At 38.0% G+C, this 53,781-nt stretch overlaps 3 protein-coding genes across 4 annotated transcripts; 2 read left to right on the top strand and 1 right to left on the bottom strand.

The window, feature by feature from the left end:
• The first annotated feature begins 638 nt into the window (after positions 1-638).
• Positions 639-3,985, top strand: ccdc59 (coiled-coil domain containing 59). Its single transcript, XM_007252410.4, has 4 exons — positions 639-861; positions 2,206-2,536; positions 3,394-3,502; positions 3,604-3,985. Exons 1-4 carry the CDS (start codon positions 717-719, stop codon positions 3,766-3,768), a joined length of 750 nt encoding a protein of 249 aa, XP_007252472.3. The 5' UTR covers positions 639-716; the 3' UTR covers positions 3,769-3,985.
• A 4,451-nt stretch (positions 3,986-8,436) lies between these two features.
• cracr2ab (calcium release activated channel regulator 2Ab) lies at positions 8,437-23,513 on the top strand. The gene is made up of 18 exons (XM_049473313.1): positions 8,437-8,642; positions 9,453-9,520; positions 10,300-10,564; positions 10,814-10,925; positions 11,035-11,209; positions 11,334-11,480; positions 12,324-12,414; positions 13,213-13,308; positions 13,381-13,568; positions 13,694-13,765; positions 13,886-13,931; positions 14,014-14,090; positions 16,333-16,789; positions 17,265-17,403; positions 18,426-18,507; positions 20,177-20,393; positions 21,072-21,148; positions 21,579-23,513. The coding sequence occupies exons 3-18, from the start codon at positions 10,358-10,360 to the stop codon at positions 21,664-21,666; spliced, it is 2,271 nt and encodes a 756-aa protein (XP_049329270.1). The 5' UTR covers positions 8,437-8,642; positions 9,453-9,520; positions 10,300-10,357; the 3' UTR covers positions 21,667-23,513.
• Positions 23,155-43,442, bottom strand: prmt8b (protein arginine methyltransferase 8b). 2 transcript variants are annotated; one of them, XM_022671206.2, is made up of 10 exons: positions 42,427-43,442; positions 39,377-39,628; positions 35,387-35,542; positions 31,746-31,809; positions 30,797-30,939; positions 29,595-29,682; positions 26,545-26,660; positions 24,482-24,632; positions 24,245-24,366; positions 23,155-24,010 (listed from the first exon to the last, which is right to left on the bottom strand). In XM_022671206.2, the coding sequence occupies exons 1-10, from the start codon at positions 42,493-42,495 to the stop codon at positions 23,927-23,929; spliced, it is 1,245 nt and encodes a 414-aa protein (XP_022526927.1). In that variant the 5' UTR covers positions 42,496-43,442; the 3' UTR covers positions 23,155-23,926. The 2 variants fall into 2 exon arrangements, with proteins under 2 accessions (XP_022526927.1, XP_007252470.1); XM_007252408.4 differs by having other exon boundaries at positions 39,377-39,625; positions 42,427-43,441.
• Positions 43,443-53,781: the final 10,339 nt, after the last annotated feature.

Below are 53,781 nucleotides of genomic sequence, written 5' to 3'. Positions count from 1 at the left end.
AATGAATATCCTTGACAAGTAGCTAATAACTATTTTCATTTTTAGTTTTAGCCATTTAGCTCCATTTACCCTTATTTATTTCGGACTCGCTCGCTGGCTCCCTCTAGCGGTGTGCGCCTATTTTCTGAGACTAAGTGGGCAGGCCCGCCATTAACCGGTATTAAGTCGAGATGTGCTACCTTGTCAAACCGTGCTACCCTAGTAGTATTTCATTTTTAAAAAGTAAAACAACAACATATTAGAAACCGTATTAGAAAATACCCTCAGCAGAAGGCTAGGCAGCATATGTGGATAGGCTAAAAGAGGCTAAATCACTGTATCAGGTACAGTAAAAAAATTAAGGTCATAAACATGATTTTTTGTTTTATCTTATAGTTTTATAGTATATTATTTTAATTGTAACTGATATTTACAGTATTTTGAAAATGCAAGCAGTTTGTTTATTGCTTCCAGTAAAACTTTAGGAATTATCATAAGAAATATTAAAACGTATTTTTAAAGAATGTTGGTCGGCGCATGCGCAGTGTCGTAAAGAAGCACATATCGATGGTTAGTCAAACTTGACAGAACACCCCGGCCCTGTTAGCTCGTGTGTGATTAGTTACGTCTGCAGATCCGAGCGTACGTAAAATACTGTGCGACGTCACGTGGTGCGCTGCGTCGCTGTACACACGTGTGTCTGTTTTGAGTGTAATTTTTTTCTACTGCGCTTTAAAATGGCTCAGAATTTTAAAGGTAAAAATCCGTTTCAAGGTAAAAACCTAAAAAAGGATTATTCAAAAGGCCCCCGGGCAGCTGGTGTTACAAAGAAGAGAAAATGGGTCCCGGCGAACAAGTTTTACAGTGGGAGTGTAAAAGAAGGTGAGTTCTTAAAAGATACTCATTTATAAGATGAAATAATCATGTATTAATCCAAATTAACCCATTATGACAAAGCTACCTGTGTGTGACAGACAGTTTAAAAGCTGTGTGAAGTTTCTTACAGCACTCTGTCTGGCTTTCAGTTAACTAATTAAGCTCCTAAGTGACGAAGAAAAAGGTTACAAACCAATTGTTAACACATTATAAGCATTATAAATAACAAAGTACTAAAAGTTTAGCACACAGTGCGAGTTTTGGTATGTATTTTTTTTTATTCTGCCCCTTGTAATAAATAGTATGTACAAGGAAACAGTACCTGTAAAAAGGACACACCTCCTGATTCAGTATTTTTTCTTTATTTTCTACATTGTAGATTAATATTAAAACATGAAAACAATTAAGGGACACGCATGGAATTATGTAGTAAACAGTAAAAAAATGTTTCCCCCGACCACAATCCCCTGATCTAAACCCGCAACTGAAAATACGAGGAATGAACAATTATTAATGATGGGAGGCTCTGATATGTTGATTAACATTTTGCCATTATTCTGTATTATTTATGTCTATGATATGATTGTATAAGATTGCCATATAAAACAAAAACAAAATAAAAAGGGTATTCAAAATAAGCAATAACTTCAGACTACACCTTTTCAGTTATTACCTAAGATGTTTTCAAATTCTGTAATATTGTCACTTTCCACAAAAGTGTGTAACTTTGATAAACCGAAATAAACTAAACTGACTTAATCCTGATCTACTGAGAGAGTGATTTCTGAAAAAAAAAAAATCTAGATTCTACCTCATGAAGACATTAAAATACCATAAATGTGCAGATCTGTCCTCAAAGATAAATGTGACACTTAGAAGAATCTAATGTATAAAGCATATTCTGGTTGGATGAATACAATTTATTTACTAAATAATTCTGCATGTGTTCCTGTATAGCTTAAACATAGTCTTTAATATTAAATATCGATGTAAAAAATATGAAAAAGAAAAAAGATACGTTGAACGGGAAGAGGTGTGTCCAAACTTTTAGACGGAGGACCACAAAGTGAGTGAAAAACAGAGAGAGTGAAAAACAGTAGGTAAGTCACCCCCCTCTAAAAGAGAAAATTACCCTAGGACCCCCTACAAACTAATGCCGTCCAGTTAGCTAGTAAGCTTGTTTTTTCCCTGTATAAAACAGTTACATTTAAAGTGCACTTTTGAAAATCCTATACTAAAATCTCAGAAGTCTGAGTTGTTTTTGATCAAATCACAAATGTAAAAATTCAAGCAGCACCTAACCAGAAAACTGCTAGAGATCAGATTTTACTTGTAGTTGTTTGTCTGCAGGTCAGGGATTTGCCTTCAACAGGAAGCAGAAAACACAACGCCAATACAATAAACTCCTCCGAAAGGAGAAGTGGAGAATGAAGGACTTCAAGCCACAGCTGACAGACAATTATCCAGAACACCTGAAGCATCTCTACATGGCTGAACAGGAGAGGATGGAGGAAGAAGAGCAAGTGAATAGAAATCGCAGGAGAAAAGTAAAAGCTGCTAATACTGATGAGGATGAAGAAGAGGACATGACACAAGCTTCTGTCCAATCCCCCGACTCAGTGGAGAAATCTGCCTCTGCGGATTCATCTAATGAACCACCACAGAGTTCACAGAGCGAGAGGTGTGTATGTTTTAATAACAGCTCAGTCCAGGGACTGTTCACCTGTTTCACTGGTTAGGATTTTGTGATGTTGCTAAACTGAACACGCTCAAAGGTAGAAAGGATGTACATGCATATGTATAATGTACATGCTAAGTAGAGCAGCACACTATATCATATTGTCATTATCACTTGCAATTTGGCCATGTGCAATAGTTAAGTTGCATCACATGCTATCTAATGTAAGTTTTGCAGTTTGATACATGAGAAAAATTGGCCAAGATCTTATTCTCCATAAACTATTCAGAAGCGGCATATCAATCTTTCCCATATCAATTATGTGATAAACAGAGTAGGTTTGGCATGATACTTACATTAATTTACATTAACTTAGTGTACAATATATGGATATGTCTTAAATAAATTTTTCTGACCTATTTCTATTTTTCTGACCTATTATTAACCATTGTGGGTGCTAGCATGTTTGGATACATGTGAATGAACCTCACCAGCATTTTAGCCAGTCACACTATTCTGTTATTGTGTTCTCTCCTCGACTATTTCTTGGACATGAATAATAACATGATACTTTGGACTATTGACCAAGGTAATGTATTTTGTAATATCATAATATATCTAGCAGAAAAATAGTTCAATTTAAATTATTTCCAATATCGTGCAGCCCTATTGCTAGATAATAATGGTTGGTGTGAAAATTTAAATATGATTGGTCTAGATTAAGAAATCTTTTCATGGGAATATCCCATTGAAAGATATTCCATACAGTATTACAAATATTATTTATTGTTTGATTTAATTTGTGTTCTTTAAACTGTCTTCAAAGAGATTTGCTAAAGTCTGTTTTAATGTCTCCTCAGTTCACATAAGGACTCACAGAGGTACACAAAAAAGAAGAAAATGTCTTCCTATCAGAAGGCAAAGCAAGAATACGAGACATTAAAGGAGGAAAGGGAGAGAAAGAGAGAGGTAAGAGAGAAAAGGATAACAGAACATTACATTTTATTAATTTCTTGTTTTACTTGTATTACTGTATACTGATGCCTGAATGAATGTTGTATTTATTGTAGGAATATCTGAAAGACAAAGAGCAGAGAGAGGAAGCTCTGAAGAAGTACAAGGAAAAGAAACAGGAAAAATATCAACTGCTGAAGAAGAAGACCAAGAAGGGTCAACCCAACCTTAATCTGCAGATGGAGCTGTTGCTTCAGAAGATCCAGTCCCAGCGCAAATGACAATGGAGGAAGCAGCCTGTGTTTAAAGACCCAATTCGTCACCCTTTCTGACACAGTAGAACAGACTGAAACAAAAAGTACAAAGCAGTACGTACTTTTATGTTTTTGTAACAACAGCTGTGACACTGTTTCTGTATCTCCTGTTTTTAAGACATTTTTTTCCACACATGGCGAACCTTTTATGGGCTGGCTGACAAAATAAAACCATTAGGAATTAGTATGGTCAAGTGCTCTATGGGTGTGTGGGCGAGAAGGTCTTGTAAAGTTTTAGATTATAGGTATACAAGGTCATTCCTATGGCTCTGCACAGTTTGTATCCTCTTTCCTCTAAGGATATGTCCATATCAATCCAGATGTCTTTGTTCACTTTCACCATATTTAAAATATTTCTGTTCACACATACAGTGAGTCCAAGAAGTATTTGATCCCTTGCTGATTTTCTTTGTTTGCCCACTAATAAAGACACTATCCTTCTGCACTTTTAATAGTAGATATATTCTAACATGGAGAGACAGAATATCAAGACAAAAATCCAGAATATAATTTTAAAGAATATATTTTAATTAATTTGTATTTCAATGAGGAAAATAAGTATTTGATCCCTCTTGCCAAACACACTCAATACTTAGTGGCAAAGCCTTTGTTTGCAAGCACAGCGGTGAGACGTTTGTTGTAGTTAACCACAAGTTTAGCACACACACCAGGGGGAATTTTGGCCCACTCTTCTTTGCAGATCCTCTCTAAATCATGAAGGTTGGTGGGCTGTCGCTTGGCAACTCTGACCTTCAGCTCCCTCCATAGATTTTCGATCGGATTGAGGTCTGGCGACTGGCTGGGCCACTCCATGACCTTAATGTGATTTTTCTTGAGCCAATCCTTTGTTGCCTTTGCTGTATGTTTAGGGTCGTTATCATGTTGGAAGTCCCAACCACGGCCCATTTTCAGATCCCTGGCAGAGGGGAGGAGGTTGTCCCTCAGGATTGTGCGGTACATGGCTCCATCCATCTTCCCAGTGATGCGGTGAAGTAGCCCTGTACCCTTGGCAGAGAAACACCCCCAAAACATTATGCTTCCACCTCCATGCTTGACGGTGGGCACAGTGTTCTTGGGGTCATAGGCAGCATTTTTCTTCCTCCACACATGGCGGGTGGAGTTGAGGCCAAAAAGTTCAATTTTGGTCTCGTCTGACCACAAAACCTTCTCCCAATAACTTGGTTCATCTTTCAAATGATCATTGGCATACTTGAGGCGCGCCTCCACATGTGCTCTCTTCAGCAGGGGTACCTTTCGGGCACTGCAGGATGTGAATCCATTGTTGCGCAAAGTGTTGCCAATTGTTTCCTTGCAAACTGTGGTCCCAGCTGCCTTCAGGTCATTTGCTAACTCCTGCCGAGTGGTTGCAGGACGATTTCTGAACGTTCTCAGCATCATTGCCACCCCACGAGGCGAAATCTTCTTTGGAGCACCGGGCCGAGGTCTGTTGATTGTCATGTTATACTCTTTAAACTTTCTGATAATTGCACCAATAGTTGTTACTTTCACATCCAACACCTTACTAATCTTTTTGTAGCCCATTCCAGCTTTGTGAAGGTCAACAATTCTGACTCTGAGGTCCTGTGACAGCTCTTTGGTTTTACCCATGTTGGAGACTTGAAATCTGTGTGATCTGTCTGATTCTGTGGACAGGTGTTTTTCACACAAGTGATTAGTGAGAACAGGTGGCTTCAGGTCAGGTAACAAGTTGATTGGGAGTGTCTAACTGGTCTGTAAAAGCCAGAACTGCTAATGAATACTAAGGGATCAAATACATATTTCACTCCATGAAATACAAATCAATTAATATATATTCCTTAGATTTATTTTCTGGATTTCCTTTTTAATATTCTGTCTCTCCATGTAAGAATACATCTACCATTAAAAGTATAGAATGATCATGTCTTTATTAGTGGGCCAACGAAGAAAATCAGCAAGGGATCAAATACTTCTTGGACTCACTGTAAGTCAAAACACTTACATAAATATGTTAACCCTGTATAGGACTCTGTGTAGCTTTGTATATTGTAATAGAATATATATATATATATAAGTTTAATCCACATATCCATCCATATACCGGAACACTGAGACATACACACATGAAAAACTTATTTTTTTCAGTGATAGAAAACAATGATTTCATGTAGACAGGGGGACAAATTGCAGAGGAACACTAACATGAGCCACCACAGACAGAGAGAATTTAATCAGGTGTGTTTTTTGCAAAAAGGTTTCCAGGACTAGGATTAAGAACAGCTGTTGTACAGAAATGCCTATTTTATTTCAAAGATATTGTAATTTTAAGTTATGTTTAATGACAAAACAACATTTTACATAATGTAATCTGTGCAATTTTTGTAAATAAATGTTGGTAAAGACATAAGTACATATATTCAGTGACCATTCTGCACATGCATGTTATAGCTAGGTTTTCTTGGCACACACTGGGCCTGATAATACAGATCAAACACTGCATGAATGTCACAGCCTGTTTGAGCATCGCCGCTGACCATGTGTATCCCTTCATGGATACAATTTACCCATCTTCTATCTATTGCTATTTTATTTTGATTTATTTTGCTTTTCCTGCTACAAAATATGTGGATCAAAGGTTTATTAGGTTTGTTAGAGCAGGGAAATCAGCCAACTGTCCTTGACATTGGCAACTGTTTCCCAACCCTGTGCTAATAGCTACTTCCAGCACGAACAAAGAAAAAGTGCCAACTTGTTCAATAACCATGAAAATAAGTTTAATAACCCTTGCATTCACTGGATCTGCGATCTAGATCAGTGGACCTGCGTGTAGAAACAAGGTTATAATATTATGCTTGATTGGTGTATGTATATTTCTGATCCATTTAATGTTTAGGGCTGATGTCAAAACTGTTGTAGAGGATCACAGCCAGATACATACAGCTACAGTATATCAGTAATTGGCTACATAACCTGTAAGCTACTTTACACATTTCTGAATTTATTTTTAAACTTTAATCATTCAAAAACCAGGTCACTCAGAAAAGAGACTGGCAGTTCTCATAGGTCTTACAGAGAGCCCAAAACTCCGGCAATGTGAGCCAGCTGGCTCAGAGTGCCAAAATAACATAGCTGACTGTTAACAATTTCATAGCTTGTAAAAAATTGTACCTCACACTGTGGCTAGTGTAATGTGTCTGGGGTGCCCAAAGTCCTGCACTGGGGACAAATGTGGCCTGAACATTTAGAAAGGAAATAAATAAATTAGTGGTCTCAGTGTTAATGTATACACATGGGATTAAACGGTGATTTTTTAAATTGCAAATTCATTATAAAAGCTCTAGTTTTTAGCCTATTGGTGGCAAGGTGGATTCCATCTATGTTTAGAGTATAATTTAAAAAAAAAGTTACTTTGTTTCAGTAATTTAGTTCAAAATGGGAAATTCATATATATTATATAGATGTTTTATTTTAAGTGTTTATTTTATTGTTGATGATTGTGGCTTAGATCCAATTAAAAAAAAAATCAGTTTCTCAAAAAAAAATTAATATTATATAAGACCATTTGGTACTTTTGAAAGTGTGGGCTGTATGCCAAGTCCTGCTGGAAAATGAAATCTGCATCTCCATAAAAGTTTTCTGGGAAAACACTGCACTGACTTTGGACTTGATGTAACACAACACCAGCAGATGACATGTCTCTCCAAACCATCACTGATTGGTGGAAACTGACCTCGAGCAGCTTGGACTGTGTGTCTTTCCACTCTTCCTCCAGACTCTGGTCCCTTGATTTCCAAAAGAAATGCAAAATTTACTGATGGTCAGTCTTTTTTTAGATGCACTAGTGTTTGTTATAATATTATTTGATTAACTGGGTTCTCTTTGTCTGCTTTTGGGGTTATATGATCCTGCAAATACTTATTTTAGGTAAGTTTCACACTGCTGCTTGTCAGGGAAGTAAAAGATGTCTCAGTTTGAAGTTAATCAGGCTGAGTTTGCGGGATGATGTTGCTGAACTAAAGCAGTTACCGCATGTTCTGCAGGGTCTGTATCAGCCTGACTCACTGCAGACTGGGCGGGGGGCGCAGTGAGGTGAGCTGACCGCGAGCGCAGCTTCTCACAAACACACCGGCTGCTCAATGCCCTCACAGCCGCACAGAGTTGCCAGGTTCCCGCCAAATTGGGCTTGTTTAAAAATCATGTCGCGAGTGAAAATTCAAGGATGAAAGGGGCGTTTTTTTGGGCTACTTAAAAAAAACTTAAACAAGAACAAAGAGAACATAATGATACAAGGGACATGAGAGAGAGAGAGAGAAAAACACAGAGAGGTACAGAGAGATGAAGAAAGAGAGAGATGGAGAAAGAGAGAGAGATGGAGACTGAGATATAAAACTGTAATAAAATGACTAATAAAACACTACTTATTTACAATAATACTAATTTAATTACAACATTATTAATGCCTTTAAAATAAAAAGCAAAACTGAAAATAAATCCCTTATAAAGAAAATATTAAAATATATCCCTTATAAACAAAAAGTGTATAAATTCGTACACTAAGTTGCCATTTGCTTCAAACGTGTGACAGACATATATTTTGGGCTAGTTTAAACTTCTGAGAGGCGGGTTTTAGACTGACTTATATTGTAGACTGGCTGGACAATTTTGGTGGACCTGGCAACCCTGCAGCCGCAGAGCTGAGCTACAGTTACAGCTGGGTTAGGACTCTTCAGCGCTACAGGGGAAGAAGTGATGGTTTAAAAATGCTGTAAACGTTTACCTACATATAGTTTTGTCACTGTAGGTCAGTTTTCCGGGGAATATAAGGTTTAGGAAGGTTTATTTTCTCTCTAAAGATCTCTGAGGTAAGTTAACTCTTTAGTACTTTTATTTGTCTGACGTGCAGCTGCTGCTCGAGCTTAAAATCTTCTTTGGTTTGTTAAACTTTTTAGGCTAATTTTGTTAGGCTATAATGTTAGGATAATTTTGTCTAATTACAAAATATTCTGTATTTTTTTATGTAGAATTACAAAATTATACAATTCTATAAAACAACCTCGACAAAGCTGTAGCTTTTCGAGGTTGTTATTTAGGGGTTATTTAAAAGCTAATTTAACCCAAATCAACCAATAGTGGCATAGCTATGTGTGACAGACCCTTTAAAAGCTGTGTAATGTTCCTTACACGCTCTGTCCTTTACTTTAACTCATAAAGTTCCTTAGTGACGCATAATAAACATCCTGAGAGCATCACTACAGGGCAGTGTGTGAATGTGTGTTTATTTATCTGACATCATGATATTTATTTACAGAATGTAGGCGTTCTGTTTTAGTGATTAAGATAAAACCATAACTCCTTTTAAAGGTGTATTTTATCATTCAAATTCTTATACTAATGTTTTACGTTCTATAAAACTAGTTCTGACCTAATTTGTAGAACAAAATGTTAATAACAGTAATGAAATTGTTGTTTATGTCATGATTTTAACGAAATAAATATCCACATTCACAAGAAACAAACCTGAATGAGCTGCTCAATGAATTTACCTGATTCAATTTTAAAAGTGGTATCAGTAATTCAGAAATGAGCTTGGGCTCTTACGGGTTAATTATGAAACGTAGACGTCGTTGCTCTGTCATCTTTCTCCTTTTAACCTGATGTTCTTCTGTTAACAGCTCTGACCACAAAAGCCCCTTCCTGTTCCCTGAGAGAGCTGTGATGAGGCATCTGACGTTGATGGAAGGTGGGTTTTCGGTTTTGAAGACCATATTACTCAGACACCTTGAACCAAACTGGAGTGTCAGACACACTTTGAAGACAGACCTGGTTACTACAATAACATTATTCATCAGTTATTTGAACATTCAGAGGAAGTTACATAATAAATAAATGAAAGAAAAATACTGTTGAAGAGGAGCTCAGAATCTACTGATGATTTTCCTGTTATTTCTTTTCCAAACCTTCAAAAACAGATGGCATTTACCAAAGAGGATCATAAGATTCAAAATAAAGTTGACAAATAAGACATGACAATACATTACATTACTTTTTCATATTTTACTTTACTTTTTTATTTTATTAGAAAAAAAGACTTCTAGCACAAATAAATGTTCTAATTTTTATCTTTTGTGCAAATTTTATGTATATTTAGAAAGATTATAAGTACATGGGTGGATAATCTCCCCAAAAAAAACAACAATTTACATCTCTGACATTATTATAAATGCAAAAACTTATAAACATGTGACCAAACCTGATGTTTGTGAAGATGTGATTGCATTTATTGATACCAGCATTAGTGATGTCATCCCAGATGTACTGGATAGAGAACCATCATTGCAGAGAAAACAGTTCCACTTTATATCCCTCTAGCCCATACACATAATTAGTGCATATTAATAAATTCATATGGGATTTACAATAGGAAAATGGCATCTAATTCATGCTCTCCCTTAGCTTCTGACTTGGTGAATATAATAATAAGAATAAAATAGAAATAGATTCTTTTCTTTTTCCTTACAGTTTTGAAATGCTGCAGAATGAGAAGAGAAAACTGACCAGACTGTAAAGAGTCAGGACAATGTCAGAATTCCCACACAGTCACACCATGAACGCTGTCTGCAAAAGCTCGGATAAAGAACAGAACCGGCGTCGTCCACAGCCAAGGAAGGGCTTGGAAAGAAAGAAATCAGCCTTGGCATTGGCTGCAGTGCTGGAAAAGACAAAGGAGTTTTTCCAGATCTGTGACAGCGAGGGGAAAGGCTACATAACAAGCACTGACATGAGGGTATAGTGTTTTTCTTTTAATTTGATCTTTACTTTCTAACAGATGTTTCTTTATTTTGTTAAAGTTCTTTCAGCATCATTGCATGTGTACAGTATATTGCTCATTTTATTGTATACAGTATAATAATAGTAAAACTAAATGTCTTGCAGCAGCCTGATTTATATTTGGGTGTTTACTAAGTGGACTTGGTGTTGTATTGGTTTGATAGACTCTTCGAATATTCCCAGTAATGCCCTGCCCTTTTTACAGAGATTACACAGAGAGCTACCACTCTCTGCAGATGAACTGGAAGATGTCTTTGACTCACTGGACACAGATAGAAATGGCTACCTCACTCTAGGAGAGTTCTCCTCTGGATTCAGTGAGTTTGCAGATCACAAACTTGATCATGCCTGTCTCAGAAAATCTTTAATGCACAAAAATGCTCCAGCTTAGCTTAGTCTTACTGTGTTTCTTCCTTTTTGTCCCAGGTGATTTTTTGCATGGGCGTAGAGTGAGTGAAGTGGAGGATCAGATCTCAGGAGTCTTACCCAAAGTTCCAGAAGCCCTGTATCAGGATGAAGCACAATCTGCGAATGAGGATGATGAGGAGAGCCACTTCAGTATGTTGATGGAAAGCCTGGGTGCTAGCAATGTGCTGGAGGAGTCAGTGATATATTTTTTCTATTTTTGATAAAACCTGGCATAGCATTTACAAGCAGTTATTAGTGAACTAAATATATACAGGATGAAAATGTCTCTGTATTTTTGTCTTTTTCTCCATCTCTAGACCCAGTGAAGTACGCGGTCTGTGGGCTCAGCTAAGAAAAGACGAGCCTCACCTGCTATACAACTTTGAAGAATTCCTGGCCCGAGTCACAGCCCAAATCAGAGCAGCCCAACAAGAGGGGAAGGAGATGGAAAGTGCTCTCAGAAAGTAGGACTCAATGTCTATTTCTGTGTTTTTTAAGATGTGTAGAGATGTCACCATTGGATTTAGAATTGCTGTGGTGCATATAAGAACCAATAGGCATATCACATCATGGAGAACTTGTACATATGAGTATATAATATATGTATGTTCCTCAACTGTACTTTTTGAATCTTGTCCAGATTTTAAACTGAATTTATATTTTTCCCCTCTGTGCATATAATCCTCCATCTATGTTTTTTGTGATGTGTACAGTGACACGTTCACAGTAGAAGATTATCATAATACTGTATAGAATGCTTTGTATTCATGCCTAGTGACTCTTAAGCTCTTAAGATTTACTTAAATGTTCATATTTACATAATGTATAGCTCTATATAAGTTAAATGTTTCCCAGAATGTATTGCAAAATTTAAGAAAAATATTTCCTGCTTTGTTTGAGATATCATGTTGTGAAGTTCCTATTATTGTACTGGGTATTTCTGTTAATTAAGAGATGACATTCTTAAGTTTGTGTGAGTGTGTGTGCGTGTGTGATTTTACTGCCTATATATTTCCCAGACACGTGACATTTTGTACAAGGGTCTATTCTTTACATTCTCCAGAAATACTTTGCGATAGGCTCTTTAACTAATTGGTTGTTTACATCTAGGCATAGCATTAGAAATGTAAATACTGTGGGAAGTTGGCATGCTTTGGTCTGAAAGGCTCAGTTGTTTAACACTTTTTGCATCAATTCATTTGTGATGGTTTGTGTAATAACTGCTGATGTATTCAATAGTATACCTGTATGAACCTTGTGCTGCAAACAGCAAAATCGGCAAAATTGTTTACTTCCTTTTTCTACAGGAAGGCTGCAACACATGATAGTGAAATCCAGCGGCTGTATGAGGAAATGGAGCAACAGATGAAAAAGGAAAAAGATCAACTGCTTTTAAAAGTGAGCCGCATTTCCCACTACCACAAAAACATACTGTAAATAATTCTGTATTTCACTTAAGCGTATTGCTATCCACAAGAAAAACAACTAATGTAATAATTATAATATTATACAACTTTTTCCTCTATTTTTGTCTGTAGTAGTAAAGAAGAAGTGAACACACCTCTGTAGCTTTTCAAACATAAAGCACATTAATTTCAGCTAATTGTGAGGCACAGTGTCACAGTTCTGTCTTATAGCATAACATAATACAATTAAAACAAGACGATGTATTAGTGTGGCCTGTGCAAACTAATTCAGGGGAACTGTGGAGGTCAAGATGAGGTCTAGAAATCTAAGCTCATATGCTGGTAAAGCAAATTCCAAATATAACTGCATAATAAAGTTGCTACAGGACATTCTAGAGTAAGGGATTATATCTGGATAAGGCCAAATGATGCATTAAATGAAAATGTATTAAAACAGGTACATATCCAATCAGTTAAACCAATTCAGTAAGTGGACTGAAATGCATTTAAGCCATGCTATAGCAGTGTAAATGATCACAAAGGTGATTTAGATGTTGTTTTTTAATTATATGAAAAAAACTATTTCTAGAATTTCTAGAATTTCTAGGATTTCTAGAAACTAGTATGTTTTACTGTTGATTAGCTACAGGCTGTAGCTTTACTACAGTTCAGTTATGTTGCCTAAAAGGCCAATCCTGATACTTTGTTATATTCTAAAATTAGGACACTACAAGAAACATATTAATTGTTTAGTGTATTTTAATGACTTTTAATTATTTTCTGTCTCCAGGACTCGGAGCGTCTGCAACTACGCAGCCAAGACCTACAGCAGCAGCTGAGCAGCAAAGAGCAAGAGCTTGAGCAGCTCTTCCTCAAACAAAGAGGGGTGGGTATTACACTGTAGATTAAAAAATATTTAAAGATTATCCATGGTGTTTAATGCACTTTTCCACTTCAGTTGGAGCATCGGTATCGAGAGCTACACAGTGAGCAGCAGGAGAGTCGGGTGGAGAATATAAAGCTGAAAATGACCAATGAGGAACTCTCTCACGAGCTGGAGAACACCTGTCAGGAGCTCTCATTGGCTCAAGAACAGCTGGCTATTCTGCAGGAGAAGGCCACCAGGCTACAGCAAGAAAGAGAAATGTAGGCCAGTGCGCACACACACACACACATGCCAGTATTTTGTTGTACGTCTTTTTGTTTCTAGTAACAGAAGATGCATAGATACATTCATACAGTACACAAATGTGCTTATTTATCTCACACAGGGAGATGTACAGAATCACAGAGGGACTGCAGAGAGAGAAACAAAGCTTAATGAAGCAATTAGACCTCCTCAGGTATGCTGCTGTGAGCCCTGCATACAGAGGTTCAAGCATATAATCTGTAACACACTGTTTATCTGTCTATAATGCGCTATATAACAAAATGTATTCATAATTGCTGTTGTTGTTTTTCAGAGAAATGAATAAACATTTAAGAGATGAGCGAGATGTCAGCTCTTTAGTAAGTTTTTTTTTTTATTGTTTATTTATCTGTTTATTTGTACGTTTCTCACAGGCCACTCATTGATTCTGTTTCTTTGCAGAAACGCAACAGCTCGTTGAAGAGACTCACCCGTAAACAGCGACCATCCTCAACGTTGTTGAAAAATTCTGCAAAAAGGTATAATATTGCTATTATTAGCAACATTGATATTGATTGATATTGATCAGTGATATTGTTTGAAAAAGGAATAAATTGCAGAGTCTTTGTTGGGGTATGGGTTGAGTAGTGTAACAGTAATGACGTATACCTCAGTATTTAAAAATGATGATGGCATCTCCAGGAAATGTGTGTGGTTTAAGCCTCAGTTAGCTGGAACACGGTCTGTTGTGTTGTGCTAGTTTTTACTCAGTGGATCTGTTGCCAGTGTACAGTAACCAACAAAAGTGAGTATAATTCTCACATTTCTGCAAATATTTTATTAAACCTTTTCATTTGATATAACTATAAAAATAAAACTTAGAGAAATATATATAAATGAGAGTAGTCAGAGTTATGTGTCCTCTTAAAATAACTCGACACAGCTATTAATGTCTAAATAGCTGGCAACACAAGTAAGTACAGTACTTAGTGAACCTCACCATGGTCTGATCCAGTCTGGTACAGTCTGAGCCAGACTTGATCTGTGGTGAACATAACGTTATCATGCTTATCATACTTAGCTAATTCTTATGAGCTGCACTCTCCAATTCACAGCAGCTTAACTTTTGTATTTTATGTCGGACAGACAGTGTAACATTTATTAAATTATTTCAAATAATAAAAAATAACTTAATAGTAATTTTGCAGGTATTATTTTGAAATATCGTAGAGCACATGTGTCAAACACAAGGCCCGCGGGCCAAATGTGGCCCGCCACGTCTTTTTATGTGGCCCGCGAGAGCTTGTAAAATCTTAGTGTCTATAATAAATAGGTCAGAAGCGTTCTTTGACCAAAAAATACATTTCCCACAATGCTTGTCGATTGTATTACCCGCAAAGTTACGGCTTACTGCCACTACACGGCAGTGTAGTCATTGATGTGGAAACCCTGCCGGAGGGAAGGTGTAACTTCGCGGGTGGAATTGAGACATGTTTATCCCATAATATCCAGAAAAAGACAAGTTGATGCAGACGGACGGCTGTGCTTCAAGGCGAAAGACCGGTATGCATTTTGTGTTACTGACCAAAATAAACGCTTTTTAGAAGAGATATAAATTATGTGTAAATATTTATAAGACAATAGCTGATAAAATCTGTTTTAATGAGGTTAATAAACATCACTGTGACATCGCTAGTCGCAGTTTCACCTCAGCAAAGGACGAGGAGGTGAATCACTTATCTAACCAGCCTTTACTGATTTCTGCCCCCAATAACCCTTTCAATAACCTCCAATAGCCTTTAATAGTCTCCAGTAGCCTTCAACAGTCTAACCTTGCAGCCGTGGTGTGTTCTAAACTCCGTAGTTATAAACATCCTGAGGTTAGCAGCGCGCTAACTGACCTGTTTATAATGTAATCCGAGCAGTGACTCCGGGATGGCTGCTCTAAACTGCTGCTGTTAGCTGCTTGGGCTGAAATATGAACTGTAGAGAGCTGTATTATCCGGTTAGTGGGGTTATTTTATTTCATACACAGAAGAACTTAAAATTTTAAAAACGCTCCAGACTGGCTCAGCTGAGTCCTGTAGCCCGTGGCTGGGCTGTAGCTCTGACTCAGTAAAGACTGTGGGCTTGTGCTGCTGCAGCTCCCACTAGTGGTTGGATGAGGAAATGCTAAATCTGTCACAGCTCACAATTTTTGATTTTATATTAATTAAGCCTCTTTTCAGTATCAAACGTTTTGATCAAAGTTAATATAACTTGTATTTTATGTCATTTCTATTCACTTGTATAGTTTGGTTCTTGATTGATGGAGTTTTTGGATTTCATAACAGGATTTATGTTAATAGAGCAACAAGCAAACATTTTTTCCATGCAACTGTAATATTTGATTGAATAAATAATATATTGAGAGTTATTTAACATTAAGGAGTAATTACATTCATTTACATATATTACATTTGGTTACATTTTCTTATATTTATAAGTTACATCTGGCCCTCGGAGGACAGCCAATATGCCAATGTGGCCCTCGGCCAAAATGAGTTTGACACCCCTGTCGTAGAGTGTCATGGCAAAAAAGTCATGTAAAAATTGAATTATCTGCGCTACTTGTGCAGCATACTGTGCTCCTTTTTCCCAGTAATCCTGTATATTGGAGTAATATTTTAAATTTGGAGACAGATTGATAATATAAAAAAGTGGATACATCTCAACCCGAATATTGTAATAGTGTATAAAAAATAATATAGACACGCTATTTTTTCTTTCTCCTCTCTGTAGTGAGGATAAAGCTGAAGAACCGGCCCAAACTCCAGACCAGAAGCCTTCAACCACAGTGAACGGCTATGGCCCACACACAGCCTCAGGGTCTCAGCAGAATGCAGACCCAGGCACAGTGGCAGCAAATTCAGGCCAAGATTTGGTGGATGCTCCACCAGAGGGTTGGCCTTTGCGTCGGGTCATTTCCATTGAGGAGGACCACCTCCCACACCTGCTGCAAGGGGACCCTCATCCTCTAATTCATCAGCTGAGTGAGGAAGAGAAGGAACGAGGGGAGGAAGATGCTCAAATAGAACTGAACATGAGCCCCATCTATTCCTCAAATGCTTTCCTAGCCTCTTCTCATTCACCTCGGTCTTCCCCCGTGAAGAAGATCTTCTCGAAACAGAAGAGAGGGAAAGGGGGTGTGCCCTCCTCACCCAGGGGCCAGCCAGTAGGCAAAGAGACTTTGCAGAAGGTAAATGGTCTGTTTAATAAATAAATGTAAGTATGATTTATATATAAAAGGAAAAATATAAATTTTTCATATAATGAATGTCATTTTTTAATAATGTCAAATGATTTAAATCATGTATTAACATTTATTTCAAGTTAGATATTAAAGGATACTTTTTGTAAGTTTACTGTACAATATATGGACATAACCTCAATCATTTTTGCTGAAGTCAGTATTGCCTTTTATGATTTTTATGTAGCATGAAGCGTCCACTAACAGAAAAGTTCTGGTATGCCCACATTTTGTTAAAAAATACATATTCCAATAGCCAGATTTTTTCTAATAATTAGGTATTAAAAAGAGTGCAACTACATTATTAGGCTGTATATCTGTGGCATAAAAAAATAAATAAAATGGCAATTAAATTTGTTCAGCGTTATTATTATTATTTCTTCGTCCAAAGTAACAGGCCTACTTTTTGTGTTTGTGTCTTTAGGGTCCACCTGAGGGGACTGTGGCCACCCCAGAACGCCTCTTTAAGGTTATTTTAGTGGGCAACTCAAGTGTGGGCAAGACAGCTTTTCTGCGCCGCTTCTGTGATGGCCATTTCCATGCAACAACAACAGCTACTGTGGGTCAGTTTCACAATGACACATGACTTCTTTTGAATTTTTAATTCTTAGCCATTTCAGATGTGCCATCAGTGTGGCTGCAGAAAGAGTTCTATGCATTCAGAATGTATTTGTTAATATAAGAATAGACCAATTCTGCCTTATTTCAATGACCACTATACACTGGCATGCCAAAAGTCATGGGATAGCAGAAGGTGGCTTGGAAACACCCACATCTGTATAAGTTGTAAGATAAAATCACCAGCACGGCAAGTTGACATGGATTATTGATTGAGTTTGAGTGAGGCCAGATAATGGGTGCCAGATGGATGAGATTTTACATTTTCATGGGCATTAACATTCCTCGATTCACAGTGTCGTGTGTACTGGAAATATAGAACATTTAAAGCAGGCGGTTCCACACGCAAATATCTAACGATCATATTGCTAAAATCATATAACTCATTCTGTAGAGTAGTACAGCAATGTTCAGTAAGCTACACTTCTTATTAAAGTTGTCACATTTCCTGTTGTACATCTAATCTGATCTGAAAAATGTGCTGCTGCTTTTTACACATACTGACTGACAGGCAGACTGATATGGCACAGAAAAAAGTGTTGGTATGCTAGATTTTTTTCCCTGTTGTAAGAGAACATGAAAGAATTGTATCACATGAGATGGCTTGGGAAGTCACACATTCTCCGCCTGAGTCCTTGAACGCATTTTACAGGAGATTATGTCAAACTTCATCAGCCCAGCCCAGCTCACAGCCCACACAGGACACAAGCGGCTCAGCTTGTAAATATACTGAATAATGCCTCCTTGTGGCCATTGATTGACATTGATTTAAAAACACAAATACACACATTATACACACTTTCTAAGATAAAGTGCTACAATTATTCTACAAATAATTTCCAATGATAATTGACAGTTAATCCAGGCCTGGAAAACTGTCCCAGTGTGTGTGCTTGTGTGTCTGTGTTTTGGAAAGTTTTGGATGAATAGAGATGGTGAACTAATGTCCTACTGTCTGTCTGTAAAGGTATTGATTACAGCGTTCGTACTCTGAATCTGGGAAATAGTCATGTGGCTCTTCAGCTGTGGGACACTGCAGGTCAGGAGAGGTGAGTAATTTAGTCAACAGTTGGTTAATTGCTGCATTTTGGTTGTTTAATAGTGCTACTTCTTATAATTTGCACTGTAGCAGTTTATTTTTCTATATGTTTAACTTAGACTGCATGGTAAATAAATACGTCAAAAAGCTTTCTTAATAGCTTTATTTCTTCTGGATGCAATTTAAGATCAACTGTAGGCCTTACTGGACAGTGGACGGTATCCAGTATTCATTGCTTTTTACTAAAAAAAAAAGTACTTATTTTTTATTGATTGTTCTGTATTAGTTTCACTTACTAATAATAATAAAGACCTACATTGGTGAAAATACCTAAGTTGTCTGTAACTGAGGCCCTATGTCAAGGTTGCAATAAGGAAAATTAAACACATCAATATTTCACATGTGGATGTGTTTAATTTGCCTTATTGCCACAGAGACTGCACTCTAAAAAACAGAGGTACGAAAGGAGTACTTTTTTGTACTCAAAGGTACACTGTTAATTGTACCCTCAAAGGTAAAATATTGGTCTTTACAGGGTCAGATTTGTGCCCTCTGAAGTACAAAGTCATTCCTAACAGCAATAAGTTTAACCAGACAAAAGGTACATTCAGTATTCTGTATCACTGCACTAATAAATAATATATATTTGAATTGCACATTTTTTTATTTGAAAGCCAGACAATTTTGCATCATGAGGTTCTTGACACATATTTAGTTGATGATAATGTTTATAGTCTTTATAATCTTTACTGGCATAAAAAACATGGGTACAAAAAAGGACTTTCACTGAAGGTACTTTTTCATACCTTAATATAAGGTACAGCCCCAGCAACAAGCTTTGTACCCTTTTAAGTACAAATCTGTACTTACTTTTCTTAGTGTGTGTGTTGCTAATATACACTGTACAGAATCAGTTTAGGTTAATGCTAAAGCATAAAACAACCACATAGTTGCAGTCCATTATCAAGGGGGCTGATTTTTAAAATATTTTTTTTTCAGTGCTTAGTTTAATTATGGAAAATTCAGAATCATTAGCACATTATCTGGCTGAAGTGTAGATGTGGAACAGTTTACTGACACATTACTTTCTCCATCTTATAACAGATACTCAGGTCACTGACTGTCTGTCTAAATAACTAAATCAGTTCTACATTCATGTGTTCAGGTTAACTCTGTTATGAGAGGTAGCAATACAAAAAAATGACATTTTGTAAATTCCACACATTCTGGAACATGAACTGTGGCTAATTGCATAAATATATGTCACAGCCCTGTAACAACATGTAACAGATTAGTGAGTTAGAGCAGTTAATCTTATCGAATCAGAAGTTGTGCTGGTTTTTACAGACAATACATACTTTAGGACTTTAAGAATAAGGCTGAGCTCTTATTCTCCTAGATGCCAGACACTTCACAGTAATTGCACATACAGTTAACTGGGGCAGTTCCAGCAGGGCATACATTTCACAAACTAACTTGTGGCAAACGTACCATCCTATAACAGACTGTGTCACACTGTTACACCTGCCGGGGAATGAGATGTTTTATGCAGCCACAATGGGGCTATTTAAGAGGTAAAAACTAGTGGCTGATAAAATTTCTGCATCCACAAGATCTTTGAATGATGGACTATAAACATAACTCCTCAGTTTTAATGAATCTTGTCTGATCTCTTACAGGTATCGAAGTATTACTAAGCAGTTTTTCCGCAAGGCTGATGGGGTGGTGGTGCTCTACGATGTAACCATGCAAAGCAGCTTTAGGTCAGTGCACCCCTGGCTTGTCAGCATACAGGAAGCAGTAGGGGATCCCATTCCTATCATGCTACTTGGCAATAAATCAGACATGGAGAGTATAAGACAGGTGCCGACTAAAGAGGCAAAAAGACTGGCTGAGGTAAGTTCAGACCTTGTTTAACTGACAGAAAAAAGTCATACAAAATGACTAACACTAACATCTAGACATACTGTCTATGTGCTACTAAATATTTAAGAAAAAAAAAACACATGGAAACATTTATTAAACAAAAAAAGTGTTAAACATACCAGAATATGTTTTATTTTTTATTACTTTTTTTGCTCAGATGACAGCTTTGCACATCTTGCCATTTAGATTTTTTTGTCTCTTAATGTGTTTGAGAGCATCAGTTGTAAAGTTGTGAAGAGGTAGAGTTGGTATACAGTAAATAGCCCTATTTGAGTAATGTTCTAATCCATATTATGACAAGAACTACTCAATTAAGTAAATAAAAAAATACTTGAAGAAATTAAGGTTGGTAGGTCGGAAGCAGGAAAAACTCAAACTTTTAATACTCTTGGTTTCAGAATAAACAATAAAATGAGGGGGTGTCCCAATATTTTTGTTTATACACGTTTTTATGCACACATTTTTATTGTTTTTCATAAATCTTCGAAGATATGAATGTAATGAAAATTAGCTTAAAAGACCCATTAAACATTAATATTTAAAGCCTTATATAGGTTTAGATTTAGATCCATATCTAGACAATGGCATTATAAGTGTACATACATTCCTTTATGTTCTCTTATTCACTGTTTTTTTTATGTTTAACAGGAAACCAATTTAATGTTCTATGAGTGCAGTGCTTACACAGGATACAATGTGCTAGAGGCCATGTTACACCTGGCCAGGTAAGAGATTATATTGGATATTGACACTCTGTTTATTTTCTGATTGATCTTATTGGAAACCAGGTTTATCATTTAAAACAAAAATGATATGGTCTTTACGGTGACCTAAATAAAGCAGCAAAAGAGGAAACCACAGCAGTGTTTGTGGTGGCTATGACAGGAAGGTGTGGGTGATGGGAATTATTTTTTTGTGGTTGTTATCTGTTCAGTGAGTGTGTGTATGGTGAATTATATGCATATCAGTTTAGTTAAAATGCTGTGGACACTTTGAGTTCCAGTATTTTGCAGTATCTTGTTGGACATTATTTATGTATGGTTTATTAAATGGAATGCTGTGTATCCACAGTCTACACTCTCTTGTTTATGTACTGTTTACTTGGTACTGTTTGGCTGTTTTTATATTAAATGAGGTTTGTGTTTGTTGATTCAGGGTATTGAGGGAGCAAGAGGACAGGGTGTGGGAGAACACAGTGCGACTGGTGGATCAGCCAGTGAAGAAGAAATCCTGCTGCAAGTGATCGCACATGCACACACAAAGACTGTATGCCTGTATTTGTGAGGTCTTTTCATTGACCTCTGGACTACTCTACTTAAATGCTGCTCTGCCTACAAATACATATAACCCCAAACCTGAACCTAGACCTTTTAACCCCTTATATAAAAGCTACTTTTTTGGGGGAAAAGCCCAAATATATATATATATATATATATATATATATATATATATATATATATACATATATACACATCTGCTGCTGTGAGGAGCTCAGCTCTATTGTATAATGACCTCTGAAGAGCACACATGATCATGAATTCTACATACTTATAAAAGACAATGATTTAGATGCTTAACCCCTAAAATCCTGTATGTATGCCCACACAATAATCCCCCAATAATCACACAGCTGTCATAATTATCACAGGTTCTATAGACCCCACAACTGACCCCTGTGGAACTCTGCAAAACTTGCATGCAAAATATACATCCGCAGTTGTTTCTGCATTTGGATTTATATAGTAAATTATAAATATAATAAATAATAATAATTATAAATATGAGGTTCTAGGGGTTAACTAGGGGTTAACAGACTGAGAAGATTTTTACACACACGCGCACACAAAAAAAACTCAAACATAGTTATGAGAAGTTTTGTTTTCTTTGGATCAAACTTTTAAGTGCAGATTTTTTTTCTGTTAAAGATTGATTTATTTATTTTCTTTATAATGAAATATCAAACTAAGGCCAAATCAGAAAATGTTGTTACAATATGGAAAATGCAAAAAAAAAGAAAATAAATAATAAAAAAAATAAACCCAGAGTATTTATTACATTTACTTTGACTTATATTTAACTGCGGACAGTATGAACCCAAGATATTTCAAGTTTGTTCTTGCCAACGTTTTATTTGTTAATATAAAAGTTAGGATGGTAAAGCATTTATCAATTTGTAAATTTGGCGTTTTGGTACTGAGTACCAATTTAAAAAAAAAAGTCTTGCAAAAGGCGTGCAACAGTCTGGGGTCACCTTTTCACATTTTTCATTTAAAAAAGTTTATATATATTTAATTATATTTATATATCATTTTCTGTATATAAAAAAGAACTGGAATACTGATTTGTTTGACAACATTTAGTTAACACAAAGTTTTACATAGAAGGATGTTTTTTTTCATGTCCAGACCTGAAATTAAGTTGATCAGACAAACGTGGATGACATTGGGTTCATACTGTCTACAGTGAAACAAAAGTCTAAATAAATGTAAAAATGGTTCATTTTTGTATGCATTTTCCTTAGTGTTGCACTTTTTTCATTTGGGGTTGCAAATGTATTAATAATGAGTTGTAAAAAATTTTTTTCTTTCAAAATTCTGTGCACAAATATTAACATAATATTGTTGTGTGATTTAAAAATATATAAAAAAATGGGTTCAGTTTTAGTTAAAAAAAAAACTTATAATAAATTAATCTTGTAATAATTAAGTAAATAGACTAGAAACAGGCATAGTTTATTCATCTCTGATTTATTTACCACTTCCAGCCCCTGAAATTCCAAGGAACATAACAATTACTGCCTAATTAATGTTAAAATTATGCCTCAAACCAAAAAAAAGCTTCAAATCAATTATATGATTCTTGAAAAATAGTATCTTAACTCAATAAAAGCAACAATTCAGAAAGCATGCCAGCCACAATATCAAACCATCCAACCACCAAGCATTTAACAAAATGAACAATTAACTACATGTAATTATGAGGAATAAGTTAAATTATTTTAAATGATTTTAAAATAAATAATTCAATGTCTTGCTCTTAAATACTCATCTTTGTCCATGCTGATAAAATAAACATTCTTTAAAGTCTTAACATGTGCACATGATGTGTGTTTATTTTTTATGGACCTGTGTCACCTCTTCTTGTTTCACATTGGCTTATTATAGATTACTGTTACAGTTCTTTCTTCCATGCTTTCTTTTCTTATTTCTAAAATAAAGGACAACTAAGACATTCTCAAGCTCATTAACGGTTACATTCAGTGATGCTCTCTTATAGCCTTATAGTTTTAGAGGACTGGAGGACTGATGACACTATTGCTCATTTTTTGTTTTATTTATTTTTTTTGCTGGTTTTGCACGGATGATGACATCACATTGGACCTGTGTTTTATTCCTGATCTCTCCTATTTGGTCAGAAGTGTAGCAGCATGTGATTCAGCCTCTTCAGCCTGGCTTTCTGTGGTCAGCTCAGTTTTTAGGGAGGTGTTGCCCCCTGCTGGAGCTTTACCGCATCTTGTAGTCGTGGGAAATGGCTGCATCACATAGCTGTCCTTTGAAATCCAGCTCAAAGGTGAAGTCCAGGTCACGCTGAGAGAAAGAAAAGAAAGAGGGCTTCAGTGACTGTTCCAGTGACTGACACATTTATTATTTACTTCTTTTATTTGTTTTTTCCTTCATCTATTCTGTTTTATTACACCTACTCGAATGCTGGGCTCCTCTTGTGAGTCTGGCCCTCGTTCATTCTCTCTCTGCCTCTCAGTTTCTGCCAAGGCACCCACTCTTTCTCTGTTCTCTGTTTTCTGTCCATTCACTGCCTCTTACCTCATTGTTTTCATTGGGTTTCACAGCAATGCTGCCGAGGATCTCCTCCCCTCGTCGCACAGTCAGGTAGTCCTCCAGGTAAAACACTGTTTGCTTCCAGTGAGTGCTGGGTGCATCAGGTGCTGAGAATATAAGAAGATAATTTTGTGTATTCTTATTTTATTAGGTTAACTTATAAGTTATTAATGTGCATGTTGTTTCTAGTGATCACTGAGATGTTTGACAGTAGAGCTGAACCTGTGGAGAAGCCGGTTTTCTTGTGACACTTGGTGAACTCTATGTTGAAGTAGGTGACGAGGGCGTGGATGTAGTCGTTCCTCTGGATCTGAAGGCAGAAAGCTGAGGTAAAGGCCAGATCCTCCAGTTTCACCGTGTAGATGTCCACTTCCTGCAAATACCCACAAACATCAAACAGATTCCCATGTACAGGTTCTACACTGAAAACACAAAGACTAAGATCTAAATGTATTCATTAAAGGTGCCTTATAATGTTTATACAGTAAATGACTTTGGTAAAGCCAAAAATGTCCAGATGCTGTTTTACACTTCCTTCTGTTTTGGCCCTAGAATGAAACATGCTGATTTTTATTTTATGGTAGGCTTATGAATAATTTGTGAACTTTGTTCTGATTGGCTGCTTGGCTGGTATACCATACCAGCTGTCATGCAACCACCTAGCAAAAGCCTGGCAACAATTAGGCAATAGCAATCATTTTACCACATTGTAGCACCCATCTGGCATCCACTTAGCAACACCTTAGCAACCACTCAGTAACATCATGTCAGCTGATTGCAATACTGCTGTAATTACAATGCCACACTGTAGCAACACACAACAATGGCAACACTAAAGCAACTGCTTGGTAACATCGTAGCAACCACCTGGAACACCATAACAACCATTAAAGCCACCTCTAATCAACATCATAGCAAACACTTGGAGCAACCACTAAGCAAGGACCTGTAAACAACATAGCAATACCCCAGCAGGGACCTGAGAAACTATAGCAACCACCTAGCAGCACCATTGAAAGCACATGGGAGCCACCTATTATTACTTATAAGGTGGGATACCTAGGATACCATAGTAACCCCCAAGCAAGCAAGCATTTAGTAACACCATATCAACCACCTGAGACACTATTGCAACTAATAGTGTAGCTATTGGCTAGTTTCACAACCAGCATAACTAACTTCTAGTTATCTATGCTGAATAGTGTAATAGCAGCAAAGCTACTATTCTTTTGAGTAATCCATTATAGACATATTCGGCTATTTTAGCCAACTTGTCTGTGTTCACAGAATACAAATCACTGCCGAATGGACAAAGCCTTCGCTGAGCTTTTGATCACTGTGTCGGCAGCAGATCATTAACTCCACTCGTTGTCCCGTTTGTTCATCTCATCCTTTCACTGAGAAAATCTAACAAAGGAGTGGCAGGACATTCTTCAGTTCAAAGAGGCTTATACCCCAGGTGTTTCATAGGAACACCAATAGAAGAGCTAGAGAAGTGCATGCTGATACTGAAATCTCTTCTTTTCTCTTATCTGTCTGGCCCACTGTCTTTTTCTTTGTTATTTTTTGTCTGCTTCCTTTCTCTCATATTTTCAGCATTGAAAATGCCTTTGCAGAAAAGCAGATTGTAAAATGGCAATCATATAAACAGCTGCTTATATTACAGTGGATGTGTATGGCATTATCTGTGTAGTCTAGACTAATATCTTCAGTTATTATAATGGCAGTAGAGAATATTTGCACAGATTTAGACATTGTAAATGCTTTTTACATTTGATAGACAGTCGATATATATGTGCAGGACTCTCACTCTAATCTCACTCTAATCCCTGAATGAGTACAAACACATTCCAACAAATTCCAGTAAGTTTAGAATAAGTGTGAATTGCATATGATATGCTCTGTTAAAAAGCTCTGTGGAAGTTTTGGCAAACTGAGATATTAAATGGCATATATTTAATTTTTAAATCAGTTTTAAATACATACATGTGGTGATTCACAATATGCTATTTTGTTCGTATCACGCAGCTCCAGCGTGAGATGCTCTCAGAGTCAGTTGAAGTGCTGCAAACAGTTTAACGACCCTGTCATCAAACAGCTCCTCAATGATAATTAGGTCATTATGTATCGCCTACACAACATGTGTCCTGAGGTAGCGCCTAGTCAATGTGCTCTATGAATCAGAGCAGGGCTTTCACAAAGAGCACACTCAAACTCAAAGTCACATTCACATCCTCGCTCTCTGGCTGTCAACCCACACACTCGCACACCCTCTGTGCTCCTACCTTAATAAGGCAGGAGTTGGTCACCACTTGTTTTGGGTCCACAATATCAACCAGTGGTTCCATCATTGCAACGTTCCGAATGCAGGTCATGTCAAAACCGTAGACATTCTCCCACCCTGGAAGGGAGATGGAAAATATGGTTATTTCTGTGAATCTGTTCAAAATATAGACTGTGTATAGCTGAACAGAGCATCGTCTCTCAAAAGTGAAGCCACTACAGGTCGGGCGCCCCCTGCTGTTCGGTGTCAGAAAGCTGCGTAACTCCACCCATCCCCATAGGTTTCAATGGCAAAACAGACAACTTTCAATCACGTTTTTTTCTAATATACTATAATTCTACCTCCTTTATTTAAATGCAGCTAGTGTAACCTCTGCTTATGTTGCCAATTTTTTAAATCCCCACAGAATTCGTTTTAAAAAATGTTATTCAGCTCTATTCAAAAAAGGTGTGGTTATTGTAAAAGGGCTGTTTTAATTACTTCTTTAAGAGCTTAATGGCAAAACGTGTTTTAGTAAATAAGATTTTGGAAGTTTGGAAGTGTGGAGCTGAAGAATAATTTGGCCATGTGGTCATGAGGTGCTATCTTGTGAGTAAGTTTGAACACTTGTCATTGTGCTCATGGCAAAAAGATATTAATATGTGGAGTGAGGCCTCAATCCACAGAGTCATAGAGTTTGTACTGGGAAACATTCAAACACGGGCATTACCATCTACAGTAGACAGCAGAGTAATGATGGTGACCAGCAACCTCTGGCTAGTTAGAATTGTCCATGTAAAATGGTATGAAGTGACTTTTTTAGTGCAGGAGGTTCCACGCACATATCCTTCAGATCAATGCATCGTACTTTACCTTCCACGGGACATGCCAAAAGTCAAGGGACATGATATTTGTTCTGTTCCCATGAAATTTCGGCATGTCAGTGTATTTGTAATCAATGCAGAATTACAGGGAAGTCCACAGGGTTCACTCATTTTTGTTCACCTTTACTTGTAACTGTATCTGTCTGCCCTGGTTTTACTGTACTCTCTATAATGAGACTGTTGGCAGGTTGACAAGTTACAGTCATATGATGAGTCTGAAATCATAGCTGAAGTGAGATGTTAATGGGGTTAAACGGAGTGAGTCGATAAAACGGTTTGGTTCAGAGGCCCTTGGCAGATCTTGTGAGGCATCCTGGGACTAAAACGTTGTGACACCATCTGTTGTGTCTGCAAAGAGACATTAGGTCATAATTTCCTCTCTATTTCAGTTTTTTCTCTCTTTACTTCAGTGTAATTTTTTCTCCTGCCTCTTTTAAGCTGTATACACTGTGAGCACCCCTTCCTTAAATAAAACTGAGCAAGCTCACAGCAGAGCTCAGGTTGCTTGACTGTGAGTGTACAGCATCACTCCAAAAAACAGGGAGGACCCTATTTTTACTCAAAGCAGGGTGAGTCAAATGATCTTTCTTGGTCTAAAGCCACAGAGACAACAACACTACACAGTCTAGTCAGAATATTATGACCACCGAGTTGTTTCTAGTTTACACTCAGCTTCCATTTTATTAGCTAAAGTGACCATGTAGGACAGCGGTGTCTAAAGATTTTTTAAATTGATGTTTCGTTTCATAATGTCTCTTTATATTATAATCCTTAATTACGGCAACTGATTCCTGACAAATTAAACATTAAACTTAATTTTACACACTTCCCTCTGAACTCAGTTAAAAAATAATCATTTTCTTAACATGCCTGAAATGCTCTGTATTTGCTGTTTATTTTCATATTCTTTGGAGTTGCCATATTCTCCCAAAAGCTTAGGAACATTAATGTAGGCATAATGAACAAAGGAAATGAGTTTAAGATTGGGTTTATGTGATAGTGACACCTAGCGTTCAAACTTTGAATCTCACATTTTAAAAACCTGCTTAATAGCGGGACAAATTTCATTTGCTGCTCCAAAAAAGGAAAAGGGCTGCAAATGGCCCATGGGCCGTAGTTTGGACACCCCTGATGTAGTAGTTATGTAGTAATATGTTACAATTTCTGTAATGTAGTAATTACAGACTGTTGTCCAGTTATTGTTCACCTTTTACCCTGTTATTCAATGGTCACTGATGAAAGACTAGATGATGACCAACACAAAGTGTGCAGCAACAGATGCAGCTTATGACTCTGACTTTACTTTATCTACAAGGTGGAGCAGCTTGGAAGGAAGAAGAGTCTAATAGAGTGGAGGACAGTGAGTGGGCACAGCGTTTAAAAACTCCAGCAGCACTGCTGTGTCTGATCCACTCACTGTATCAGCACAACACACACTTACACCTTATAGACCACCACTATATTAGGTCACTGCAGTGCTGAGATTGATACCCAAATACCTAAATAATTTATAGCTACTCTATGATGGTCCTGCGCAGTCCTGATTTTCAAATAAAAGGGTAAAGAAGAATAAAAACAAAGTAAGCAGAGAAACAGAACAGTACTACACTACTACTATGACCAGTGTATGTGACAAATTGGACTGTGAATGCAGAAAAAAAAGTGTTCATTATATTCTGACTGGACTGTGCACATGTGAGCAGGCTGTTAATGTACAGCTACACAGTTTAGCAGTGGCCCTAGGCAAATTATTGGCTTACAGATTTGATTTGTTTGATTAGATCAGCAATATCACACTACACAAGAAAATACATATATTCATAAGCATTAGTTCCCTCTGCGTCCGTCGTTCTCCGTTTCTCTTTCTTTATCTCTTTCTGTTTTCCATCCCTGCAGGCCTGAAATAGATTCATCCCTGTGTCTGGCAGCCTTTGATTACATTGAGGCAAATCACGCTCTCCCATCCAAAAGAAAAAAAAAGAAAAAGGGATTGAACTAAAAGAAGTAAAAGCCTTTGGCTGGAGGCGAGAGACAAAAGCCAGTAGAGATGTCTCTTTGACTACTTTTCTTTATATCTAATTTATTTTCTTTTTGATTTAAGGCATTTATATCATTTGTAGCTCAGTTTAGAGTGTGTGTGTGTCTATGCCTGTGTCCAGTTGTGCATGCATGTGAAAAAAATACTTACAGTGGATTTTAAAATCTTTGTATTGCCTGTCCTCTATGGCCACCACGTACAGTGTTGCTCTGTCTGGGAACATGTAGCCTCCAGGTTTCTGAAAGAGCCAAGTATCACATCGCTTATGTCATAGAACAGCTATTGTGTTTCTCATTCATTTTACACAGCCTTTGTCTGCACACCTGGCACTGAATTCCTTTTATGTGCATAGTGCATACATATCATTGCTAGATGTGAGCAAACGTGAATGTAAACCTACTTTTAAACAATTATCAACTACTTATGTTTTTGTTAATACCAAATTGAAATGGATCTGGCTCTACACGGCATTGTTCCCTGCAAAGGTTTGTAATTGGTATTGATTGTATGTAAGCCTTAGACAAAAGAGATTAGTCACAATCATCAATTCTCCTCTTACACTTGGTTACAGGTCTCTTTGCCAATCTTGTTAGGTACGGATTATACCAGGAGATGGCTCCTGTCCTTGTAGCCCTCTAACTTTATTCCTTCAACCTAAAAAAAGCTTTTTTACAGCTTCACAACAGACATGGAGCTTGACAGGACTGACACTGTCGTTACAGAAACATTACGTAGCAATTTGTCTTAAAATAGCAGCCTGCTGCTACTGCACTGTATAACTTTGGTGGAGCTACACAATCCTTTAATATTACTTTGATTTTGTATTTTTGTCAGTTTTGTAACAGTGAATTATCCTGGACTCACCCAACAAGATATAATCAAGTATTAGAGAAAAAAGTGTGCATTCAACAAAAGCACAATTTGAGCCACTGAATTGTCTAATGGTACGAACAATCATGACTTTAGCCCTCACCAGACGGAATTAGTTTCTCAGGGGGACGTCTGTGAAAAATACTTCACTTTCTACTCAGTAATAAAACTCTCGCCTCCGGACAATTGAAACAATTCTTGGTCATGTGACATCGCGTTCAGTGCCCCCCTCCCCTATTTCCACCTGCCATTGTGTCCGCCCAAAGTGGTGGCAGTGGACAAATAGCTATTTTATTAACCGTGAGGTGACATAACTCATAAGACATAGAAAATAGAAAAACACATACATGGTCGTTACGGACGGGAATAAAATCACGGAGGACCCCCATAAAAGAGAAAATTACCCCAGGACCCCCTGAGAAACGAATCCCGTCCAGATAGAGCTTTTGGCTTTGTTTAAACACATGCAAACTCTGACTAACCAGCCACTTGTCCCTGGCATAGATGACAGTCTTGAGCATGGACTCATAGAAAAGACAGTAGCCCATCCATTCAGAGACGATGATGTCGACCTGATCCACAGGCAGTTCTGTCTCTTCCACTTTCCCCTTAAAGATGGTGATAACTGCAAGACACAAGTGCACATTTATAGAGATAGACCAGACAAAAATAGTACCATAGATAATCAGGTTAGATAACATTCATAATTGAAAGTATTACACGGCTAAGTTGATTTTTTCCTGATGAGTTAATGACACCTAAAAGTGCAATTACATAAAAAGAGTGTGCATGAAATAAGATTTCCTGCTTTGAGGTTCAAGGTGAGATTTCTCAGCTGGGTGATAATTTGCAGTGCAGATGATTGATATCTCTCTATATTTACCCTTTTTTAACTTTCTCCCCGTTGCTGTCTGTCTGTTTCTCTCTTTTCTCTTTTTTAGCAGGGCGAGCTGCCAGTCTCCAATTACTGATTGACTGCAGGAGAGTGTGCTGAGAGAGCTGTGGGTCTGTGCATGTTTATGTGAGTGTAAGCACACTGCAGTGATTCCTCTCCCCGCTGACTCAGGACCCGCACCAACAACACCATTCTTCAGTGCAAATCAAAACTGCTGAGGACTGATTTAGCTAAACAACAACTTCTGCCATCGCACCACAGGACACAGGAAGTGAGTGTCCTGTACAGGAAGTGGGTGTGCTATTTCCTGTGATATGGAATGCTGAGTGCTAAGTGGGAAATGTGTCACCCTTCCCTCTCCATAGGCAAACAGCATAAATAAATGCTGTGTCCTCAGAGAACATTTGCACTTCCTTAAGCCAATGCCTTGGATAAACTACAGGATGCCCTTTGGTGTGTTGGTGTTGAGCGTTTTAGCAGATGAGTGCACATTATGCGTATACTGAAGGATTGTTTGAGCTGGCAGTAGGTCTTACCATCATCCAGATGATTTGATTTGATGATTTTCTCAGAGTACTCTGATATACTTGAGCATTCGATCTGCAAAACACATGAAGACACACATTAGATTAAGACTGAGTTACCTAATATCAGACCTCAAATAATGCAAAGAAAACAAGTTCATGTTCATAAAGTTTTAAGGATTCAGAAATCAATATTTGGTGGAATAACCCTGGTTTTTAATTACAGTTTTCATGCATCTTGGCATGTTCACCTCCACCAGTCTTACACACTGCTTTTGGATAACTTTATGCCTTTACTCCTGGTGCAAATATTCAAGTAGTTCAGCTTGGTTTGATGGCTTGTGATCATCCATCTTCCTCTTGATTATATTCCAGAGGTTTTCAATTTGGTAAAATCAAAGAAACTCATCAATTTTAAGTGGTCTCTTATTTTGTCCAGAGCTGTGTAGTGTTTTTTTGTGGTAGCAGAGTAGAGAAACAGACAAACATTAAACACATAGAAAACAGAACCCCCATGTGAGCAATGGAGGCAAGGAAAACTCCATCAGAGCTGGAGGAAGAAGAAACCTTGGGAGGAACCTAGGCTTAAATGTACCTTGTACTATCACATGTACTATTAGGGCTAATTACAGTCATTTTGAGAGAAAAAAAAACAAATACAAAAGGAAGATGTTTTTGGAAGTAACTGAACTGTAAATGTACTTATTATACAAGTACAATACTAATTACAGTACTAGAATTAAAGAATATGTTATGTTGGGGAGTTCTGTACAATTAAATTGATTCTTTAGTACCCTATTGGGACGCCAATAGAAGATACATTTATCTATGGAAGTATACACATTTCCTATGTCATCCTGTGGCATACTTGCTCTCAGATGTTGCAGCTGGGTCTGTAGATCTAAGTGTAAGTGTTGCACTCTGACAGACAGCTGTTAGTGTCCCTCACATTACTACTAGGGGTGACTGACTCACTTTGGTTCTTCATAGCTTCCTAGATTATCAAACCAGCAGTTTGTTCCTCAGCAAAGGCAGGATGGAAGCACTGATCAGAAAGCTTTCATACCTGAACCCGACCATCATCGGATCCCAGAAAGAAACTGGATTTGATGCTGAAAATTATATGGATCCATTCTGTATCTGTCCTGGCAGCAGGGAAAGCAAACTTAAACCATCTTGTTGTGAAACCCAGTGTCTATTCAGACCACACCTGTAGTCATTTGCATATCTTTGTGAAACATAACTGCATGGCGAGTTTTGCAGCAATCCTGGGCACATTTTTTTTTTTTTTGTTCTCACTGAGTGCATCATGGTACTGCACATTTTGTTCCATGCAGGGTAATGAAGGCTTTTACACTGCATCTGTGGGATTTTAATGGTTCTGGCTCTGTAATGGTATCATTGCACATATCAGCAGCAAAATGTGCTGTATTTTACATAATTCAAACCTCGTGATCACATTACATCTACCAGCGGATCCTGTAGAATCCGTTTTTACAAGAGAATTCAGGAGAATGTGGTTCATGCTTACTGTGAAGTATGTATGTCAGTTAACTTGTCTACAGACAAATGCCTCCTTGCAGGCCTTCCTTTATATAATTTTTCTCCCTTGCAGAGTATTCATCTGGTCCACAAGCTCCCAAATTTTTCCCATGTGACTCTTCTTCTATGATCACTCCACTGGTTTCCGTAGGAGCCAGTGAAAGAAGCTTTAGATACAAAGCTCTGGTTTTTACATACAGTGCTTCAAAAAGCACACACAAAATAGCTCCTCACTATCCCTGCACCTTCTTTTAAAACTACACATCCACAAGCCAGCTTTGGTCCTTAACGTCTGTCTGGAACATCTGTAAAATCCAAGCATCCTCATGAAGCTAGGACTCGCTGCCTTAGTGACCTCCTTTATGCAGGGTAATGAGGTCAACAGTTTTCTGCACTCTTTTTGCTCCTGATATAATTTTCCTCTATGATCAGCCATGTCATGTTTGGCGTCCAAATTCTGCTTCGTCAGAACTACACGGCTAATGTTGCTAACACACAAGAACTCCCACATATTTTCTAGAAATATATGTTTATACACTTTATACACTATCACTTAAAATACACTGAAAATTTGTCGGTTTTTGTTACAGTATAAGACTAAAACATCAAGCTTCCTATTAGTGCTCAATATCATGAAATGGGATTTTAGACAATTTTCTTTTTTTTATGTCTTAATATATTTACACTGACAATCCACATGTCATGGCACAGGAATAGTTTTGCTTCCCATGACTCTTGCCATGCCCCATGGAAGTTAAACAGTGCTGCACTGACCTGCACAGACATTCAGCCAAAGGACATTAGTCAAGATCATAACCACCCACTGCCCTGTCCACTGTGGGTGGTAATGTCTTTTTTTAAAGTACAAACAACACCATGGATCAAGGAATGTTAAATGATCACACAACTTTAGTAATGGAATTTCCCATCCCGCTATCAAGCCTTGGTCCAACTATTATCATTCTTGTCACTTGTGTTGACCTGAATGCACTAACTACCCGGCTATCCCAGAAGGCCATGCTATATCATTAGGGCTAAGGAAAGTAATGTTTGTTTACCATTGTTGTATTACTGCTCATACTAACATTCTAGTTCAACAAAGCAGAGACAGTTTATGCTCATTATAAAATATTATACTTTAACCCTGACATAACTAGACTTTCAATGGACACACAGTGGATTTAGACTGTTTAGATTTTTTTATAAAGGGGTAATAATGCTGCTGTTTTCATATGTATTTTATCTTATCTTATCTTTGTAGACACCTGTTTAATGGCCTTTGGTGCAGTACATGCCTCCATCTTTCTGGGAAGGCTCTCTACTGTAGATGTTGGAATATTGCTGTGAGGATTTGCTTGCATTCGTACAGAAAATCATCAGTAAAGTCAGGTACTGATAATGAATGGATCACAAACGACACTTCAATCTCATTCCTGTAGTACTGAATGATAATGAAAAAAAAATCATGCTTCTCTGGTGAGCTTTTGTTTACCATCCTCCCCTGCCTTTCTGTTGCGCTTGGCCATTGTTGTTTTTTTGCCCATTATTGGGCTCCCTATCTCCTTATAAGGGTGTTTTTTTTCCCAGCCATGTTCCAATTCACTAGCTGAGGCAGTGATAGTGCATTGAGCCGTGACCCTAATATCACAGGTTAGATCCCACGTTGGGAGCAGTGTGTTTATTTGTTTATTTTTTTCCTTTTTTCTTGGGTTTACCTGCTTTGAGATTAAGGGTTCTGCAATTGGGTTCAACAACCCTCTGGGCTGGAGAGCTACTACTTTGTAGCACTTTATAGCATTACACTTCATTTTCCAAAACAGAATTTCTTTTCTGTGGTCCGCCACGTAATGCCTATTGATCAGTGTGTTTTAATGTACATTGTAAGCAATGGATGCATCTTAAAGCTGCTGAATTTACTAATTAGAAGGAGTGTCTGGAAACTTTGGAAACTCTCCCCCTCTCTCCAAGGCATGTACATGTGGCCAACAAGCCTGTGAAGAATTGTTTTTTACAAACTCTGCAGATAATGAGGTTGTGGGCCATTTTCTAATCTCAGGCTTTGGACTCCCACTGTGAACATGTTTTGTGCTGAGCTAAAGTTGTGTTCTCACCCCGTACACATGCTTGGCTCCTGCCTTGGCGGCAAACATGGAGAGGATTCCCGTCCCGCTGCCCACATCTAGAACAATCTTGTCCTTAAAGAGGTGTTTATTGTGATACATGGAGTTCCTGTAAGTCAGCGTTCTCACCTCGTCCTTCAGCATCTCCTGTTGAGAGAAACACATTAGAGATAAATTATTTTTTTTGTTTATATATATATATGTGTATATATATATATGTATATATATACATATATATATATATACATATATATCTGGAAAACATATAGCTCTGTTTTGTTTCTATATATATATATATATATATATATATATATATATATATATATATATATATATATTATATTTATGTTTGAGTAATGTTTTATTATATAAACTACAGACAACATTGTCATTTAGAGCATTTATTTGCAGAATAAACCTTAAATAATGCAAAGAAAACAAGTTCATATTCGTAAAGTTCTAAGAGTTTAGAATTAATATTTGGTGGAATAACCCTGGTTTTTAATCAGTTTTATTGCATCTTGGCATGTTCTCCTCCACTAGTCTTACACACTGCTTTTTGGGTACCTTTATGCAACTCCTGGTGTGAAATTCAAGCAGTTCAGTTTGGTTTGATGGCTTGTGATCATCTATCTTCCTCTTGATTATATTCCAGAGGTTTTCAATTTGGTAAAATCAAAGAAACTCATCCTATTTAAGTCGTCTCTTATGTTATTGCAGATCTGTATTTGTGTAAATATAATATCTGTCTTGTTGGCCCACATACAATTTTGAAATTTTATATTATAAAGAGCAGTCTTGTGGGAAGAGCTTTGAGCTTTAAATTGACTTGGTGAATTGTACAAGGCTAAAGTAGGCAGAGGTGTTAGGAGACTTGTGGTTGGTTGCTTTACTTTTGAGAGTTGTTGCCCTGTCTAAGCTTTCTACAGTCAATGGACTAAACACATTGTCTGCTTTAGGAGAATATGGAAGCATGACTAAAAGATTTAAAGGTAAAGCTAGCTGACCAGATAAAGTACCGAATGAAGACAGGTTGAAGCTCCAGAGGAAGCGCTGCTGTGCTTGTTCACACAGGAAATCTAGGGCTTTATAGAACAGTCTAAAAGCATAAAATCTAACACTGACACCTGTGACCTGAAAGAGCTGCCTATAACTTCGGCACTCTGTTCCAGTCATATCTCCGCTGCAGGAGTATGGGGTGATATGTAGGACAAAGCGCAGTATCACTAGCGTTCTTTTTATAGAGACAGGTCTCCATTTATAGGCCTTTTGGGATTAAGTGATACACATCTCTCTCTTGCTCTCTCTTTCTCTCCCTCTCTTCCTCCATCACCCTGCTATTCTCTGATATCAAGAACAGACCCTTTATCTGCAGACTGCTCAACCTGACCCACATACTCAAAATGTCCCAGTATCAAACAGCCGCATGGTCCAGGCCTCTTTAAAAGAGAGGTGATTTCTCCATCTGGATCAGCTTCCACGCTGTTCTGTAAGTTTGGATTTTATCTGCTTCAGTGAGTAGTAATAACATTAAGGATGTAGCACAAAATAAATCATCTTATTCTAGGGGTATTTGTCAGTGATAAATTATGAGTTCATGAGTTTCTTATGAGTTTCTTCAGTTAATGTACATTTTAATAATTATGTACACTGATTTGCCATAACATTTAAACCACTGGATTACTTCCTATCAGTGTCTGGACTCCACAAAACTTCACAAATGGTCTTGTAGTGTCTGATGTCAGCCCATTTTATATGCTTTCTATACATTAGCTTGAACAACTGACTGTTTACTTGCCACTTGCTGCCTTATATTTATAATGTATCCAGCACAGATTCCATTGTAATTAGTGTTATTTACAAATCAGTGGATTTCATTTCATGCCTGGCCAAAAAAAAGGTCACACTCTCTAATATTTAATTGGAGCGCCTTTAGCTTTAATTGTTCCACGCATTCGCTTTGGCATTGTTTCAATAAGCTTCTGCTATGTTACAAGTTTTATTTAATTTTTTTACCAAGATCTTGCAGCAGCATTGATGATGGTAGAGTCTGACCACTGCACAAAGCAGCTCTTCTCCATCCAGCACATCCCAAAGATTCTCAATGAGGTTAAGATCTGGACTCTGTGGTGAACTCTCTCTCAATCCATGTGTGAAAATAATGATCTCATGCTCCCTGAATCACTCTTTAACAATTCCAGCCCCATGAATCCTGATATTGTCATCTTGGAATATGCCCGTGCCATTCATTGATGGAATAACCTGGTCTATATTCAGTGTATATTTAGGTAGTCAGCTGACCTCATTCTTTTAGCACATACTGTTGCTAAACCTAAACCTGACCAATAATCGCAGCAAACGCAGATCATTTGCTTAGTTAAATCCAGGTGGCGACCTTTTTTTTGGCCAGGGAATGTACTTATTTATATATAATACAGTGTTAAATACAAACCAGGCAGATATTCAATCCAATAAAAAGAATTGGTCTATCTATGTCCCACCCATTGTCACACTGTTCCATAACAACTGTCGCAAGGGTGAATAAGCTTTAGAGAACATCAAATCTAAGACTCTAAGGTCTAAGGTCTAGGACTCTAAATCTAAGGTTTTGTCAGAATATGTAAATTATTCACACTGAGCTGCTGTTTGTTTGTTTGCAGTTTATAATGCTGGGCTGGGCAACAAGCTGGGCTGTTATTATAGTGAGCAGGTTGTGTCTGACAGTGAGAGAATCTGTCACTATGTTAATACACCCTGTGTTTCATAACTCTGATAATGACAAAGCAAATTTTCATTCAGTTTAGAGAGCAAAAACAATAATTTACATATACCGAACAGCCACATTATTAAAACCACCTCCTTATATGTTTTATGTTTTATACTCATTGTTAATTTTATCTGTTTATCTTATTTTGTTCTAAAATTGTTGTACATCTGATTCTCTGCACACTGTGATATTTGAATGTTTTTTTAATGGTCAGGACCCTACAGGACCAACACAGACCAGGTCTTATTTGGGTAGTGTTTTTATCAGCACTGCAGTGATACTGACATTGACTGGTACAGTGTATTTGCTCACCTATTCAAATCATTGAACTCAGGTTCCAATCACTTCCATTTCCACAGGTGTATAAAAGCTTCTACAAACAGGAGCTCAGTGAATTATGCTGAGGAGCATAGTGTGTAAAATCAGTCACTTTTTGAAATATAGTATACTATAGTATAGTATAGCATAGTATGAGTGAATCAGACATAGCAATGCTGCTTGAGTTTTTAAACACCTTACTTCTCTGCTTGCTTCTCTGGCTAGCTTTTGTGTACATTCCTCCCCTGTCTCTCTGTCCACCTGTTCTCATTTTTCCGCCTGTTCTTGGGCTCCCTATCTCCTTATAAGGGAGTTTTTTCCTGGTTGTGTCCCAATAATTCACTAGCTGGGGCAGTGGTAGTTTACCAGACCGCGATCCTGACGACACGGGTTTGATCCCGCGTTAGGAGCGGTGTGTTTATTTTTTATTTTTTTCCTTTCTTCTTGAGTTTACCTGCTTTGAGATCAACTGTTCTGCAATTGGGTTCAACAACCCTCTGGGCTGGAGAGCTACTAGTCTGTAGCACATTATCCCATTACACTTAATTTTCCAAAACTTAATTTGTTTGGTGTCCCGCCATGTAATGGCTTGGACAATATCTAGCCCACAGCTAAACTAAACTTATCCAATGTCACTGCTGCTCATTCAATTCAATTCCTGAACATGCTTAAAGGAGGACTCTCTTGAGCTCCTGGCTGTGACATCACCAGGAATCAAATTGGTGGTATACTGATAATAGGATCAGTGTATGAACTATATGTTTCACCATTTAGTGGCCTCAAATTTAAACTTTAGTCAATTTGTTTTTAAAATATATATATTAAATAATAAATTTGTATGTATTAATTATTAACATATTAAACTCATCCCAACCATCCCATCCCTCACTTCCTACCTCATGGATGCCAAAATGGGCATAAGAGTCGAAGTAATAGTCCCGTGACGTCATCTCCTCTGGGTTGAGGAGCTTGGCCATCTTGCCTCGGCCGGGACAGGCGGACAGCGACGAGACGTGTGGGGTGTGAGGGGGCCGCGGAACATGATGGACCGTGGGCACAGGCTTAGGCACAGAGGTCAACTGCAGGGACTGGGAGTTGGAGGTGGGTGCGCTGACTGTGCGCTGCTGCTGAAGCTGCTGCTTCTGCTGCTGCCGGCAAGGAGAGACGAGAACAAAGCTATTAACACAAGCTTGACTTTAATCATACACCATTGATTTGATGCTTCAGGACTACCCTGAGTACTCTTCAAACTAAAAAGTGAAATAAAGGGTTCTTGAGAAGGATAAGAGTAGAAGAACCACACTCACTTGATGCACTAAGGAAAGACTTTTAGTGGACGTGTGAGAGAGTTCAAACTTACATATAATATTATATGTCTGCACCAATTAAGGCCAATACTTTTCCCCAAGCAAGGAACCAATTAAAGACTCTATTGAACAGTCTTATCTGCATTTTTTTCTGGTCAGAATCGCAGTGGGTCCAGAGCCTCCAGACATAGAATTATTGGGTACAAGGCAGAAAAGCCCCCTCCACAGGGTGCTAATTAATTGCAGAGTACCATAAACAACCATTTATACACTTATACACATTCATCACACACCTAGGACCTGGAAGAATACAGTCACATAGAGTTCACACCAAACTCTTCACAGACAGTGGCCTAAAACAGGGACCGAACCCACAACCTTACACCCCTGGAGCTAAACTTATACTGTACACATGCAATACCTGCAGCGCCACTGTGCCACCCTAATAAAGACCTTTATTTCCAGTACTCAACACCTTATTTTTTTTATTTTAACTGGTAAATAAAATGACTACATTAGGAATCCCTTATTCTTAACATCACCACTTTTAAAATGTCTGAAATGTACAGGGATGTACAGATTTATTTTCTACTAGAGACTTTTTATACAACTAGTACCGTCTAGCTTCAAATTTAAAATATGCTTCTACTTGACTGGAATTAATTCCTACTGCTACACCAGTCCAAAGTGGATATGAGTAGACACACTTGCTGCATGACAAAATTGTTCGGGAACCACAGTGGCCTAGAAAATGGACCATACAATGTGCAGAAAAATATTGTGTAGTTCATACAGCAATAGCATAAATGTAACAGTACTTTTAAATAGTAAATATGTGTGTTGCATTCTAAGATGGGATGCAACAAAACTTCACTCACACTTTACAGCGTGTTTGGCTTGATGTGTACTGTATCTTACAGTAACACAGTTGTATCTTTTATTTACCTTTTTTATGTATTATAAACCATTGCTATGATTATTATACAATATTCTTTTATATTGTATAATAACCACTGTTGTGACTTTAGACTATGGTGGTTTAAGTCTTTGTACACTGTCAATTTGCCAGCGTTTATTCAACACAGTGAGTGTTACATTTTAACACTATTAATTGCACACTGACAGTGTTGATTTAATACTGGCAATTATGGCAAATTTGCTGTATTCAACCTTTAAAAAAAAGGGTCCTTTAAATGTTCCTCCTTTAGCCAAGAACAAATTAAGTGCATTAAGTATGCCTTGTCTGGTTTCAAATGTATGGTAATTGATCTTAAAGGAGAACTCCGGTGAACTCAGGAGAACACTCTTTACAACGGGTGCTTCAGGGCATATTTTGCCCCTGATAAACTACTTTTTACACAATTATCCAGGCTCAAAATAGCTCCACACCTCACTGGTAGAATCTGAAGATCTCTGACATTTAAAACAAGGCATTAATGACTTATTAAAAAACAGGGGTTTACTATCCATAGCGTCTATGTATACAGGTCTATGTCATGATTAGTGCCATGATAGCAGCGCCGGAAGCTAACGCTAAGGGTTGTAAACAGTGGTTTTTAATACACTTCATGTGCATTTTAAACTTATTAATGCCACGTTTTAAATGTCAGAGCTCTCTGGATTCTACCAATGAGGCGTGAAGCTACTTTAAGCCTAGATAACGATGTAAAATTTATCAGGGGCAAAATATACCCCTAAGCGCTTGTTGTAAAGAGTGCTGGGCAAAAAGCACAAAATTAGTGGATCTCGGAAAGCTGCGGGAGAGTGGAGGTGGGCTATCCAACAAAGGTTAGTGCACTTAATCATGGTTTACTACACCAAAAGTCAATTTTACACCAGAGTTCTCCTTTAAAATAACACTAACATAACAGGGTTCCACTAGTTACATGTCAAACGTCCCATTTCTCTGTAGCCTACTCTATACTATACAACTCCTTTTAATAAGACTATTATACAGCATCCCAGGATCTCACTGGCTCATTGCTACATCAAACACAATTAGTAGGATAATCCAGCGTCAATAGGCGTAACTCGTAACTCGCGTATATGTCCTGTAGTGTAACGCTTATCTGTATCTGTAACACCAGTGGACCAGCCACTGCAGCACCACGGACAGCGCTCGTGGAAGCCGGAGGACGAATTATTTCTCCATTCTCAGTCAGTCTCTCAGCCACTGTCGCGAGCTGAAGAGGTCAACACGTTGCAACACATCTCGGCATTTTTTTTGCAGCGTGAAAAGCGAACCGGCTGGGATCTCGCATCACGGCAGTGCCCCTGTGTCCTCAATGACCGCAGCGGTAGCCTATATCTCTGTGGGACCGTTTCGCGTGACGTTCGCGGGTCTTGCTGCAGTGCACTGACGGGGAGGTATTGCTCTGTTTGTTAAATAGCATCTCTCTCTATCCAGTCTGCATCCCCAGTAAAGCCTTGTTTATTTCTTTATAAGGCACGAGCCTGCAGATGATGCTGCACCGGTGTGAAGGTTTTCTGGGCTCTGGGATGAAAATTAGCGCTATAAAATAAATACACGATCTATACAATACAATCCATAAGGTTATACACGTTGGTACACGCGTATCGGACGCGGCGGGACGCGTTCAGGTGTTATGAAATGCGTTATAAAACGGACCCATACTCACCTCCGATCCCTCAGCCTCCGCCATCTTCCTCCGCAGGAGCAGGCACCGCGATGAGTGCCTCAGTCCCATACGAGCCGGCAGCACTCAGATCAACTCAATACGCTTGACTGATGATCTCTGAATGTGGTTCAAATAGCAATAGCCCCTTTCCAGAACTTTTGCGGCTCATCAAAGTAGGTAAAACGCTATTTCTGCACCAAACAAATGCTTCAATTTACAGAACTCTGGCTAAACATGGCTAGTTAAAATTTGTTCAGACTAAAAGAAAAATACATTTAGATTTGTCATAAGCACTTTTGGCGTGACCAGCTCAGCGTCCAGTGAGAGAAACGTCTAGCAGAAAACTGAGAAAACCGAAGCGTCCTGATGTCCATCGTGCAAAATGAAAAAAAAAAAAAAAAGTTCCTAGAAAGCTTCTGGAGCGGATCCTAGAAAGCGCCGCCGCTCGGATACCAGTTGAGCCACACGTCGCCAGCGCGGCCAGCAGCTGAACCACATGGTCCTATGGGGACATACATCATACGCACGCACGCACGCACTCACGCGCATCTATCCAAACATGCCCCCTTTACATTCTGTACCCCTTTTTTATTTGAGGGGGTTTGGGGGGCGTTGAAGCACGTTCCTCGTGCTCGCCGTGTTCGCCCCAGTCAGCTTCAGCTCGCGCGGCAAGTTCGCGTGAAGAGAGATAGAGCAACTTTTTTCCTCATCCAGAGTTAAAGCGCCTGAATCAGCGCCTCCCCCTCCTCCTCCTCCGCGAGAGCGCAGCGCTGCACCTCCACCTTCCCACACATCCGCAAGCACGCGGAGCACGGAGGCGCGCGCAGCCGCCTTCCAGCTAGCAAGCGAGCTCACTTCAATGGAGCTGCGAGATGATGCCGAGATGCGAGAATGCATCCAACCCCCAGCCAGTCAGACTGTCGGACATCAGGCAGGAGCTTCTGCTATTCAGAGCTTGATATGGGGCTTATTAGCAGAGTATGGTTTGTGTGTGTGCATGTGTGTATCTCACAGTGTCTCACAAAACCGATTACGCCCTCCACATTTTTGTAAATATTTTATTATACACTGCCTGGCCCAAAAAAAAGTCACACACTCTTATAATACATTGGGCAGCTTTTAGCTTTGATTGTTTCAATAAGCTTAATTCTGCGATGTCTCAATATTTTTTACAATCCAGTGTTGCATTAATTTTTCACCAAGATCTTGCAGCAGCATTGATGAGAGTCTGACCACTGCACAAAGCCTTCTCCAGCACACCCCAAAGATTCTCAATGAGGATTTTGGACTCTGTGGTGAACTCTCTCAATCCATGTGTGAAAATGATGATCTCATGCTCCCTGAATCACTCTTTCACAATTCCAGCCCCATGAATCCTGGCATTATCATCTTGGAATATGCCCGTGCCATCAAGGAAGAAAAAAATCCATTGATGGAATAACTGGTTTATATTCAGTATATTCAGGGAGTCAGCTGACCTTATTCTTTCAGCACATACTGTTGCTAAACCTAGACCTGCAGACCAACTGCAGCAACCTCAGATCATTTGCTTAGTTAAATCCAGGTGGTGACTTTTTTTGGCCAGACAGTAGTGGCATCAACTGCAACAAAGCATTTTCTATAACTGCCAATGAATCTTTCACATCTTTGTGGATGAATATTGGCCCTCTCTTCTTATCTGCTGAAAATATGTTTAAAATGAAAGAAACATACCTGCCCCAGTACATAATAAATTGTGTTTCTGCTTTGAACCTAAATGATTCAAGAATGATTAAAAATCTTTGCACCCCTGGTCAAACCTTCTGTTGCTGTTAATGAAAGTAGTTAAGATCATAAAATAGTAACATAAAATAGTAACTAATTTCCAAAATAAATCTAGTTAAAAGTGAAACCTTCTTTTAGTCTTTTTGACAAGACATAAAAAAATAAGAGACCACTTAAAATTTCTTTGATTTTACCAAATTGAAAACCTCTGGAATATAATCAAGAGGAAGATGGATGATCACAAGCCATCAAACCAAACTGAACTGCTTGAAGTTTTGCACCAGGAGTAAGGCACCAGGAGTAAGGCAAAAAGTTATCCAAAAGCAGTATGTAAGACTGGTGGAGGAAAACATGCCAAGATGCATTAAAACTGTGAATAAAAAACAGGGTTATTCCACCAAATATTGACTTTTGTAATCTTAAAACTTTAAGAACATTAACTTGTTTTCTTTGCATTATTTAAGGTCTGAAAGCTCTGCATCTTTTTTTTCTCAGCCATTTTTCATTTTCTGCAAATAAATGCAGAGCTGTATCTTGTTGGACTACTTTATCTTGAAAAAAGGAAAAAAAAAACACTATGCAAAACTTTTAAAGCTGTAAAAATTTTACTTACAGTATTAAAGATTTGTATCAGCTTCAATGTTAAGCCTTTATGAATTCATCTTTCACCTTCTGTTACTATTTGCAGATATTCTGCCAAGGGTGATGAAACTTTTAAAAGTCTGATAGCCCTGAAGACCTTCATTACCAAGACCAGCTGTTTTAGATGACTCAGAAGACCTTCATTTCCTGGATCAGCTGTGTGTATGTGCTGAAATCTCTAGGGTGGAAGATCATCCACCCATGCCCTAAGTGTCAAAAGAGATTTAAGAATACCAGAGAGTTTGTTGGTTCTTTGCTGCAGTAAAGGCTTTATACAAGATTCCGGAACATTGTTTTTTATTCCTAATTTTTATCCCATTTTGTCCCTAATTTACAGGGCCAATTACCTAACCCACTCATTAGGACTCCCCCTATCACTAACAATGCTCCAACACCAGGAGGGTGAACACCAGCACATGCTTCCTTTGATACATGTGAAGTCAGTCTCCGCCTCTTTTTGAGCTGCTACTGATGCATAATTGCCGAGTAGCATTACAGCGCACTCGGAGGAAAGCGCAGCAACTCGATTCTGATACATCAGCTCACAGATGCCTCATGCTGAGTGACATCACCCTTTGGAGTGATGTGGGGAGAGAGTGCCATCTACCCACCCAGAGAGAGCAAAGCCAATTGTCCTCTCTCAGGGCTCTGGCAGCTGATGACAAGCAAGCTACATCCTTAAACAAGCATTGTAACCACATGGTAGACTTTTTTCGTGATCAAACTGCTGTAATAAAATCTTAACAAAACCTATCTGTGACTGTTGGATCTTATTCCCCTCATTGAATACAATGTGTGATGCTGATTATATGCACTGGTTCATAATTAAAGGACATCATTGAAAGCTGAGAAGCTGTTTTATTAGATTTTTGTTGAAGTTTAGAAGAGTGACAGTAAAGTTTACCTCTGATTTACCTTAAAAAACATGTGTGACTGCTCAGTCGAGTTAGGGATAACACTGCACAAGAACATATCTCTAAGATAAAATAATCCCTTATTAATCCCACATTGTGGAAATTTGTTACAGCAGCACAGAGGAAAGGACAGAGAAACAGATCTGGAAAATATATAAACAAATAATAATAAATCTATATATAAAAAAGGTTACAGAAATAAATATAAAAATACTAAAAATATAATTAAGGAAAAATATATACATCTAGTGCAGCTAAAATAAGGTCAGAGAAAAAATATAGCTCGTTAAATATATTGCACAAATAGTGATAAAGGGATCACAGCGCACATAGCAAATTGAAGTAAATTCTAGTTCCCATGTTTATAATAAAGCTGAGTTAGTTTGAGAAAAAACACCTTTATTTTTAAGAGTATGTATTTATAATTATACTGTTTTCCTGTAAAACAGACTGAGCTTACAATCCAAACAGCAAACCTCTCCTATCTGTCCTCTCACCTCAGAGTGAGCGTGTGATAAAGTGAACAGAGCGAGCGTGATATAGTGTTGGTGTGATCGTGTATTTTCTGTGGGAATCAGCTCCAGTCTGCTCCATTTATAGTGACGCATGTACACAAAGAGCTGCAGGCTTTGAGTTTAGAGCTGCGACCCCCACATTGGTACAGTGGGCCGCCCACTCTGCTTGTGTAATCCCTGGTGCCGATGTGGGAAGACACACACACACACACACACACACACACATATATATATACACAGCTTTGTATTTCTAGCTTTGTGGGGTGTTTCTATTTTCCTTTATATTACTGTAACTAAATAATTCAGCGCCTACACAGAAATTCAAGGTGAACCTTGACCTCAGAAACCAAAAGAAATCTTTTAGCTCTTTACTTTTTCAAAAAAGAGCTTTTGCCTTGCTTTTTTGCTTTAGCGAAGAGCATTTTTTCTTGTATTTGCTTGAGGACCAGCCGAATACTATGAGATCCTGCGGATCTGATTGGTAAACTTATAAAACATTTAAAATTAAAGAGTTCATTAGTGTTAATGTTTGTTTTTCTTGGACATATGGTTCTAGGAAACTAATAATAATGCTGCTGGGAACTTGGTCTTTGGTCCACCCCTTCCTGAGACATGTAAGCACCTGATTTAAACGCACAAACACTAACATCAGGTAAATTACACCCATAAAATATATTACTCTCCATCACTAACCATAGATGGGAGGAGGAAACAGCCATAACATTAATGACATCAATGATCATCGCCCTGAAGCTACACAAATCCTATATATCACAGACAGCAGCACCACAATGAAAATCACATGAAAAAAATAATGTGGGTGAAAATCACCCGGCATTAGTGTTCTAGGGTTAATAGACAGTCACCGATTAGCTGTGGGTTTAGGTCCTAAAGCAGCTCAGAGCTAGCTGGAGCTAGCACTACTACTCTGAAGGACTGCCGCCCACACATGCTGTGTAACACCACACTTCGAGTAACACATTCACACACCGACCAACACAAGTGACAGGCTGACGAGCACACACTCACTTTTGTAAAGTGTCCAAGGGTACATTCTATTCAGCCGGTTGGCATCTGTGTGTAACCCATGAGAGGGTGTGGGCAGCACTTTCTATTATTCCTCAAATTCAGGCACTTCATGCAGGAGAGACGTATTTTTATCAGAGGTGGGTGGAGTGGCCTAAAGCTATTCTTAAGTAAAAGTATTGATACTTCAATGCAATCATGACTCAAGCAGAAGTACGACTATAACCCAACAAAAACAGGTCCCTACAGAACCGCGACAATTAGTGAGCCCCCCCCCCCCCCTTAACCCAAAATAAAAAATAAACAATAACAAAACTTAAGTAACAAACTGAAAACAAAATGGAGGTACCAGGCTGATCTAAGCAGGAAGTTCTCTCAGGTCAAAAAAGGGGAGGAGCCATGAACGTTTCTTCAGTCAGGCTTTTACTGGCCCTTTTGTAGAGAGTACCTTCTGGTGGCCAATCGTGGTCCTGCACCTAAAAGACTAAGCACACAAACAGCACAGGCAGACAAATAAAAATAGGACCAGGGATGATAACAGCAATAATATTCATTAGTATTAAATAATATTAACATTAAAACCACCTTCCTAATGTACCTTTTGGTAGGTATTAGGTAACTGTTTTATGTTTGAGATACTCTGAAATACAAGTCATGAATTGCCAAATCATCACAATTTTAGTCCTTAATGAAGTAGATTCTCAAAATCTTTTTTTTGGCCATTTTTTGACTTTCTAATATTAACACCCCTGACAGCTGCAACTGTAACTAGTCAGTGGTTTTAATGTTTTGGCTGAACACAGCACATAGTTTCTATGCCCTGATACTATAAAAAAACAGTCCTGTGAGTGTGTGTGTTCACATAGTGTGTCTTTGCCGGAGTCAGTGAATTGGATTTGTCCTCTCCAAGGCGGGCCCTCTTTGACTGTGTCTACTGGACCGTTCCCTCAAAACACACACAAACACACACACTACGCCCAGTCCCCCTAGAGTGGCATTTATAAAGCTTTAGGCTGGGCACAAAAGAGCAGAGTGATATAAACTAACAAGGGACATGCAGTGAAGGCCAAACACAACCAAGCCAGAATCACAATGAGGGTTTTCAAAAAACAGCAATTTAACTGGCTCGCTTCATTTAGAGAGATCTTTTCTGTCGTCGCCTTTCTGTTCATTTGATTTGATCCAGTTAATTTGTTTATTTTTTTCCCCTCTTTGTTTGTGTGTTTGTTTACTACTGAGTCACGTCCTGGATGACTTTCAATATCCGTTCTACCGTGGTTTGCCAGTGATTTTTTAAATTAAACTAGCCCAGCTGGCCGTTTTGGAACATCTTTTCATGTAGAGCATATTTCCGTGTCCTGATCTCCCTGTTCCAGTGTCGCTTCCAGCCTGTGAAAAGCAATGTCTTAATAAAACTCCACTCAGTGCCCTTAACTTAACAAGCTGCAGTTTGTATTTCTTCCCAGACACTGCCGCAAACTCCATTAGGCATATTATCATAGTCTGAATGTCCATCACTGATGACATCTCTCGCATTAACTGCCGTGAGGCCTGTCTCTGTAGGCTTCTTCCACCGGTTTGGGAATGACAGATGACATCCTCTTTTTTAATTCTGTTTCAGGCTGAGAGATCATGTTGGAGGCAGGTGACTGCTGCTGCTGCGGTGGCGTGTGTCTGCCTGCCGCCCATGGCAGTGCATCTTGTCCTAATGGAGTTTTGACTTTATTGGGTTACAGGGCAGCAGACTGGGAGAACAGAGTGAACGCAGGATCTCAGAGCTTGTCTCTGAGCTGTGGGTTGGAGGAGTGGAAGCTTGAACTTGAGCTGGACTATTGACACTCCAGGTTAAATGGAGAGTACCACAAAACCTGGCAGATTTTGATTGGATTGTTTTGTTCTAGGGTGCCACAGGGACTGTGTGAGCTGCAGCTTCTTGGGCCTTGGTTTATGGGTTGTCGAGTTTGGTGTGTTCTATGTCTGTTTCTGTTGTTTTCTCTGTGTGCTCCAGTTTCCTTCCAATTCCCCAAAACACACATGGTACAAAACTGTCACTGGGGTTGTACCATAAAGGGTATGTCTTCAGTACCTAGAGGTAAGGTCATATTAGTAGTATAATACTTTGCAGGGTTTTTTTCCTACTTTTAATGGACAGAGTTGGACCTGAAGGATAATTTTGTACCAGTGAAGGCACATTGGCATGGTTTGTATTTTGATTAACAAAAATGTACCTGTACGTACCAATTTTTTTACAGTTGCCTTGCAACCACTGATGGCAAGAAGGGTCCAAACCCATAAAGATGGTAATAGATGCCTCTGAACTGAACTGTGGTCTGAACTGAAACAAAGAAATGTTACCCTCACAGAAACGTTTTTAATAAATTAATGAAACTACTTTATGTTCCCACATTTCTGACACTGTAAAAAATACAGTATTGACTATACAACAGGACCCTCTGTAGCAGATAAACATATTGTCCCCATGTCTAATACAAATGTTAATGTCTAGACTAGAGGGATTACAAATCGTCCATCACCAAGCTGTGGAGCAGTGGAACTGTGTTCTTTGGAATGATGGAGATCCATCCAATACTTTTGGGATAAGCTAAGGAGTTAGGGATAAGGTGGGGTGCAGATCATTCAACATCCTGACCATACTTTTGTCATTAAATGCAATCAAATATTCCAAAATATAAAAGAAAGGCATCCTCAGACAGTAGTGACACTGACACGGTTATTCCAACAAATGCAGAATAAAAAAACAATATTTTTGAGGCTCTATGGCATAAACAGGAGATGGGGTTTACTGTTGACTTGTCCCCAACCCACGACACCACAAATTGTTTTATTGCCTTAAAGCAACAACATGCTACAAGGTTATTAAAATGTCAGAGTATATTTCTGTATATATACATATTTGATGAGCTGGGAGAAAAACAGACATTTATGCAAACTTAATCATTTGCATTTTAACAAACACCAAACCCCAGGTTCAAGCATGCATGCACACATTTTCTTTTGACTGGTTGACCTTGGGTCTGCCCCCCAGACTTCCTAACTCTCAAATCTGACTCCACCCCTCCAGTGTCCACCCCTTTTTACCTTGAGTCTCATCAAGCTTACTGCCATCTCTGTCAAAAGGAGTTAGCCTAACTGCCATTAAAAAGTACTGCTATAATGATACATCCCATCATTCAAAAGTACTCACTGCTTGTTCTCAAAACTTTAACATAGTGATTCTCAATCCTGGTCCCAAGCAGAGACATTAATTCCTGCCCGATCACTAATGATTTACACAATTACTTGGATATAAACTGCTGCAGCTGCTTGATATCAAGAGATCGTTTGAATCAGGTGTCTTGGAGCCGGAAAACATCTAAAACATGCAGGGCAGAGAATGAGATTATGTTCTGTTTTCTGAGGACAATACCATGCCCTTTGATTGTAGAAGAAACAATAAAAGAACAGATAGCCAAATACATTTTACAGATCTTTTTTACAGTCTAAATCAGTGGTTCCCAACCTATGGGTCGCGACCTAACCTATGGGTCGCCAAAGATCCACGATGGGTCGCGAAGCCCTCTTGATTTTAAGGGGTTTAATTTTAATACTATATATAGTCTAGGGTAAGCAAAATTCGCCGCGCTGCGCTGCGCTCTCTCTGTCTCTCTCTCTCTCTCTCTCTCTGGCGCGCGCGCGGGCGCTCTCTCCGGCAGCGCGGAGCTGAATTCAGCGCGAGGCTGATAATAATAATATAATAATATAAGAATATAAAACTCAGCTTAGTTAAATAAATGAAAATGAGTGAGGGCCTGTAAAGTTAATCAATTATTGTCCAATATTTGGACAGGTTGAGGTTTTGGTGAGCTGTTTTACTGATTTGAAACTGAAACTTTTTTTTTTGTTTGTTTTTATTTTATATAAATTATTTTTTATTCATTTTAAATAGTTGTATTATTTTATTGATCTAATTATTTTTTTCTTCATAAGATAAAAATTCCTTATGTTTTATGTATCAATTTTTCATTTTTTACGTGTTTATTTTATTCATCTATAGTAAATGTCAGTTTTTATTTGTCATTTCTAACCCCCCCCCCCCCACCCCCACCCCAACCCATTTATACACTTACATCTTTTACATTTGGGGGGGGGGGGGGGGGTTATGTTGGGTCACAAAGGGACAAAGCTGGGTCCCTGAAGAAAAAGGTTGGGAACCACTGGTCTAAATCATACCATCTAATTTGAACTAATATTTCCAAACAATTTGATGCACATAAAAGTAATCAGATAGATATTTCTTAGGTGACCATAATGAAAGTACCTTTTCTTCATCACAAGTATACAACTCTGGAAAAATATAAGAGACCACTTAAAAGTTATGAATTTATTTGATTTTGCCTAATTGAAAACATCTGGAATATAATCATGAAGATGGATGATCACAAGCCATCAAACCAAGCTGAACTGCCTGAAATTATCCAAAAGCAGTGTGTAAGACTGGTGGAGGAGAACATGCCAAGATGCGTGAAAACTGTGATTAAAAACCAGGGTTATTCCACCAAATATTGATTTCTAAACTCTTAAAACTTGAATATGCATTATATTTTCTTTGCATTATTTGAGGTCTGAACGCTCCGCATCTTTTTTGTTATTTCAGCCATTTCTCATTTTCTGACAAAAGACAATATTTTTATTTGGTATTTGAGAAAAATGTCTGTAGTTTATAGAATAAAACAACTATGTTCATTTTAATTAAACATATACCTATAAATCTTATAAATAGCAAAATCAGAGAAACTGATAAAAGAAAATGAAGTGGTCTCTTAATTGTTTCCAGAGCTCTAATTCTATATCTGAGTTTAATATATACACCAGAATTTTGCTTTAACTATACACTACCATTTTAAAGCAAAGAATAACACTGAGAGCTAGCTGGATAAATTACAGCCTCCACTCAGCTTTAACAGTTTTAATGACCAAGCCACTGAATGAAATCAAGAACATATGTGTGCACTAATCCATATACTAACAAACAAGCACAATGTCAGTGTTACTGCAGTGCTGAGAATGACCCACCACCCAAATAATACTTGCTCTATGGTTGTCGTCTGTGTTCCTGACCATTAAAGCACAGAACTTCATACAAGGATCATGGGTGTAGAAACAATGAAATTGCCATAATTATAATAATATAAATAAGATAATTGATGGAAATATGTTTGCATCATTTTTATCAGACTGTTTATTGGCTGTTATGTTTAACAATATACATATCTTCCAGAACTAATTTATGATATGCTACAGAATAGGATTTCAGACCCAGCCCTATGGTTGATTTTAATAACTTACAGCAGTTGTAATTGTAATTCACTTTTAATTTTTTTTTGTTCTAACTTCTGGTCCTGACCTTGTCTGTGTCCCAATTCTTTTAAGCTCTGGTGAAGATAATGTAGACTCTGACTTCTTATTCTGACCACAGTCACCTCTAAAAAAGTAGAGGCTCCACTTCAATCAGCCTCTCCCTAAGTAAGCACCCGGCTGGATGCTACGTGCTCAGTGTGCGTTCTGCTTTTCTATCATAAAATCCTTCCAGGCTATTGACGGGCATAAATAAGAGCCGGACAGGCCTGCTAATCAACGCAGCTCCGAGTCGCTGTTAAAAATACCAAATTAACCTCAGGGTCACACAAGCCCCAGCTCTTCATCAGCAGAAGCTGTACTTTGCATAATGAAAAGGACATTTTAAGACAAATCTCCCTCTTACTTCAAAACAACTCGATCAGAGTGTGATTAAGGTTGTTCTTCTTGGGCCAACAAAGAGAAAACTTGAACAATATTCTGCTTATAACGTGTCAATCAACACTAATTCAGAATATATGTTTGCTTGCAGAGTTTTATGCAGAGGTAGATGGCACAGGCTAAAACAATAGGTAAGGCCATGAAGTAAACAGATTTTTTTTTAATTAAATATTGACTTATGACAAAGTAGCTACAAAAACACTCTTCATTTCACCTCTATCAACATATGAGCTAAAGCTGGAGGTTCTATTATTTTCTTTTTCTTTTTTGTCCGAAAAGAAAAGGCTAAACACAGAAGTGAGATGTTAGAGAAACTGAGAATTAGCAACTAAATGCTAACAGAAAAAATGTACTACAGGAAAATATAAGTCCCTTTGCTTACACATAAGTATACTTGAGTAATAATGTGGGTCAGGCTACAATAAATGTTTATATATTTTTATTTTTATTTACCCCAAACATTTTACAGTACATTCCCTAAATACTTAGCTAAAACAGCTAAGATTAACTGGCTCAACATAAGAACAAGTATGTACTGGAAAAATACTGAGAAAAGTTAACAAAGTTAACAAAGTTAACACTGCTGTTGAACATAATAAATGTCTATAAACTGACATTAATGTAAAACCTCTATATACGATTATCAAGCACCCATTAAACTTATGAAAATATTTGATTTAAACAATAAGTATCATCTT

This window comes from Astyanax mexicanus, chromosome 2 (genome assembly GCF_023375975.1).
Source record: "Astyanax mexicanus isolate ESR-SI-001 chromosome 2, AstMex3_surface, whole genome shotgun sequence".
NCBI lineage: Eukaryota > Metazoa > Chordata > Actinopteri > Characiformes > Acestrorhamphidae > Astyanax > Astyanax mexicanus.
The sequence above is the reverse complement of the archived record's forward strand: the minus strand, read 5'-3'. Positions and strand labels throughout refer to the sequence as shown.

Excerpts from the sequence above, each read along its gene's own strand:
- ccdc59 (XM_007252410.4), top strand. The coding sequence starts at position 717 with ATGGCTCAGAATTTTAAAGGTAAAAATCCGTTTCAAGGTAAAAACCTA. Across the intron at positions 862-2,205 it reads CAGTGGGAGTGTAAAAGAAG|GTCAGGGATTTGCCTTCAAC; the intron begins GTGAGTTCTTAA and ends GTTTGTCTGCAG. Across the intron at positions 2,537-3,393 it reads CAGAGTTCACAGAGCGAGAG|TTCACATAAGGACTCACAGA; the intron begins GTGTGTATGTTT and ends ATGTCTCCTCAG.
- cracr2ab (XM_049473313.1), top strand. The coding sequence starts at position 10,358 with ATGTCAGAATTCCCACACAGTCACACCATGAACGCTGTCTGCAAAAGC. Across the intron at positions 13,766-13,885 it reads AAGCAATTAGACCTCCTCAG|AGAAATGAATAAACATTTAA; the intron begins GTATGCTGCTGT and ends GTTGTTTTTCAG. Across the intron at positions 14,091-16,332 it reads TTGAAAAATTCTGCAAAAAG|TGAGGATAAAGCTGAAGAAC; the intron begins GTATAATATTGC and ends TCCTCTCTGTAG.
- prmt8b (XM_022671206.2), bottom strand. The coding sequence starts at position 42,495 with ATGGGACTGAGGCACTCATCGCGGTGCCTGCTCCTGCGGAGGAAGATG. Across the intron at positions 30,940-31,745 it reads ATCAAATCATCTGGATGATG|TTATCACCATCTTTAAGGGG; the intron begins GTAAGACCTACT and ends TGTGTCTTGCAG. Across the intron at positions 24,633-26,544 it reads CCAACTCCTGCCTTATTAAG|GAAGTGGACATCTACACGGT; the intron begins GTAGGAGCACAG and ends GGGTATTTGCAG.